The following is a 71,015-nucleotide window of genomic DNA, read 5'->3' as shown; positions in this document are numbered from 1 at the left end:
GGCAGAAGTTGAAGAGATCCTGAGATGGGATCAAGTATATTCAGGCCAGTGTATTCAGGCTTGCACAGCCAGAAAAAGAAATGCATGTTCCTAACAGCAACCTGTTTCATTTTCCTGTCCTGTGGTGCTGGCTGTCATTAGAAGACTTTTAACGAATCTTTGTTTAATTTCCATTCTTTCATACAAAGTAGTGTTATTTTGTGAAACAGTATCTAGTTGAGCCATATACATGGGGGGTGAATGCTTTTGCCCAGAATCTATCAAAGCTTGTGATGGGCATAAATGGAAAAACCCACATTCTTGCTGCCTGCTGGAATGCACAGCTGCATTCCTGGAAGAACTAGCCAGTCCAAAAACCTTCTTCTGTCTTTTCTTCTTTTGTTTGGCCTCGAGTTAGGTGACTGCTTTTTGTTTGTTTATTTCTTTTGCAAGACTGCATATCTGTTGTCATGCATGTAGGCACTGGGTTTTGGTCAGAGGAAATGGTTGCTTTCTGGCACTTACTGAGAAACAAGAAAGCAGTATTTCCTCTGTATGTTAGGTCCCTCAAGAGAAACAGGCAGCTTGTTGCTAAATGAAATACCTGTTAAGTGAAGTGTCCACCATCTGCACAGTACGTGCAAGTTGTATTCTGCAGAGTCTGACATAAACATTGTTTTCTTTGACCAGCACAATAGCTTTGATTCAGGATTAAATCCACAGGCTCTTTGTCAAGTTTACAACTACCGGAACAATCTGGCTCTGAAAGGAGTGAGTAGCCAATGTGGGTAGCTGATGTTCCCTGACTGATGTTGATGTGGAGGTTCGCTTGTAGCAAGGACAGAGGATCAGCAAGGTGTAGCAGCCCAAAGAGACAAAGAAAATGAATACTTGCAAAAGAGAATTTAGAGCATGACTGCCACACAGTGACTAAAGGTGACATCCAGCTGATGATATGTGGCATAGAATACGGATCCACAATCCTGGGGCTCTTTCTGCTTTAGGGTTGCACCCAGTGACTCTCCTAGCTCATGTTCAAGCACTTGCTGCTGTTTGCACCAGCCACTGTTGTCAATGGAGCTGTAGAATTTTGCTCTGTGTCTGCTATCGGTTCTTTTTTCTAAATGATTCATAAAACAAGAGTTAGGGCATGTTAAAATACTTCATTGTACCTGTCATATTTTTTTTCCCTTTAAACTAATAAAATTTTCATTTTTTCCAAATTAAAAGAAGAACTGCAAACAAAGAAAGAAATCTATATTCTAGTGCACTGCACTGTCAGCCACGGAACTGTAGTTTTTGGTTACTTTGTTTAAGTTGCAGAGAAACACTTATTTATCTAAAGTAAGAGAATTTTATAGATCTATAAAACCTGCATTTTCTCTCATGTTCCTCTCCTCCCAATTTTAGACATCCAGAGAAAACCTAAAACTGTAAAATAAATCTTCAAATGCTGCAGAAGGCTGAGCACAGCTTTTATTACATACCTTTGCAATTAGAACTAATTTACTGCCCTGTGAGATGGGGGGAAATGTGCAAGGTACCTCTTGGATAAATATACCTCAGTAAGAAAAGCGTAACTGCTCTGTAGAAGTTATCTGCTTGTATTCAACAATTATCGGGGTCGTTCTTACAGCTACATACCGCAGAGCGTTAATTAATGGGGCTGCAGCTTGGTGGTACCACTTTGGCTGCTTCAGCCCAGCCTCTTACTCCGTATTTCTCAGGTTCGTATGACCAGTCTTGGACAACATCCCATCATTTTTTTTCCCCCCAAAGTACAAAAAGTACTTAAGTCTCTACTGGAAAACTGCCAGGCTTTCATAAAACGAACAGAGCTGTTGTTTCTCTGCTATTTTTACCTTCTCTGCCAAAAAAGAAGCCATGTTGCATTGACAGTTGCATGTTGTAAATTGCCTTCTATGTTGAGCCACTCAGGTCAAAACCCAGGCTTTCTACAGCCAGTGGATGTCCAACGTGTTGCTGACTGTAGCTCCACTGTAAATGGCAGGGAATGGGATTACTTTATGCCATGATTCCCACACACAACAGGACTGCACTCCTCACTTTCCTAAGTGTCAGGAGGCACACAAGTTTGAAAAAGCTGGTGGGGCAGGTGTACGGAAAAAAGCGTGTGAGCCTGTGGTGAAAAAGCTGTCTCCAGTCATGATGGCTTTTGTAGCAGGAGGGTGCAGTTGTGACTAGATGTGGCCTCGTGGCAAAATTCCCCAACGTTACTGGAACAAGGATCTCGTGGTCTGAGGGACTGTAGTGGGTGCAGAGTGGTTCTGTCTTCCCATGGTTTGTGAGAGGGAGCATCCTGCCATGAAAGCCATGTCACTTCATCCCTACTGTGTAGGGTTTTATTCCTCGGGAGTTCTTGAAACTCAAACAGAAAGGAGCAAGTCTATCCTCATTGCTTGAAGTCCCTTCAGCATAGAAGGCAATTTTGAATAAATGTAATGGAATTTTAAAAGTTAAGGAATTAACTGCCAAAAGCAGTTATTTATTTTTAAAATAAAATTGTAAGCAAACTAAAAAACCCCCAAATGCTTACTTTGCTAATGCTTTTCATTCTGATGAATTATCATTTAAGATAATACTTCAGACTGTAAGAGGTAGGATTTCATTGACAAAATACAGTCTGTTCCTGTAAGGACCGACTCTTGTATTTAAATTTGAATGAATAATATGACTGGCCTCTTCTGTAATGGCTGCAACCTAATTTGGGATGTGGAAAAAGCTTGCAGAATTTAGATTTTTTGCAGGTTATCATTAATGCAGACACAGTCTTCAGTTCCAAACTGCCTTGGAAATATTTATATTTAACTGTGCAGCACCTCAGTGTGTGTTTTTACTGTAATTCATAATTCTGTTTCTTAGTGTCACTTGAATATATTTATCTCTTTCATATATATATATGTTTACACACAAACAGGTAAATGTTGGCAAAACAAGACTAACAGTCACTGGAATAGAGATGGTGGAAGGCTTCATGAAAGGTGTCCTACCACAGGAAACACAGTTTGCTATAAAGTGCTCTGTGGTGAAAAATGTGACCACACTTGTTCTCCACTGGTTTAAATGTTCCTTTCACACCCCCCCCCCCCCCACATTCTCTTGGCTCCTCAAAATCCTTATAACAACTGTTTTTTAAGGTGACTTTATAATTCAGTTTCTACTGAAAAATGCTTTGTAGGTGAACACCTGCTTTATTTACATAAAAATGAACTTTCATGCTTAAAAAAAGGCTTCATCATTTTTGGTACATGTGCCAAATAGAATATAGCTAGTGATTTCTCTGTTTCTGAATGGAGGATGAGTTTTACAAGAATTTGCAATCATCTTTGGTAAACAGCACGTGGCTTAGGCATTCTTTACAAAGTGTAGTAGCTGAGAGGTGGCTTGCGGTGCCCTGAAAAGGATTAGCAAAGAGAGGATTGACTTTAATTTCTTACATGCTGCTTTAAATCTTAGTGGGACCACACTGTAAGGAAGCAGACCTTTCAGCTCTTAACCCACATGCAAAGTACACACTCTGTCATTTTTTATTCACATGCTCCATGCCAGCTTCTGTTAATGCAAAATTTGGTGGAGTTGAGAGGTCTTTTGTCTTCCTCCATGTAAATCAGCTAATCCAAAATCCTGGGCAGCCTGCCTTCCCCATTCACAAGTGCTGAGAGCAGTGATACTTGAGGGAGCTTGCAGGCTTGGTTCTTGAGCAATGATTTATGGCTTTTGACTGAGGTCATTGCTTGGCACATAGTGATGACCAATTTGATGGATTAAGGACTCAAGCAACTCAAGAGCCCTTAACATTTGTAACCAATCATAATCTGGCTGGCAATGACCACAGCAAAAAAACCCAAGTATTCTTGTTTGGATCTATTTTAAACTAATTTGGCTTTGTTTTCGTCCTGGAGACCTGCTGCTGCCATTAGATACTCTTTGATTTGGTTCCAAAGATGGGTCAGAGTCACGTTTTTCTTTGATAAACCTGTTTTGGTTCCCTCATTGATGTACACTGCTGAAAGCTACACGTTTCTTTTTGGTCTGCTATTACATTACCACATCAAGGAGAGCTTGAGCGGCCAGTTCTGCAGAGCAGGAAAGAGGGGATTTCACAGTGTCAGTGAGAGCACGTGTACTGTTTTTCTTTTGTATCTGCTGGAGCAGTGGGTCCTGATTAAACAGCACCTTAGATATCACCAGTTCATCTACACCTGTGCAGCATGTAAGAGTGCGTAAGACAGACGGCTCCAGAACTAGAGTTAGTAAGACTTTCTCAACTGCAGAAGCTGTAAGTGGGAGTGGTGAGCTCTTAGAGAAAATACTTTTTCCTAGACGGACCTGCTGTTGTGAGAGGTAGATTGTCACCCCCATGCTACTGAGCAGTTGGTAGCTCAGGTTTGCGAAATGTGGAACTTTCCTCCCTCTGGAGGGTCTGTGCAGGCAGCTCCTCCCCACTTCCATAACCACTCCTTTGTGAGAGCCATTCTCTGTTTTACCCATTGGTATCTCTTGGAGATGCTGTGAATCTCTTCCACTCCATAATGTGTCTTTATTTTGTCCCACAATCCAATCTGGATTGTACAATATCTTGTAAGACTTGTATTATTGCATACTGCAATGTGAACTGCAGAACTTCCTCTTAGGTAGGGGTGGATGAGAAGCTCTGAATACAGGAAACTCTATGAATATACATTGTTCATGTATTTTAAAAGTGAGCATATTTCAGCAATAAAATGGTCATATCAACCGCAGTGCTCTGCAAGGCCGATACTAATGTCAGTGACAGTATAATGCTATGCAACTTTGGTATTGAACTTCTTCCTGTAAAGTCGTGCTTTGAAAGCCGGCTTTTCTATGTCAAAAGTGTCTTGCTGTACTGCATGGCTGGGAAAGAAATCTTTTTCCAATGTGTAGTGTAGGCAGCTCAAACAGCAGTAAGAATTAGTACTAGCTGATTCTTATATAGCACTTTCACCCACTGTAGTGAAATGGCATCTCTTATACAACAAGGTCCCATTTTATTAAGGCAGCCTTGTTTTGAAGGTGGTGGGGGTTTTTTTCCTATGGTATTTCCCAATCCCAGGAATTTATATAGTGGATATTGGTAGCTCTTCTGGGTTTTACTTTTCTCTGTTAAATTTTAAGTGACTAAAATATCAATTGAAAAGAAATGCCACAGTGCTGCCTCCTTCACCTGTGATAGGGGCTGTTTAAATTCAGAAAAAGGTGGACCTTGCTTCAAAGAGGGAGAACATATTTCTGTGGCATGCAGAGGAAAATAGATACCGGGAAGGCTGTTCTTTTGCTATAAGTAGCTGCTTCAGAGTGACTTGCGTGATGAGCATCGTCTTTACTGAGAAGATCTCTAGCTCAGAACTGTGTATGCGATGCTCTTGACTTAAAATCCACACTGGGAACACCAGCACATGCCTGAAGTGCTTTTGGGCTCAGGCATGTCTGTTTCATAGAACAAAGAACTCTCCTCCCAAACTGTCCCAGATCTAGATGCTCACCTTAGAAAGTGCACCTCTTCCTTCTACAGGTGGAGGTAGGAACTGAGCTCTGTGGTCACACGATACGTCACTGAAAGAGCTGGGGCTAAGACCTACTGCCTAGTAACCTAGTCACCTCCATCTTTTTCACAAAAGGGTGGGGATGAAATTAGTTTTCTTCAGATCGCCAAAAATGTCAGCAGACTCCAGAGATCTCCAAACCTAAACTGTCTCCAACGCCTTCGCATGAGTCCAGGGTCTCACCTCTTCCCCTCTATGCAGCTGCCAAAACCTCTAGCTTCCTTCCACTGACAGCTTCATCAGTGCAGCTGTGTATTTTCAATGAGTAGCACTAGGAAAATTTGAGGGTGGAATATAATTAAATTTTTAAAACCCACAGGAAAGTTTCTGGTTTTAACGAATTAGTCACTCGAGTTCAAGTAAAGCTTAATTTCTAAAGAAGTTACCTGATACTATCACAGATGATCCAGAGAGCTGCAGGATGATCTGTGCTGTGGACTGTGCTAGCTCCACCACTGTCACTCACATACTAATTTGCATCAGTAGAAGAAACAAGGTACTGAAGGCCAGTGGCAGACTCATGGAAGGATTTGTGCCAGAACCAGGTTAGGTCTCAGGAACCTCGAGTTGCAGTTGCTGTGCAGAGAGCCGTGGCAGCATTCCTTTTGTGAAGCACAGCAAAAATTGGGCTCTCTTTGTCATCTGCTGAAGAGAAGGAATGAAGAAACATTAAATGCACGTCAGTGCTGAGCAATTCTGACTTACGATTCGTGCAAGGCTGGTTCAGTGAAGGTAATGTTTCAAATGAGTGTGTGCTTGCCTTGTAACCCCCCTTTTATGCAGCCCTAGATGCTGCTGAAGAGAGGTAAGTCTGCTGCTGAAGCGCACACCTGTGTAATCCTCCTTGCTTTCTAAGCAAGAGATTCTTTAGCTTATATGGGGCATTCACATAGCTGATGTCTCTTCTTGGACCTGTTGTGAAAGTATGGGGAGTCAATGGTGCATCGTATGAGATGCTGATGTAAGAGACACTGGTACGCTCTGGGTTTATTTGCTGGCTGTGGAGTTGTTTAGCCCTGTCAGAGTCCTTGTCTGGACAGTAGGAAATCTAAGAACACAAGTGCCAGATGAATGGAGCCAACAAAAAATGGTCTGGGCTTTCTTGGGCATACAGCTCTCTCGGGTACAAGTTATGGCTCTGTGAATGTGTCTGTCCAGATGAGAGGCCACCGATGGGAAAAAAATTGCATCCAGCTTTAACTACCAGAAAAGCAGCCATGGATTCTCTGGTGTGCAAGCTCACTCCTCACCTCCATGACCACCTTATTTTTTGTCTTTTTTTCTTACACAACCCATTAGGTGGCACCTAGAGAACAGAGACGAGGTACGTCTGACATACCCTGGACAGGAGATGATGGCAGGAAAGTGAGTGCAGCCATCTTCCACAACCATCTTTAACTTCCTCCCAAACCTCTTTGCCCCCCTCCACATTCCTGAAACAACTCTACTGTCTCTTCAGCAAAGACTTTTGGCTGTACTGTGAGATACCCAGGTCCATTCCACCGGTGAGTTTGCATGGTCCTTTCTGGCTCCTGCATCTTATCTTTCCTCTTACCCCTGCAGAATGATGCAACACAAATGATGAAACTGCCTACTAAAACTGCTCTGTGGGCAAATCCTGCTGCTTTTCTTTCTACAAAGATGCCACAAGTTACATCTGAACTGAATGATGAAGACCCTTTTCCTCTCTGCAGTGTGCTTTGCTCATTTATTCTCGGAGTGCAACCTAGGCACATACCAGTCTTTTTCATTCTCTTCTGCTCCCACATCTTCAATTACAATTAATAAGAAACCGCCAGAGGCCCAGTGGAAGCCACGTGAGTAACTCAGGGCCGGATCTTCAGGACAAGCTGCAGCACATACCTCCAGACAGTGTAGACACAGCCACTGGGATGGGAACTTTTTTTGTCAAGAAGGTTTAGTCCCAAGTGCTACTAGTCCCACCCCAGAGCTAGCAAGACACCAAAGAACAGTCCAAACATCTTCTTTAGGGATGATTTTGTTAGAAATAACAACTGGAGTTTTAAGTGACAGCTACTGATCTGACAGACGCTAGAACTCAGTCCTTTGGTGATACTTCCACTTCTACCTTTGTCAAGTCCCCTGTTAATGGCTGGCTCTCTGCTCTACCTAGAGCAAAACTAAAGCTGATTTTGGGTGTCATTGCATGCTTAATGGCATTCAGGAATGGAGGACACTATAATGACGGAACTGGTATCACAGGTCTTCAGTTGAAAAACTGAAAAATGATAATGAGAAGACTGAAAGTTTGCTTGTAAGACTAAGTATTGTAGAGTGACCTGGGCAATTCTATATCTTCTAGTCAGTTTTTCACAGAGCAAGGAATTGATATATAGCTCACAAATACGTCTGTCTGGGGTGGTTTCTGTCAGCTGAGATTTTTTTTTCTGGCTTCCTTTTGTGTGCGTCACAGGACAACTTTTTATGGGGTCCTTTATAGGAAATGAAAGAGAATCGGTTTACATCCTGCATAGAAAAAATGGCATCAAACAACTTCTTCAAAGTTCAGCACGTTTCCTTAAGCACAAGTAAAAGCCTAAATGGTTAAATCAATCCCAACTAATTCAACATATAGTAAACTCTGTCCTTACTCACACGTTCTACTATTCCCAAGCAGAATAAAAGGTTGGTTTATAGGAGACAATGGTGCAGATGAAACGAAGCAGAAGATATCCCCCTTTGGAAGGATACAAGCTCTGGAGTATTTAAAGCAACCTGATGTTTGTTGCACCTCTAGATCAATGCCATTATGCATCTTTTCCTTCCCCTATCAATGTAAATGTTCAGTTCAGCTTGCTGAACATAGGTCAAATCTTCCACCTGTACAAGCCTCCGTGGTTGGAAGCAGGATCTGAAATGCCAGCAAATAAAGATTTTGCAAGACCAATATCAACTGAGCTATGCAAACAACTCATTTTACTAGTTTCTTGGCTGAACTGAGTAAAAAGTTGTTCTATGACAGCGGAACTAATGAATCCTAGCTGCCTGGATTTGAATCCTTGCCTTGGAGCTCTTTGCCCACGCCTCAACCCTGCTCCCTCCATCTCCCCTGCGATTCCCTCCCCTCCCACTACCTTTGCTTCGCTTACTTCTTCCCAGAGAACACCTGGGCAATGGTAGCACGTATTGTAGTTAGTTCTGAGTTGTAACTGGCCAGAGGGGAGCCAAACTGTGCAAATAACTGCTGAGCTCACACGGCAGTGCTTCTATAGTGGGGGCACCAGTTTAGGGCCCTTTGCTTCGGTTGTGCTGCCAGTTTCTTGAAGTTTTTGCAAGCTTAGCATTGCTGGCAGTGTCATCTCTCTACAGAATTCAGTTGAAACAGGTCTGAGGTTGAGCAGTTGTCTGAGACAGATGGTCTGGCAGGGCAATCACATAAGCCTTGTTTCCTAAGGGAACCTGCCTTCAAATGCTTTGCTGGAACCAAGATAAAATATTTTTGCTTTCTTTTCCAAGACTTGATCACTGCTTGGATTAAACTAAATATGTGTATGAAATGATACTTTAAGCATGTTAGTACTTTTCTGACAGTTTATTCATACTTTGTTTTTAAAAATAACAGTGGATTTATTTCTTTACATATTTTACAAGCAAAGCATGGCACAGCTAGTTCTGCCTAGTTTATGTTGGCTTCACAGAATTTTTGCTATCATGATGCTGTTCCGTTGATGTCACTCTTCTTTCGCTTTGCGTTCGATGCATCACCCAAATGTTGCTATCTTTGTGGGAGAAACAGCAGTATCTTTGAGACTTTGCTGACTTCTTAAAAGGTTATGGTATTAGTGCAAAATGTTTTTCTCCTTACCTTAGCATTGTTTCAGGTGTTCGGTAGCTTTACTTTATGCAGAAGATCAAAAATGATAAATGACTAAGTACACCTAAAGTATTAATAAAGCACAGAATTTTGAAATGAAAAGCCCTAGTTTGCCATTTCCTTGAAGAGATATCATTCTTCTGTTTGGGCTTTTTTGTTGACAGATACAAATGAATACCAGAATGGGGTCTTCTGGCATGTATTGCCATGTCATTTTTAACAAATAAAGGTATTTAGTTTTCCTCTTTGTGAGCACAGCTGCCATCAACATTAACTGATTGTCCATCTTTATGAGAAAAAGGACACAACTCTTAAATTCATAAATATTCACTAGATCCAGTTTGTCTCAAATTCGTCTTCCTTTTCCTAACTCATTCTACAATTACGACCAGCATTTTGTAACATGCTGCAGGTCATTGTGTGACCTTGGTGTTTGCAGAGACACATGATTAGGGTTTCTTTTCTGACCATAATGTTATATAGGAAGAACAATAATAAAAAGATAACTATAGGAGGCCATCAACACTATCATCATCTATCCAGCTTTAGAGTAAGTAGAGTTGTACGACCTATAAAAATGATACAGCTGGCAAAAATGATCAGTAACTCTGAGAAGAATTGTGTGGAAACCCAGTCCCTAGTTTCTTATTATCAGGTGTTAAGAACTAAGATTTTCTAATGATCACTTTTCATCTGCTATTGTTCTTTATTTGTACTGCTGAGGCCCCTGGGAACCCCGGTGGCAGAGCAGTGCCATACAGTTCTAAGCACTGTATAAACACAACAGAGAGGAGATTCCTGTGTTTAAGGATTGTGAATGCTCAGAAAAGTAAATCAGCGCTTTGCAGAACATCAGTAATGAAATTATCAACTATTTATCTATTTGGCAAATTAGATGTCTTCTTATCATTTATCTTCATTTCCAGATCTCATTCAGAAACATCTTCCTCCTGTGTATACCTATTAATTTTTGTCCTGTGTTTCATTTAATGCATTGTGTGAAATGTGCTAAAAGAAGCTATACTTCTGTCGAGCTGTGTAATCACCACATGCTACAGGTGAGCTTTAGTGCATTACTCTCTGCAGTGTGAGAGCAGAGAGTTGATTGTTAAGGCAAGAAACAGAGATGCTCACTAAATCTGAGAGAAAATACAAATGTCTTGAAACATGAGAGAGAGTAAAATAGAGGTAGATTGGAAGGTTATAGTGTCTTTTATTATTACTGTATTCAAATCCAGTCTTGACGGTACTAAATGCATCACAACATTAAATGCATCATCATCACACTGCTGGCTGCTTGGTGTCTGGTAAAGAGAGTTTACAGGCTAATTCCTGTTCACAGGAATAGACAAACTTGATGCTAATTGCCGACTTTGTTGCCGTGGTTATGCAGAATAAACATATCCCTAACCCCTTGGGCAGGAACCAGGCATAACGCAAAGGTAGCTAATTTACTGCGCTGAGCAGAAATAAATTGAATAGAAAGCTTTGGTCAGCAAGGATACTAATCCAGTTCCAGTCATTAAGCATCCCCGTGTAGAGAAGTGATGTTACAGCTTCCAGGCTGTTAAAGCAGATGCACGGTTTTGTCCATACTTTCTCTATTACAAATATCAACCTCATTTGCGCTTTCTGTTCAGAAATTTGGCAAAGGAGAGACAAGGTTGATTGGCCATGGTAAATGAGAAAATCATTTCTACACATGCATTGGCTGCCCTTGTTAATGTAAAGAAGGTATCTTTTTGGAAAATGTGCTGCATTTTTATCCACCTGTTCAGCTCTACCAGTACTCCCCGCGGTGGTGAACTTCCATAATGAAAACATCAGCGAGAGTTTTAGTATGACGTGGTCTACCCAGCTAAGAAGCGGTTAAACACTTGTGCCTGCTTAATGCCACTGTGTTGGTAATAGCAAATGGAGCTCATGATACAAATTTGATGGGCGTGCCGCAGAGATGGGAGAGCTGGGCTGCTTCTTCTAAAGGAAGGAGCGTGGCAGGGAAAAGAAAGACCAGGGCACACACGGAAAGCCAGAGCAACTGGTGAGGGACTGGTGAGCTGTCTGGTAAGCTAGGTGGAAAGGACAAAGGACCACTGTCCTTTTGGGGAGATTGTCCCCTTCTCGCAGCTATAGCTACAGTCCCTGCTTCTGCAGGTCTTCTGCTGGCTGCAAGAGCAAGTCTGGTAGACACACAGGAGATGGAGCAACTGTGGTCATTTTGACATTTTGTACGGTCCACTTCCTTTGACAACATCTTTTTTGGCCTGTGCCTAGAGGGAGCGCTGTGCACAGCCGTTGGTGATCACAGCAACAAAGCAGATGCCAAAAAGTTGTGCCTCCAGTTCGCAAGTGCATAACTGACTCTGTCAACTGGCAGCAGAGTATTCTCTGCCTGCAAACAACACAAAAACATATTCTTAATGAACTTCTTCAGTTATAAAGGCCATTTAAATGACATATGACTTTCAAAACAAGATATTGTATAGGGCCTATATATCTCTCCCCACCCCTATGTTTGCTTTTCCTGCTTTGGCATCTGACATTAATGTCTGTCATTGAACATCTCAACCTTTGTAGCTTTCTCATGGGAGACACAGATCAGAGTGTTTAAGCTTTGTAATTTGGCATTGCTGGCATTTTTTGTTTGCCACAAGCATTTCCAATGATACTAATGACATTTAGCAGGTTTTGGAGGAAAAATCATTAAGAACAGAATAAAAAAAAAAAAATTCTTGGTGATCTGAACTGCGCTTTGAATGAACTCTGGGAAGTTTACATTCGGACACAGCATCCAACCTTTCCATTTGTACTAGAAGTGAGGCTGTTTCGAAAATGTTAGACAAAAGATTTGGGGTTTGTTCAGAGAAGGTATGACTATTGATCAAAAATACGTTCTGCGTGTTTCCAGTTTATCAAGGCATACACACTTTCAAGAGCGAAACTTCTGTCTTTTTTTATTTTTACAGTCTTTGTTTGAACTGAGATCCACATTCATTGTTACTGAGCTTTAATAATCTAAGGGTCACTTGAAGGGCTTTTGTTTGAGAGACCTTTCAAGCCAAGCCAAGGCAGCAGTTTAGAGAACGTTTCTTGTTTGTGGACAAAAATATATTAAAACAACCAAGGGAGCTATTACTCTTCCACATAATTATTTTTAATGTCTCATTGGACATGTATGAAATGCCTTTCAGTTCCTGTGGGAGAATTACTTTTTTGTTTTGTTTTTACATTTTGCAGCGTGGCTGTTGTTAAATTTCTATGCTGCTTTTCCATTGAGCAACATTTACCCCAAAAGACTTTATAAACACGAACAGTATCTCTAGGAATATGCTTCCAACATACTCGACATAAGTACTTAGGGATTTGTCAGCAGTCATAGGGCCTGATACCTTGCATACTTCATGCTACCTATTTTTTCTGGCCGTAATCAAGAAAGAAAGTGACCCCAGTTCACAGTGGGAAAAGTCGGAGAACAGCCGAGAGTCCAGGACTGCATGCGGTGAGGGAGAGCCATGTGCCACAGCAGCCAGTGTTAAAGGCTGCGGAGAGCGGAGGAGGGCTAAGGCTCCCTTCTTTCCCTTTCCCCCGTTAAATGCGTGCCAGGTAATTAGAGCAACATTGTGTCTTTGGCATGAAAATTATCTGCAAATGTTATGTGTTGTATAGCTCCTTTCAGTTACCTAAGAAAGACTAAACTGGAGTGCATCTTTCTCTTTTGTTAACACGAACAAATACAGAGGGAGGAGAAAAAGCACAGAAGTTGGGGGCAAATGCAAAGAGCAGCTTTATGTAAAGACGGAAGCCATCCTGTAAGAATGTAGTTCCAGTACATATATTTGGGCTTGGCCTGGGACATGCACGTTATGTGCCCCTTCTGCTCTGTGAAGGTGCAGGCTTAGCAGGTAGATGCAGATGCTTCGCTTAGATGTCTCCTTCCTATTGTGTATTCATGATCCTTTAGATCTGCTGGTTGCCCTGCCCATTTTGAAAGATGCCCAGATGTTTCTTGCTCAGGCATTGAGAGCTCCTGCATGTCATATAGTAGTTGCGTTAATTCTGCGGCCATCACCCTTCTCCCAGGCATGGTGAATGTTCCAGTGGCACCAAAGGGACTGTGCTGTTAGAGCGGTCCTAGCACACACTTTGGGCAAGGGCCCAGAAAGCATCAGGGCTCACTCTAAATCTGAAACCTTCCAGGGATTAAAAAAGGAGTTAAAACTTATCCGTGTGTTGCACACAGGTGCTGCACTGCATGTTGCAGGACCAGCATCTGTCTTTTGCCTTTTTCCTTGGGGCTGATGAGCGCTCTGAAGTTCCAGTGAATTTCCCTGTCTCTTCTGCTATGAAAGGAAAGTCACAGTCTGAGTTCAGGGAGTGATAGTGTAGCTCTGTGTCAGTTTTGGCACCTTACACAAACACACCATTATCAATGTCTAGTCATAAAGCTGATAGAGTTTAAAAAAAATGAGCATCTAGATAACTGTCTTTACTGACTGGATGTAAACCCAATGTTTTGGCTCCCAGATTTTGAAGAGATACATTACCACATTCACCATCTTCAGATGACTAGACTTGAAGTCTTCCAACCTGAGCTTATAAAATTATGAGTTATGTAGATGGAGTATAATTTCTAGTATGTTCTTGTTTGAGGACTGACCTTGCCTTGTTCATGGATGAGAGCCATGCGTTTCTAGCAGTGAAAGGCTGTGGAAGCTGTTTCTTTGAAGCAGGTTATGATGACATGCAAACTATTGTAACTGTGTAACACAGTGATGTTCTAACGTTTGAAGCTGAGTTGCTCAACAACAAGTTATTTAATTGGGTAAAAAGTTGCCTTCACATGAACTTCAGTATCTTGGAACAATAATTAAGCTATGTCTCAAGAATATGTTAGAAGATTGTAAGGATAATATGCACTTACCGGTATCTTCCTAATGTCGTAGTGACAGAATGCTTATAAAATACTTTGTACATAAAAATCACTGCAAATATGTACTTAATGGCACATTCCTCAAGACAAGGACCATAAAGCAGACCAGGGAATTTTTTTGAAGACATCATTACTTGAGGGCTTCCTGTGAAGTTGATCTTGCAGAGTCATCCAAAGTTCCCTATCCTGATTTGACAATTTTATGGCTTTGGACTCTCACTCAGTTGTTCAAGGTGATTTAGTCATTGGTTGTGTGTCCTTACATTTAGAGACTGCCAAATGCAATTGTTTATGGAATATTTAGTTCAACTCGGAGTGCTTCTATTCTGGAAGACGCTGTTGGCGGGAGCTCAGAGGAGGACAGCAGGAGAAATGAAAACGACTAAATACATGCAGCCTGGATAAAGGGTAGGAAAAGCTGCGATGAAAGGACATAATGGTCTGTATGTAACTGAAACATGTAAGCATGAGAGAGAGAAGAGTTATGTTGAGTTTGGCAGGAGGATGTAATGAGTAATAGATGGAATGATGAAGGGGAAATAAAATTGGCTGGATGAGGAAAAGCTTCCTGACCACGAGATCTTGTTTGATTACTGAAGTTTCCCAGGAGACTTCTGTGATTTGGGAAAAGTTGTACAAGATTGTTCAGAGCCTCGCAGTGCTCCACAAAGCATAGCTCTGTAGTCACCTAATAACTTGGCATCAAGGACTGGATAGTGCTTCCCATCGTTTAACTGTGCTTGAGGTTGTTTGGATTCCTTGCATTTGCTGGGCAGTCCAGAGCATCCCTTGTGTGCTGGCTGGCCTATGGCTTCTCTTTTGGTTGGGATTACTAAATAATATTACAGCTCTTGAAGAAGGCCTGCCTCCTCTGAGCTGGTGCGTGCAAATGTGTTTACTTTGGCTATGGGATTGATTCTGTTTCTTTGATGCTAAGTGCAGAAGATTGCAAGGTTGGATTCAGCTATCCGAAGGCACACAATTTCTGAAGTGGTGGCAATTGCATATGCCTTTGCGTGTGTCCTCAGAAATTTGGGCCCAAACCTTTACAGCATCTGGATGGATATTATCAATAGATGGTGTTGGAGTGGAGCGTATTGCAAGTGTGAAATACTCGGGAATTCGTATTTGGCTGGAGAGGATTTTTGTGCTTAAACAGAGACCAGTAAAATAAGGAAGATGATTCAAGAACTTATTCAACTTATTCAAGTTATTTTACAACTTATTTCATTCCATTGTAAAGCATATGGAGCTATCACAAAGTGTTCATTTTACCCATATGTAGAATTATTTCATTATAGATCTGGTGTCTGGCTAAAGCTGACTCCAGTAGTTCCTCTGAGAGAAGTTTATCTGATGAAAAATTAAGTGTGTTTTTAGCTGATATCCAACCAATTTGCTGAACTTTCTTTGACTTCTGCCCAGAAGTTCAGAGAGTAAACTGATTGGGTTTGTATTTTAACAGTTAGGAGAGAAGCATGCAAAAGCCCGGACGTCCAGAGGTAGTGAAGACCACAAGGCTTCTACAAATTGGGAAGCTCAACGGAGACAGGAAAATGGGCTGACAGGCTGTTGTCCTGGTGGGTCTTTTCTGCTTGGCCTTTCAGTATATTCCTTGTTTTCTAGCAGCAGCTCAAAGCAGTAAAACACATTTACTCAAAGGCACATAGAAATTGCAAAGGCTACTGCTGCTCAGGGTGAAGCAATGAGATAAATATTGCTAAGTACTCCGTTTTGAAAGTGCACACAATCCAACATCTACTCTGGTCCCAAAAGGTAACTGGTTGGAACTGTGGAAGCCCTGAATTTTGAAACAAATCACACAGAAATGTGAGGGTTTTTCATGTAAGTTAATCCACTATTAAATAAAAAAAATCTTCTTATAAAGATACTCCTTCTTTGAATTATCTTCTTCTTTGAATTTAATATTTATTATCTCATGGGGCCATGATTAACTCTGTATCAATAGGTACATAACTTGTACATTCTGAGATATATCTAATGTCTACCAAAGGAAAAGAATAAATCATTTAGATCTGGAACAGTGATCACAATGGAAGTTTCATTTGCAAAGGATTTATGGAGACTTGAAGTGAGTATTATGTTTTGAATAAATGCACCATTGACCAGTATCAGATTTCCATAGGCTTTATCTTGTTTTTTCTAAGCAACTGCTCATAAACTTTTTTAATATCTTGAGTAGCATGATGGTGCTACTTGCAAATCTGTTCACAGAGCTATTAATCTGTGATAGTCAAATCTGGAGAAAGGAATCACACTTACTTCTTTGTTGCTTTCATTGTTTCATTTAAAAAACCATAAATAGCAAGTTGACAGGGTTTCTTTGTGCTTCTTTCTTTTCAACTAACATGTTAAGCATTTCAAGAAAGGTTTGTCAACACATCACAAAAGTAGTTCTTAGTTCTGATCTGAACTTTCATGAACCTTGCTTTCATGTAACAGGAAGGAAAAACAAGTGGCAGATTTGATCAGTCCAAGTCCATCGCTCAATGGCTACAGCAAACTCTCGGTGCTTTTAATTCCTGTATCATAGCAGCACTCAGACAAATTTAGCAGAATCAAACATACATAAAATCTGAAGGGAAAGGAATCTCCTGTGTCTCATGAAGAAGAAATTTGACTTCTAAGGCAATTTCAACACACGGTCTCCCTCCCTCCTCTCCTTTCTTCCCCCACCTCTCGCTGCAAGCTTTATCTCTAACTGTCCCTGCGTAGCTCACTCTCAGCTTTGTGAGCTTTGCAAGGCAAGCGGGCAGTTGGGTCAGCAGAGGCTGCTGCTGAACAGTGACAGTCACAAACGTGGAAAGAGCCCAGTCCTGAAATCACATGCTGATGAGAACTGTGCAGGCACCTGCGCAGCCCAGTTAGGTTCTACTCAATTCTGTGGAGGGCACAGGGCTTCTGTCCGTGCTTGCAGCAGATCTCGCTTAGGCTGGGGCCCTGAAGCTGTGGAGTTTTCAGATGACCATTTACCCTTGCTGCCAGACCAGATATCTCCTGCAGCAGCATGTGACATATACACAAGGGAGAGACTGGCCATAAAGCTTAGGTTTTGAAGAAAAAAATATATTGAGTGGGAAGCCTCAGTATAAAGAACTGGGAAAGCTCTTGTTTTGGTTGGAGCTACATTTTTGCTGCCTGTTGCTTCCAGCCAACTAGATGAGAAAAATGAACTTGTTTGCCTTCTGTGTATTGCTGCAATCCACACATATCAGTACATGTAGTCCAGAGAGAGAAACGAGACACGTAGCTTTATGTATCTGCGGTTAAATGAAGGACTGGGTATGCTCAGTTACTAAAGAAGCTAAAGGGCTGTGCCGGAGGCAGTGGAATCTCTCCCCAGGCTGTGAAGGAGCCGTTGGCGTATGCTGTGCTAATGGGCCTGGGAGCAGGGACTCGCCGTCTTGCAACAGCTCTCCTGCTCCAGCCCTGCCACCCCCTCAATAGGTCACCTCCCTGGCAGATCGCACGGAGCTGTGCCGTGTAACGCAACAACCATCTGTGTTTCTTTGCTTACCCAAGGTCTCCAAGCACTCCACAAACACTGCTGGAGTCCCCCAGTGTTCTGGCAAAACTACTGTCACCTCTTCCATTTCTCCGCAGCGTGCAAAAGGCATCAAACAGAACCGAGGAGTTTTGGTCCCTCATCTGCCTCAGGCACTAGACTCATTGTCTTCACCGCTTGTCTTTTGCACTGGCTGAACATCCATAGGCAAAGAGGATGTGCTTGGTTTGCTCCACTGCGTGGAGACAGGCGTTAGGCCCTGTTGGACTGAAGTCCTTAAGCACTGATTTCAGTGGGACTACTCTTGCTCTAAAACACTCTTAGGTGCTTACACGCGTGAATTCCTCTGGAGTGCATAGGATGAGAACAAAATCCTGTGAAAAGGGTTTTAGACCCTCAACTGAAGACAGATAGACCAGCCTCACTGGAGCCCCACTAGTTTCCCACTGACGAGGGCTCAACAAGAGAGTATCTTTGCACAGGGCTGGAAAAGGGCTTTGCGAGACCGAAGTGAGATTTGGACTTCACTGGCATTGTTAAAGTACGTTTGTTCAAGAAAGAAGTTGAAAAATAAAAGCATGGATTGTTAGTGTTTAGAAAAACATGTTCATGGCCAGTCTACTGGAGAGACTGGTAAAGGACAATTCATCTTCTGTCTGTGTCCTGTAATACTCAACGGTTAGTGAGACCTGAGGCGGCATCAGTTACAAACTGCCTTTCCTCACCCGTGGGGTACCCGAAATACTGCGGTGTGTGGCTGGGCACAGCAGGGCTGCTTCAGCTGGAGCTTTCCGGGCAGTTCTGGGCATGTAAATGTTTGGTTTACATTTACTGTATCTGTATTCAAAGATGGTGTCCCAGGTGGCTCAAAGAATTCTTCGGGTTCGTGTCCATGGCAGGTGCTGGCATTGATTTGTTTCTGTATTATTACATTTAGAGTTCAGTGTGCCTTCATAGTGGGGTCTGCGTTCTACAGCCAGGGAGAAATTAATTACTTGGATCTCAGTTACCATACATCCATTTATAATGTACAAAGTTTTATAATATTTTTCTTATTTTCCCCTCCCAAAGTAATAATTTTATTACTTTCAAAACCATTAGAGACAATGCCAAGAACTGAGTATTACCCAAGAGCTTATTTCCCCCCCCGATTTCTTTTGTGTGTGAGTACCGATCACCTATAGAAATTCTATACGATATTTTTAGCTGCTCCGTAAGTATATCCCGTGTTCTGTCGAAGACTTTCAGATCCGGCGTATGCGACCTTTTAAAAGCTGTCAGTGGGACGCAGCTTGCTGTGAGCTCGTGTTCACCAGAACCCCGGCGAGGGCAGGGTGCGCGGGGATGCTTTATGGCCCCGTGCAGCTCCGTGATTTACGCCGAGCCGAGCCGTAGCGGTATGCCAGGAAATTCAGCAGAGCGCCCCGGTACCTCGTCCCCGGCCGGGCCGCGCCGGTGCGGGAGGCGAGGGCTGGGCGCGGGGCCGGGGCCGCGGGGCCGGGCTGGGCTCATCAATTTCCCGTGCTCGGTGCCCGCGTCCCGGCGCGGCACTAATGCAGAACAAATTGAGACATATCCTCTCCGTAATTAGTTCCAGCGTTTCGAAGATTTACGGTAAAATAATGGCCCGAGCCCCGCCGGCCCCCCGCGCCCCGCCGCCACACGGCGGTGCCGAGCTCGGCCCGCCGCTGCCCTCCCCGGTGCCGGGCGGGCGGGGCGCGGGGCCGGCGGAGCCGTGCTCCCTGTGGTGGCGGGGCCGGCGGGGCGGAGAAGGAGCCGGGCCGAGGGGCTGTCCGCCGCGCAGCCCCGACGCCGCCGTTGCCCGGCCTCGCCGCTGCCCGCAGGGAGGTTCGGCTCCGCGCTCCCTCCCGCGCCGGCCGGGGGTTCAAATTCGGGTCCCTCACCTCGGAAGGGGCTTAGCGCCCGCCCCGCTTCTGCCCGGTTCCGCTCAGCACGGAGAGCCGGGGAGGCGGCAAGCACCTTTCCCTCCCTGCGCCGGCAAACAGCGCTTTTTTCCCCCCTCGGAGGATGAACAAAATGTCCTCTCCCCGGCTCGGAAGCGTGCCAGTGCTCCCGTCAGCCCAGGCAGGGAAGGCCTGTCGGGCCTTGCCGGGAGCTCCCGGTGCCCGCGGTGCTCGGCGGGGAGGCAGCGAGGAACGCAGGATCGGGCCCGCCGTGACGAGCTCCGGCCCCTCTGCGCTCCTGGAGATGCTTCGCAGCTTTGTTTCTGCTCCTCTTGGCACTTAAATAATCAAACCCTTTTCGGCTCCCCGAGTGAAAGGACGCAGATCCCCCCGCGCGCTGTGAGCGGCTTGAGCGGGATCGGAGGGGCTGGGGATTTATCTCCGTTTAAGGCAGTCTCCCCCACCTCCGAGCCGCGAGGGGGTCGTTAATGGAGCGAGTGCAGCGAGAATTACCGGCCCATTAATTGCTTAGCATGACAGGGGAGAAAGCGGAACGGGGAGACCCCGGCTGGGGAGGTGCCTCGGCAGCGCTCGGGTTGGAGCAGGTTCCCGGGCCCCTGCTGCCCGGGATCAGGCGGGACTCTCCGGAAAATAATCTTTCTCCGGGAAAGCTCTGTTGTCTGATCTTGTAGAGTATGCCTTCGAGCACAGTCGAAGATTGACCATTATTGGGAATTACCATAGCTATGGAAGAGCGGGCGATACAATTCAGCCTGATTGCTGTCTGGCAGGGATTTGGATCGGGCCGTGTTTGGAGGGGAAAGGGCAGAAAATTCCGGGCCGCCTGGGTCTGGACACCGGGAAGGGAGATGCCGTCCCTGAAAAAAAGCCGTTGCTTTCAGCCTGGCACGGAGGCCCGGACGCGGGCGCCAGGTTGTGCGCGACGTGGGATGATTCACGCCGGAGAGCGACTGCAACGGGGGTCGTGATCTGCGGGGAAGGGGCGGCATGGCTGGGGCTCCCTGCTGCCAGCCCTCTCCGCCTGGGCCAGCAAAGTGCGGGGCGGAGGGTTTTGCTGTCTCCCTGGCTCTGGCTGTAGGGGAACGGCTGCGGAAAGCCTCGCTGGCCGTTTTCCAGCAGTCCCCAGCCCGTCCCGGGTAGAAGGGTCCGGGCTTCCCTCCTCCTCCTCCTCGGGCTGCTCCGCTGCGGGTTTCTCCCGGGACATCCCCGGGAGGCGCCGTCCCTGTCCGCGCCGGGCCCGCTCCGTGCCCCGCACGGCGGAGGCGGCTCGGGAGGGCGCAGGTGCCGGTGGCCCCGGAGCCCCCCGGCAGAGCGGGGGGGGGGGGGGGGGTGGGGTGCTGGCGGCCAAGGGGTCTCCTTGTCTCACCGCGGGAACTGCGGGAGGGGCGAAGGTTTGGAAGGACTTCGGCACTTCTTCCTCCCAGCTGGAGTAACGCAAACCTAAGCGATCGAGAAAACAGCTTTCAAGAAGATTTATCAAGCTAGGCTATTTCAAGGAAAGAAAGAAAACCACCCCACGCTAATTCGAAAACTGCTCCGCTGCGGAAAAGGCTGTTTCTGTTTGTACCAAGAGAGGTCTAGTTTTCACGGGAAATTAAATACTCCGCTTAGGCTGGCCAAAGACAATTTCTGTGTGTGCGTTGTCCAGTTTAGAGCCGGAGGTGGAAGGGACCAGGCTCAGGTGTCGGCCCGCCGCAGAGATGAGCAAACCCCGCAGCGACCCCGCTCTCCTGCGGGGGTGTGCGGGCAGCCCGGGGCGGCCGGAGGGCGGGAGCGGGCGGCGCGGAGCCCCACGGCCCGGCGTGGGCGGCCGCCACGAACGGAGACCCGAGCGTGGTTTAGCGTGGGGTGGCCTCGCAGGAAGCAGCAGATCCTGTCAACTTAGACGAGCTTTAGTGTCGGCAGAGATAACCAACAAATATTTCGCTCTTACGTTACAGGTAGATTTCCGTAATAAATAGATTTACGCATCAAAGGGAGATTTTAAAGGAGAACTTTCAGAAGATAGTCTGGGGAATTTAAAGTAATTTCACTAATAACAAAACCCGACGGTTTTCGTTAAAGAATTAAAATTAAGAAGAAAATTAAATTGTATTCGCCTACTCTAGTAACGAGCTATTTTAATTTGTTTTGTTGTAGCATTTACCCTTTGGATTTTCGAACATCGTTTCAAGATTGGCGGTGCTTGCCGTAACCTTTAACGCCGCGGGGGGAAGGACATACCGAAGTGTAAACTGTCAGCGGGCAGACAACGAGCTCGGTCTTTCCAGCGGCAGGTAAACGTTCGTGGCGTTTCCTGTATCATTTTCGCTGCAACGCGAGGGCGAGGAGCCGCGGAGGGTGCGGGCCGTGCGGGGCTGGCTCTGCGCCGAGCGGCGGCCCCTGCAGCGGCGTCGGTGCTGCGGCTTGAACGGCGGCCGGTGCAGAAGTGCCAGCGGCAGGGCCCGCGGGTCGTGGTGCTGCCCCACGCCTGCTCCTAGAAGCCACACACACACACACACACGAGTGGTTATTAATTAGTCGTTGTGAAGGAAGGGGGCAGGATCCCCCTTCTCGCGTTTGATGAGAGCGTCTCCCGCGGGGGAGGCTGCGGGTCGCCTCCGCCCCGGGTCCCGCGGGGCTCTGTCTGGTCCCGCCCGTCCCGCACCGCCGAAATTCTGGCATCTCTCGTTGCCGGGGCCGACCAGAAACCCGCCGTGTCCGCCCGGGGATGCCGCGTGACGTGCCGGGGCGCAGGCTGAGGAGCTGCTGCGCGGGAGACTGGGGGGGAGAGAGAGCCCGGGGCTCCCCGGGGGCAGCGCCGGGCGCGGCGCCCAGAAGCAGGTTGCTCACAGCGCCGCCATCCTCCCCCGCCCGCCGGCCGCTTCCCCTCCCTCCAGGTCCGAGGGACGAGGCTGGCACCGGCCCCGCACCGGCCCCGTCCCCTCCCCTCGCCGGCGGAGCCCTGCCTGATGTGCTGCGGCCCGGCGGCCCCCGAGAGAGCGCCCGGTGTGCGGGGCGGGGGCCCGGGGAGAGGCGGGTTCCTCCCGCAGCGGCAGAGGCACCTGGAAAGGCACTTTCCCCTCGCAGGGACGGGGTCCGCCCGCCCCGGGCTGGGTCACTTCCCCTGGCTTCTCCCCGCCGCCCCCGGGAGTCCCCGCGGACCCGCACGGAGCTGGCGGGGGAAGTCATCCCGCACGTACTTACCGGCCACCCGGGCCCCTCCGGCGGTCTCGCAAGCCTCTGCTAGAGCGAAGGGGCGTTAGGGCGAGATTTAGTGGCTCTTGCACCAGAAGAAGGGCGGGAGAGATGCGTAGGGGAGATATATTCCCCCGCAGTAACCTCTCCCCCTGCATCCCCGGCTGTCCCCCCCCCCTTCCCCCGCGCGTCTGGCCCGGCGGGGTTCGGCGGCGCGGGCGGTGGGCAGCCCTCGGCGGAGCTGGTGTGAATGGAGGATCGGCGCGGCTGGCTCCTCCTCCCCTGCGAGCGCCGCTATTTGAGCTTTGCAAAGTTGAGGGCGAGCAGGCATCCGAGGTGAGGCGTGCGAGGCGGCCGTGCCCCCCAGCACGGACAGACGGACACACACGGACAGACACACGCACAGCCGGCCCTGCCCTGCCCTGCTCGGCCCTGCCCTGCCCTGCGAGCGGGTGCAAGCCCGGAGGCGATCCTGGAGAACAACCTTTCCCTGTCGCTGCTGCCGGCTCCCGCAGGGCTGGACCCGGGGAGCTGCGTCGCGGAGCAAACCTCCCCCAAAGGGCTGAGCTCGCCAGCCTGGTGCCTGCAGCCGGAGCCGGCCTCCGGCTTAGCGGGCAGGGGCCAGGTGTCCTGGAGCAAGTGCGGCCCGGGGGGAGACTGGCTGCCCGGCGGCAGGCAGAAGGTCTGCGAGCAGATGGGCTCCGACGTCCGAGACCTCAACGCGCTGCTGCCCTCCGTGCCCTCCCTGCCGGGCAACAGCAACTGCACCATGCCGGTGAGCAGCGCGGCGCAGTGGGCTCCCGTCCTGGACTTCCCCCCGGGGGCCTCCTACGGCTCGCTGGGGCCGCACTCCTTCATCAAGCAGGAGCCGAGCTGGAACGGGTCGGACCCGCACGAGGAGCAGTACCTGAGCGCCTTCACCGTCCACTTCTCCGGGCAGTTCACCGGCACGGCCGGGGCCTGCCGCTACGGGCCCTTCGGCGCCCCGCCGCCCAGCCAGCCGCCCTCGGGCCAGGCGCGGATGTTCGCCAACGGGCCCTACCTGCCCAACTGCCTGGAGAGCCAGCAAGCGATCCGCAACCAGGGTAAGGGCAGCGCTGCCGAGCCCGGCCTTACTCCGCGCCGCAGCCGCGCAGGGTCGGGCCGGCCGGCCCGTCCGCGCCTCCGCCCCCTCCCCGCGGCAGCCGCGCCGCTCCGCGGGGCTGTGGGAGCCGCGGGCCGCTTGCCCCCTCCCCTCCCGCGGGTCAGCGGCAGGCTCTGCCAGGCGGGCTGCAGCCCCCCTGCCCCGGGCCGGAGCGGCCTCTCGCCTCGCCGAGTTTCGTTGTGTCCTGGAGCGGGGATGGGGCCGGCGCCCCGAGACAGCCCCTCTACCCGGGGCGGGCGGCTACCCCCCAGCTCCTGCTGAGCCCGCAGACCGCTGCCCGCACGGCGGTGCTCCCAGGCCCCGCTCGCAGTAACCCCGGGAGCGCGGCGTGCCCGCAGGCCGGGGCGCGAACCCTCGGGCCCCGCGCGGTTCCCTCTCCGGCACCTCCGTGGCCAGGACCGGCTGCGGTCTGCACCGCCCCGAGGGGTTCCGTGGGCTGCGCGGCCGGGCCGGGCGTCGTCCCCCGCGTCTGGCACCGGGACCGGCGCCGAACCGCTTTTCTTCCAGCGGCCGCCGTGCGAACATCTGCTGGTGCAAACGCCAGGAGGAAAGGCGAGGGGCCGGGCGAGCACGGGCCTTGGCCGAGACCTCCCGGGTCTGGGTCCCCCTCCCTCAGCTGGCCCCGCGTCGTTGCGCGCCTGCCCCGCACACCCGGCCTCTGGGACCCGGGACTCGGGGCACCGGGGCGGGCCGGCTCGCCGCGCCGGAGTCTCGCCGCTTTCGGCGCGGGGTCCTCCGCGCCGAGCCCGCAGCTCGGAGCTTGCGGTGCGAACCTGCCGAGAGGGGCTGGGAGGAGCCGGGCGGTTCGGGCTGTCCCCGCGTCTCTGCCGGCCGGCGAAGGGAGCCCGGCGAGAGGCCGGAGCGGAGGCCGAGCCCGGCTAGGCGGCCCGGGGCGACCTTCGCAGCGAGGAGAGGCGGCGGCGGGGAAGCCGTTGCTCGGGCCTGCCCCGCTGAGCCCGGCCGGGAAAAGCGGGCAGCGTCCCTGGAGCCGGGGGGAGGCTCGGCCGCGCCGGGCCGGCGGCGGAGAAGCCGGGCCCAGGGTCCGAGCGGCGGGGAGCGTCCCAGCATGGAGCACGCCGGGCCCGGCAGCTCTGCCGGTGGCTTTTTTAACGGCATAGGGAAGGATTTTAGGCATCGGAGAGGATTTGAGTGGCCGGGCGGAAATAGCAACGAGAAGGTGGAGAGGAGGGTGGGGGGCATAAACTCGGCCCTGGGTGGGTGAGCGAGGGAAAAAAACATCCGCGACCCCGCGGCACGCAGTCGCCTGCGTTTAACCGCCCCGAAGAGAAATGGAGCCTTTAACGCACCGAAAGAGGAGCCCGCGTTGGGCTTCCCTCGGTCTGCGGCGCTCTGCGGGCAGTGCCGGGGCCGCGGCACCGCAAGCCCTGCGCACACGCACCTGTGCGTGCCCGGAGAGCACCGGGGCAGCGGCCTCGCCGCACCGCCCGGCCCGGCCCATCGAGGCCTGAAGGGAGGGAGGGAGACCCCGTCCCGGGGAGCAGGGCCCGTGTCCCCGCTCCCTCCCGTGCCCCTCTGCGGGGCGGGAGGGGGATGTCCCCGCAGCTGGGGGCTGCCTCCCCGCACGGGCAGCGCAGAGCTTGGCCGCGGCTGTTTTCGGCACGCACCGAGCTCCTTCGGCAGGGAGGATTCGGCAAGCGGTTCTTGCTTTTTATTCTTTTTTTTTTTTTTTTTTTTTTTTTTTTTCTGTGGATGGATAAAATGTTCTTGCTTTGGCTCTCCTCAAGGTTGAACTCCGATTTTTTTTTTTCTGAAGCCGGTTCCTCCGACCGTGGGAAAGACGCTACCTTGGCTCTGTGATGACATTTCTGCCAAGTCTGGGATGCGGTGGGGGTTAGGGAACTAAGGCTTTGAAACCTCTGCCCAGTTTTCCCCTTCTCGTTTGCCTCTTTCATCCAGCTGGGCTCCTCCAACAACTGGATGCCTCTAGCGGGCCGTGTTCTCCAGCAGATGTACAATTTTCAATTATTTTCAGCACATTTTAATCAGGCCTGGCTCTGATAACGCCCTAATTAAAGAGACCTCACTATCGGCAGCTCGGTTCAGAACTCCACTTTCTTATCACATTCCTGAAGCTTTGGGTCAGGCAACACCGGAAAATGCGGCCAAAACCTCGTTCTGCTCGGCGCTGAGTTTTGAAGGTCACCGAAAGTCTGCGCCGGGCCAAAAGTAACGTGGAAAGTGTCAGTATTTTCTGAAAGTTAAGAAAAGAGGCAGAGGGAAATGGGCAAAAGGGAGTTGAAGGTTGAGCCTCTACTCCGAGGGCTAAGGGAGGAGATAAGGAGCGAGAAGCAGCTGTGGGATGGGAGCCCGCGAGGTACCGGGCTGTCAGCGCTGCTCGCGTCTCTGCTCCTCGGGCGAGGGCCGTGGGGGGGGGATGTGGCCGGGGACCAGGCAGTCCCGCTCCCATCCCAGCCCCGCAGGGGCGCTTAAAATCATCGCGAAGGTGGAGGTTGCAGAGTCTTCTGGATTTTGGGGTTTTTTCCACTCCCTCCCCGTTGCTCTCTTCATTTCCCCCGCGCAGCCCCGCGGGCTGATTAAGCCCCGTAGTGTCGCTGGATCCAGGCTCTCTGCAGAGAGAATAAAATGGAGAAGCAACAGCCGGATCCCTTGGTTGCCTCTTCGTTTAATTGTCTCTCAAATATCCCTGTGATCATCGATGGGCGCTGGTGAAGCAGCAACCCAACTACGCCGAGCGCTGGGCGCTGAGCGGGGCGGAGAGAGGAGCCTAAAAACAGTCCCGAGTGCTCCCTCTCGGCTGGCGAAACGACCCCCCGGGCGCAGCCCCTGCCAGAGCAGGGTGCCCGCGCTGGGATAAGCGGGGTGAGGGAGAGGGCTGTGAGGCAGGGAGTGCTCGTCGGCGGCTCGGTTTCTTTTCCCGGGCTTTTTGTTTTGGTTTGTTTTTTTGGAAGAGTGACTCTCGGAGGAGCTTGGTTCTCGGGGTAAATGCTGATGAGCCGAGAAGCCTCTGAGATAATATTACTTTGTAATTACTTTTTTAGCTGAAGTTGTTTAGCCAGCTCCAAGTCATTAATGAAAGTTGGTGTCCAAGCACCTGATTTACGATTTCGTGTCGGCCCGGGGTCAGCAGAGGTGGTCTCTTTCCATCTGAATCTGCTCGGTGTAGGAAACAAAATAAGCTGTTTATTATTTTGGAGAGCAGTTTTCGCTGAAAGGAGTAGTTTTATTTTTGCATGTGACATTCCGCCTCTTTATTGCAGACTCTTCAGAAAGCTGCTTTAAAAAAAAAAAAAAAAAGAGGGAGATTAAAGGGTAACTTCTAAATTGGAAACGGCAGAGGAGTGCACTGAGCAGATGGGAATCTTCCTCTTTAATACGAGCAACGATTAACGAAAACATCCTTTTTATTACCGAAGCCGATCTGTTCTCTTTAAACACGAAGGAGGCTTCCGACTTTCCGCCGCGGGGAGCGGCTGCCCGCCTCGCCTCTCCCCGGCGGGGGGGTCCCGCGGGGGTCCCAAGGTCCCGCACCCGGCCGAGCGGAGGGGCTGCGGGGCGGGGGTGAACGGAGGAGGGGGCGCAGCCTTGCTGGGCCTTTTTCCCCACCGGGGTCAGACCAGCACGGTGCAATAAGGGCGGCTGCGGCTCCTCCTAACCCGGCTGTGGTCTCTTGGGCAGGTTACAGCACCGTGGCGTTTGACGGGACCCCGAGCTACGGCCACACGCCGTCTCACCACGCCGCGCAGTTTACCAACCACTCCTTCAAACACGAGGACCCCATGAGCCAGCAGCCCTCGCTAGGTAACTGCCCCAGCGCTGCGGGACGGGGCGGGGGGGGGGGCCGGCCGTTCGCCGCGGGCGCTGACTCTCGGCCGCTCTCTCCGCAGGGGACCAGCAGTACTCGGTGCCTCCCCCGGTGTACGGCTGCCACACCCCCACCGACAGCTGCACGGGCAGCCAGGCCCTGCTCCTCCGGACCCCCTACAACAGGTACCGCCGCCGGCGGGGGGCTCGGCCGCGCCCCTGCTGCGCGGGCTGTCGCTCGGCCGCGGTCTCTGCCCCGCATGCCCTTCGAACAGGTTTCTGTTCTGTGCGAGGGAACGGATGGCGTTTTTCCTTTCTCGAAAGAAAAAAGGATTCACACGTTAAAAACTAAACCAAAACAAACACACACACCCCCAACCCAAAACCACGGGCAACCCCGCCGTGTCTCAGCGCCCTCCCGGACCGGGGTCTGCGGGGTTTGCGGCGCCGGTGGGCGCTGGCCGAGCATTCCCCGCCCGGCCTCCTCGGAGCCCGCGGGTGCGGAGTGCGGGATGCCGCAGAGCGTCCCCTCAGCACCCGAGGCAGGCGCGGACCCCGCCTTGGCTCCGGCCCGCAAGACCCCCGCGCCTTCTCCCCGCTCCCGGCGCTGCCGAGGCCGGGCCGACGTGGGAGCGCTGGCTGGTGAGCGGCGGTGGCGGTGGGCAGAGCGTGGTGCAGCCGTTCAAACCCGGCTCCGTCTGGCAGACCGAGAGCCCTGCCGGCGGCTCCCAGGAGCGGCGGGGACGTTATTTGCTGAAAACGGGGCAACAAACCGAGCGCATTTCCTCGCCGGGAGGAGGGTGCGCCTGCAGCTTTGCCGCTAGCGCGGACTCGCTTTTCCAGCGGACGGGTCCCTTGGAAGCGCGGCTTCCCGTTTTCTCAGCCTGGCATGGGAGCTGGGCGTGACTCTCGCGGTTTTACAACGTGTTTAGTGAGCAAAGAAGTTCCCCAAAATTTATTCTTCAACTTTTTGTGAACTTGGAGCCGGTCCCGTATCCTGGGTTGCTAAGTAACTCTCGCACACAAAACAGTGTGCGAGCGGCTCCTCTTGTAGGCCGGTTATATCACCTCTGATTAATCAACAGTGGACGCGGGACAACAAAATGCTGTCACTTCCAGAAGCCACTTCGCTAACGAACGTGAGCTGACGTCAAGGGAAGGAGGGAATGAGGTAATGAAGGAAGGAAAGAAGCCTATCCAGAGAGATTAGCTTGCAGAATAATTGGCGGGGCGAACTCCTGCGCTGAAGTGACAGAGATCGCTCGCCTGGCCGGGAGATCTATAAATACAGTTTGCGGGGAGGCTCGGGGCGGGTGGCTCTTCCCAGCCCCCCGGGCTCGCCCTTGCTGCCCGCTCCCGTGTCGGGGCTCGGTGCTTGTGCCGAGAGCTCTCTCCGCCGTGTGCCTCCGCCGAGGAAGCGCCGGGGAGGGGGAGAGCAGCGCCCGGCATCGCCCCCAGGTCCCTCGGGAGCCGGGCCCCGCCGGGAGCGGGCCGCCTCCCTGCCCCTTCGCCCGGTGCTGCTCCGCTCCCCGGAGTAGTGCCGCTTGCTGCGGTGGGGCGAGGATCGGAGCCCTCAGGCCTCGGGCGGGCCGGGCCCGGTGCGGGGGGTGTGAGCCAGCGCAGGGCTTGTTCCACGCCGAGGGCAGCCCCCGTCGCACAGAGCCTGCTCCGGCAGCTGAGCCGGGCAGGCGGGTGAGCTCGGTGCGGCCTCCCGCAAGCCTCCAGAAGCAGCTGGCAAGAGCCCGCCTTTCCTACCACACAAGTGTTCTGCCTAGAAAGGGCTGTCGAGACAGTGGGTGACCGCGCAAAACCGGGCGTCACTCGTTAGCCTCATTGAACACCGACCGTGCTGACTTGGTCAATATTCACATTGATCTGGCAGAATCTGTATTACTGGGTGGTTTTTTTAGACCGTATTTATTCCGTGCCTCCTTTGCGAAGAGGTGTTTTGCCTTTCGCAGCCCAGGTCAGGCCTGCCAGCTCTGCTCTGACAGCCGGCGGCTCCGTTGCCGCATCCGGGTGCCGGGGCCGTGCCCGTGCCCGCTGCGCACAGGGAGCGCGCAGGGGCTGGTGCCCGTCCCCGGCGTGATGCGGCAGGGTCCTTGGGGCCGGAGAGCTGCCGGCCGGGCTGCCGCCCCGCGCCGTGCGGGGGGCTGCTGGGTGCGGGCCGCGGCGGGAGAGCGTCCCCTTCTCTCCGGGAAGGCTCGAAGGAATCGGTTAAATGTTCGTAATTCTCGTACTGGAAGCAAAAGTATCCCTGAAATCTCTCGCCTCGGACGCTTCTTGCTGCCCGCTGACAGCGCAGCCCGCTGCACTGCCGCGGGACACCGCGCCTGCGGTTGGTGGCTGGACAGGGGTGACGAACCCGCGCAGGCTGCGGGTGTGCGTTAGCTGGCTCGCGTTTGTGCGGCCATGAAAACGGTGATGTGAACTTTTCTACCTCGCGCTGCTTAATGTAGTAAACATGCTCGATGTTGAAAATTTACTGTGAGTCACACTTACAAAGACTTTAAAAGTGGAGGAGTCTCGGTTCAGATTATAGCTCTTTCTGTGCAGAGGTCAAGAACTCGGTAATACCGCAGTGCAGGCCAAAACAAACTCTATATGATCTACTACTGGTTTCCTTTTAAGTTCCCTTTTTGCTCAGCGTTGACTTCCTTTTATTCCACTCCAACTTACATTAATCCCCGTTGTAGAAACGTTCCCCCCCTTCCTCTCGTTTCTCTCTAAAAGCATCTCTGTAATGAAAATAAGTTATTTTTAGTGTCTTCTTTGTGGCCGTTTGGAGGGCCGAGGATTCAGATTGGAATCGGTGCAGGCGTGTCCCTGGAGACCCCGCTTTCCTTCTCATCGTTCAAACCTCACCCGAAGACGGAATTTTGCGAGGAGCTGTTAATTCCGTGAGATCCCCCCGCGGCACTGTCGATAATAAACCACGGCGAGGAGTAGACGGAGTCAGGGACACCCCTCTCCCTGTCACATGCCGGGTGCGAGATGCTCCCTGCGGGGCCGGTGCCCGATGGCCCCCGGGCAGGCGGCGCGGCCGTTCCTGCCCCCGGGCCGCTCTCCTGCCGTTCGGCCAGGCCCTGGGCGGTCCCGGGTGTTTCGAGAGGTGAAACTCGCAGGGACGCGGGCTCAGCACCTCCGCAGAAGACAAATTTCTCCCCTCGCTGCTGGCAGCAGAGATCACACAGACCCCCTCTGCAGCCCGGGTGAGGGGGTGGGGGTGCCGGGGCATAGCCCACCCGGGGCGTGACGAGAGACCGCAGCGCGTCCCGCGGGAATCCGCTCCCATGGCCTCAGGTCAAACGCGTCCCCCTCCCCGAGTCGGGCAGCCGAAACGCGACCCCGCCTGGCGTGGGGTCTGAGCCCACCTGGCGTGGGGTCCCGAGCCGGCCTGGGGTGGGGTCCGAGCCGGGCTGGGGTGGGTTGCCAAGCCGGGCTGGCGTGGGGTCCGAGCCCGGGCGGCCGCTCCCCCCGGCACTCGCTTCCCCGCTCCTGCCCACCACGACGGCAGCGGGAGGGCAGGGGCCGGGGGCTGCGGGTCGCCCCTGGGGCCGCCCGAGCCGGAGGGACCGGCCGCGGCGGAGCGGGGCTTTGCGTGTTTGTCTCGCCCTCCTGCTGCGGGGGCTCCGCACGGCGCCCGCCTGCCCGAGAGCCGCCCCGGGTTCCCCCCAGGGCCGCAGCCGGCTTCGGAGCCGCGGAGCGGGGGGCGAAGCGCGGCCGCGCAGCGGGGCGGGCGGGGGGAGCTCCCGGCGGGGCCGCCCCTGGCCGCCGGGCACGGCGCGGGTGGCGGAGCGCCCTGGCTCGGGCGCTGTCACCCGACGGCGGCGGGCAGCACGGTGGCTGCGGGCCGGTGACAAGATGAGTGAGTGTATCGCTTTATGAAAAAGCAAAGGAGGGGAAAACGTGGATATTGTGGGGGAGGCTCTTATAAATGAACTGTCAAGCGAGGGAAAGTTAAAGGGAAATCTCCTGCTGTAAATGCACCAGGCGGGCACTTCTAATAAAAATCAGGGTCCTGGAGGAATTAATTACGGCAGCATTACAGGAAGAATTCGTGGAATTGCAAAACGTAGTTGGCACAGACCAGCACGGGCTGCTGCTGCAAATGGGGAAACTGCAGGAGAGTTTAACAATCCCTGAGCTGATATGCAGGACATTGTAGTAGCATAATAGCGCTTCAGACACGCTAATGAATAATAGTGTCCAGTGATACTGACAAATGATATTACGCATACTTCGAGATTGAAGTCACTTAATTTGTTTTTATATGCAAAAGCTTCCCACTGGAATCTGACTTTTTTAGGTCGCTTCTACCTGCCACGAAGAACGAAAAACAAGAAAAAAAATACCCTCGTCTAATAACAGAATGATATAAATTCACCGCGCAAGCCCAGCGAATTTAGGTGTAATTAATCAGCAGGGAGACTCGCGTTTATTGTGAGCGGCGGTTCCCCGGCATCCGTCACGGAGCGCGGCTGACAGGCCCGGGGGCTGCCGCCCGCTCCCCCCGCGGCTCGCCGGGCCGGGCGGGAGCCGCGCGGCGGGGAGACCCCGCGGCAGGGGAGCCCCGCGGCCTGCCCGGCCCCCCCGCTTCGGCCGGGCCAGCCGCTCCGCGGGGCTCCCCGGGGCTGCGGGGCGTGTGCCGGCGCGGGGCGGGGGGAGGTGCGGGGAGGCCGCCCGTGCCGGCGTGGCGGTGCTGCCTCCGTCGCCCCGTCGTTCCCCCGCCTGTCCAGCCCCGCTGTGCCGTGCCGTCCATCGCGAGTCGCGACAGCCGCTTCGCTCCCTTAGCCGCGTGGGCCCTCGCGCCCCGGCCAGGACGGTTAAAGCCACCCCCCCGCGCCCCGGCCCGCCGGGCGGCCGTGGTCGTGCCATTAATTGCGGCGTGTCCGGGTCGGGTGTTGCTTTGCTGCACGGAAAACGTTTGAGGTCTCCGCTTCCAGCCGTTTACAAGCTGACGGGCTTGCAGGTTAAAAGAGACTTTCCAATCCGCAGCAGCCATTCTTTTATTTAATTTTCCTTTTTTTTTTTTGTAGTATTCATAATACATCGGTAACGGGGGTTATATAAACCACATTCACTTTCTACTGTTATATATTTGAAAACGATAACGCAGAAAATGTTGCTATCTTGACGTATCGGTTTTAATTTGATGGCAGTAACTTTGCTTCTAATTCTACATGTTTTCACAACAGCGACAATTTATACCAAATGACCTCACAGCTTGAGTGCATGACATGGAATCAAATGAACTTGGGATCCACGCTGAAGGGGTAAGGCGCTTTATTCTCTCCTACTCCTTTGCTCTGCTGCCGTTGTATTGCCGCGCTAGCGTCACTCCGCGCCTGGAGCCCGGTGACCCGCAGGAGCGAACGCTGCTCCCCGCTCGGAGGGGTGCGGGCTGCCGGCCGGCCCCGCCTGGCCCAGAGGAGCGGCAGGTCCGGGGGCGGCCCCCCGGGCAGGGCCGGTCCCGGCGCGGGTCCCGGCGGGGCAGCCGCGGCCCCTCCGCGCTCCGCTCCTCGAGCCGTCGCCCCTTCCGAGCACCCCTCTTCCCTTTCCCTCCCTCCGCCGGGCCCGGCGTCCTGTGTCCCGGCCCCGCCGCCTCCCGGCTTCCTTCCTCCCGGCCATTGTCGCCCTCCCACCTGCCGGGAAGAGGCTCTGGCCCGCCTCCCCCGCGGGGTTTCCTGGTGCGGGGCGGGCAGGAAGGCCCCGAGGCGCCGCGGGCCCTCGCCGGGGTGGCGGGGGGGGGGGGGGCGGGCAGTGCTCCCGAGCCCGTCCGGGCATCTCCGCCCCGCCGCCGGCACCGGGCCCTGGGGCGAGGGCGGGACGCCGGGGCAGCGCGGGGAGCGGGCGAAGCTGTCGGGGCCGGCTGTCCTCCGGCGTGGGGGCGTGAGGTGAGGCCGAGACCCCCCCCGCCCCGGGCTGGTGCCGCCGTATCGCCAGGTCGGCTCCGCTGCGGCCACCACGGCGAGCAGAGGGGCCGCCGGCTGACCCCGGCCGAGGTAAAGCCGAGGGTGGCCTGCCCTGCTCCGGCGGGTGGCTGCCTGTGACAGCTCCCTGCCCAAGGCAGCCGTCACCAGCTTGCGCGGAGATGTTCGCGGTGTCCAAACCAGTGCAGTCTCAACGGAGCAGGAGGAATCTGGAAGAGCCCGCACAGATCTCTGCTTTCGTGTAGTTGTCCATCAATGCCAAAACATCGTTCAAGATGGGCTTTGTGTACAGCGCTGCAGCGTGATAAAGGGAAAAAAATACTATGGGTCTGCTTCTAGCTCATTCACAAATGGTGTTTGAAGGTTCAAGGGAGAAGATAGTAGCATAGTAAACTATGTCAGGATGAACTAGAGAATTGAGCCTAGAGAGATCTGCCAAGGAGCTCTTTCAGTCAAGAAAATCCCCAAATCCTACAGTTGTGTACAGTTCAGTGTCTTTGCTGCCCATCGTCTCTTTTTAAAGCTTATTTCCTACTTTTATTTTCCATGAGTGTTTTTGATTTCCTCTTTAAACCGTACCCTTTAAAGATCAGTCATTGCAATGTTAGACACTGTTTTGTCTCTTCTGAAGAAAATATCCTGCAAAGTGGAGAAACACATCAACCTTGACTGAGGTCCAAGTTATTAAAGCAAGGAAGAGGTTATTCTTTAGGGAGCTCAGTGAAAAAAAAAAAAAAGGACACAATAGAAGTATTAAAGGAGTACTGAACAAAATAAATTACTTCTTACTTGTCCAGGAGTCAGACTGTTAGCAGTGTAAAGTATGTGACCTAGGATGCATGGAAGGGGTGGGGGCGGGTGGGGGGAAGAAATCAAGATGAATGATCTATGGTAAAACAAATCTGGAAGTTTTGGTATAGGCCAAGATTGTAGAATCTGTGGAAAATCAGTGCTAGACATAGCCTCATCATGGGTAATATGAGCCAAAATAGTTATCTGTCTTTTCTGGCTGAGAGTTACAATGCACAGTACCTCCAATCTCAGTTGCCATGAGCATAAGGTATTCTTCCCAAGATTTACATCTTTAAAATATATGAACTGTTCATAAGTGATTCCCAGGCGTTTAGTATTTCAGATGCTTTTCTCAATCTTGTAGTTGTAATTTAAGAGCTTTGGAATCAATCTTTCGGTTGAAATACGGAGTTTCTAGATTCTGTCCAACGATGACAGTCCTCGTGGAGCTCCTTGCCTTGAGTTCTCCCCAGCACTTCTTCCTGGCTTCGATAAGACTTTTGCACATTGTAAGAAGGAAGAAAACATTACCAGTAAGTTCTGCAAATAGTTAGAGAACTCTACAATTATGTAAAACTTATGGGTTATACACTTTACACTTGACAGTAGACCAGTTCAGTAGCTTGCTTTCTGGATTCATGTTGAGCGTAAGTTTAATACACTGAAATGAAGCCGTTGCTGTGCTTTTCAGCAGCTTCGATGCTGAAGTTATCTAAAGGTTTATCTGAGAGCATTCTGCTTTTAGCTGTTTACATTCTTGCCAAGGTTCGACTGGTTAGCTCCAGAATCTCCTCACTCCAGATTAAAAGTTTGAAATTTGGCAAGGAATACTGTCAGGTGGCCAAAGCCATGTCCTTTTCAGCCATTGTGAAAATCATTCACATTGAGTGCAAGCCTATGAACAGTCCTGTTCGTGTGTGATCAGAAGCAAGAGCCTGGCAGCTAACCTCTCTCATGATTTTATCTGCTCAGAGCCTGCTCAGTCTATGACTTTGAGGCATTAGAAGACTTTTTTTTTTCCTGATTTTTTTTGACACACACACACCCACCCACACCCATGCCCCCCCCCCCCCAGTGCAGCAATGTGACAGACTGGCAGGGGAAGGGGATAGAGGTGTAAGTGTGGAAGCAGATAGAAAAGGCTGCAGCCATGAATTCTAGATGATTCTGCTTGCTGGCAAACCAAAAGCAGGTCTGATGGCCCAAACTGAGCTTCCCTCTGCAAGGAGGTGTCCCTGGAGAAGAAGAGAACTCACTACTTCTACCGTGTAATCCAAGTGACTTGAATTTGTGTTGTAGATTTTCACTTAGGTTCTGAATGTCAAAGATTGAGCTCAAGTTGTACCTCATGTGAAGGAAGAACAGTGCCTTGTGAGCTAGCACGTTGATTATGTGTCTCCTGTTTGTCCAGGGACTTCTCTGTCACCTTCTGAACTTCGGGTAGACAAGAGGGAGGGCTGGCTTGTTGTCTGCGAGAGCTGTCACACAAGCTGTCAGCTTCAAGGATCTGAAAGGAAACCTTCATGGTTAAGGCAGTGAACATCACTGTGGGACTGAATTTTATCTCTTTAGACTGTTTGCTGATGGTTTGTTCCTCATTTTGTGGTACATTGTTTGGAGCAGCCAAGATCAGATTTATACTGTTGCAGGGAAGTCAGCGGGTCATTTGCTTATTACGCTGAGAACTCACACATGTGCTGGACATCTCAAAATGGACGTCCCACATTAGTGGACACCTGTCCTTCAGTTTCTGTCCTTGATATTTTTGTGTTGCTTTCTTACTTGTCCAGTGTGGAAAACACTGCTTCCCTTCACAGGGGTGTTGTAGAGGTAGACCTCATGACTATAAAACCCTCCTTGATATTTTGATGAGCTCTGTATAAAAGTGACATGGAAATAAATTATACCAAGCAGGAAATAACATGGCACAGTAGACAAGAAGTGTAGCCACAGACCCAACAGCAAGGCTTAACAGAAATACCGCACAGTTGTCTCTTCAGTTGCTCGAGTAAAAAGTTTTGATCCATATTTTCAACAGTCACCTGAAATCGAGTATATAGCCAGACAAGTTTGGGTTTTTTTCCCCTTTTGGTTTGGCTTGGGTATTAAATAGTCAGCATGTTCCACAGAAATTTGTGTTTGTTGCTGTTTGCTCAGGTTCACTGGAAGGGAAATTAGGTGTGATCTCTGTAGAACACTATTAAAACTGCATCTAAAACAAGTCAATGGAAACTCTCTTTGTCTAGGAGTGAATTGTAAAGGTTTTTCTGTTTAGCTTTGGTGGTATTATTAGTAAAATTTGGAGGTGCAAAACTTCCTACTTGGGTTCAGTTCTGGAAGCAACATGAATTGGAAATGGACAATGACTTATTGTCTCTAACGCTGAATTTCCCCTTTCCCGCTGATAGCCGAGGGTCTCATTTTGAAGGGAAGTGTTGGGTGAAATCCTGATTCCACTCAGGTCAATGGTAAAAGAACCCAAACCAAACAAAGACTATTGAAGTCCAAGAGACTAAGGTCCCTTGAAAGTCCAGTGCCTTCCTTTCATCAACCAGCTGGTTTTCTCATTGAAGATGGCAGAAGGGCTCTAATCTGTGAAATCGGCGTTTTTTTAATATTCCTTTGCCTTGGAAAGCGCAGATAAAAATGTAGCTTTATACTCCACACTCCGTAATAGTATTAGACAAAAAACAGGCAGAAACATGATCTGCTATGTCACTAATCAGAATCTTTTTGCTGTCTCCATACATATTTTTCCCAGGGTGCTAGGATGGTAAATATTTTAGCAGAGGGAATTAACTCTACTTCTCTTCCTTTATGTTCTGTTATCAACGGGACTGGCCCACACCCTCACTTTGCCTCATTTTTGGCTCTGTTTCTAAACCCTAAAATTCCTGTTCCTGCATTGAAACACAATTAAATCGAGGCTTAATGTGGTGCCTGCTTTATGTAATCTTGCTTTCTGGCTTTTTTTATTCTTCCAAGTCTGAATCTCATGAATCAATGTGTGTTCACTTTTCATCTGAAATTTTCTAACTCTCCTCAGTATGCCCTAAAGCTTCCCTTTTTTGGTTTATGAAATAATAATAAAAAGGTTTACTCTCCAGATTAAGTTGTAACTGCTTTATACATTAGACAGACAGTTTCAGTTTAACGAAGTAAAAATGGTGTGAGAGAGAAATTGCAGCTTGATTATTTTTTAAAATATTCAGATTAGAATGTCATCTTTTATGAGTTTTTTTATAACCACTTAGATTGATACAACTCTCAAAAGCTGCTCTGTTTTTCATCACACATTCTCATCTGTAAAACCTTCATTTTTATTAATCTTTGTACAATCTGTACAGCTTTGAGATTAATCATTTTAAAAGAGCTACTCTCCGAGTGTTGAGGATTTGCTGGGCTAATGGTAAATGCAAGCGCTTCTAAATACTCTACAACACATAACGCTTGCTTAGCGTTTTATGTTGCGTAAGTATCAGTCTTTGTTTCCCAGTTATCTAGAGCTACATTTTATGTCTGTGTTTCCAGGTCTGTTTCTGGCTGCCTAGAACCAGAGAACAAAACATACTGGGTCCTTTTTTCACCAGCTAGCTCGAATTCTAAATATTTATAGTCCAGTTCTGCCTTTGTGCAGTTCCCGTTGCAGTTAAAGGGAGTTGTATATTTACAAGTAAAGGCAGAACCAGGCTGTGAGGCGAAATCCTTCAGTCCTTGCTCGAATAAAAATTTCTGTTGGATTCTGGCAGACCAGCTTGGCCACATCTGGCCGTGCTCAGTTCTGACTCCTTTAGGACTGGTGGAGGGATGGGTCTAGTGTCTCTCCTAACTGTGACTCTGGGCCATACTGCTTTTTGTTTGGTTGTTTTTTTCTTCTTTGGTTAATTCAGCTGTTAGCCCCCGATTATCCCCCTAGCCTCAGCTGAATTTCTCCTGGGGGCTGCTCAGCCCTTGGTACTGGGGAAGAGTGGGCGCGGGAGCTCTGGCCGCGCTCTCAGCCGTGCTCGGAGTGCACTCACAGCAGGGCAGCGAGCGGCTCCCTTGGCAGCTCTCCAGGCTGCCCTGGCGTTTCCTGAGCAGCCCGTCCTGCTGGGAGAGAACAGGGTGGGTCCTGGTCCCAGAAGCCCGTCTCTCCCTAAGTACCGGTGTGTACCTGCCCTGGATTATCAGTGTTCATCTGAACAATATGATCTCTAACGAGTCTTCTTTGTAGTTTATAATGCGTGTATTGTTCATGGGTCTGGTGTGTACAGTGTGTGTGTTGCAGTGCTTTGCTGGACATCTAGGCTGTTGCCTGGTACTGAGAGTCTATCAGGATGACTTTTCATTATTATGCTTACAGATTTGGTGGCCCAAGTGTGTAAGGCATTGTCTCTTTTCCTAGTTAAACAGAGTGCCTGACTAGAGAAAGTGAAAGTTAAGGAATCTCCTGCCCTCTTAAGATTTCAGTTTAGTTAATATACTGCAGGTATCAATTCATCGGTCACTTGTATCGCTCGTGTATGTGAGGCTGCATCTGCTCATTATCTCTTGTATGCGGTAAAGCAGGAGTCTGAGTTTCAGTAACATGTTTAGGAGATTTATATTGGTTTCTGAATCAGTGCTGCTTTTGTTTTAGTGTCTAAATTGCAGCAATATGAAACAAGCCAACTGTGCAAATTGTGGTATACATTTTGTGGCACACATCATGGATGCATTGAGTAAAGACACTGGAAGAAAAAAAGTCCCATTTCACAGTGAGGCTGCTGTCGATGCAGAGTGAAGGCTGAAGTTCCAGAGAGCAGTGATGGAGGGACGTTCTGTGAAAGCTCCTCCTTCAGCGTCCCAGTTTCTCCGCTGACTGGAAAGAACATTCACCTGTTAATTTCTGCGTCCCTGAAGGTCACATTATTCCATAGCACTTCATAGTGAATAAATAGTATTTTAACCAAGAAATCTCACGTGATCCGTTTTGCTGTCATCATCCATACGACCACGCTGAGTGCCAGCCAATGTTGATGGAAAAGTGCCCAGTGTAAAATGGGAACTAGGGTTCCCGCTTATTAAAGCGTCTCTCCTAGGGAGCCGGTGAAGTGGACGGCTATTCATTGCTTAGTGTATTATGTGTCAAGAGGCTGTGAAAGCAGGTTTTAATCTTCTAGGCTTTGCAGTTGTATGCATAGTTTTAGTGAAGGATAACTAGAAATAATGGGAGGAAACACGAAAAAGGCTGAATGTTGAGGAAGGCTTCCCAACTGTGCTATAAAAATGGACATGGAGATCATCTGGAGGATACCTCCCATTCATAGAGCCATTCCTTAGGGCACAGACAGGGTCTTTGTTCTGCTGCTTATTCCTCGAAGGAATTACTTCAGAACTGACTGGTCTTTAGAAAAACAGTTATCCCTGAAAGATGAAGACCATGTGAATTTAGAGGGAGAGTTAGGCTGTGTTTTACGGTATAAACTTCTACTGCATATTCCTGATCCTCCTTCTAAAGTTTCGGTCCTGGGAATAATTCTTACTTGACTTTGTGCCTCTTGTTTATTGTAATGTGTAAGGTTGCTAGCGCAGGCGTGAATGAGAGGTTTTGTAGTTGCTCGGGGTGACTGATGCTGAAGTTCATATTTACCCTTGATTTGCTGCTACGTTGCAGATCAGCAAAAGCTTCTACTGCAGAACATCCTCCTCATAAATGGTAGTTCTCATTTAATTTCTGTTTTAAAATGCACTGTTTAATTTGTGATTAACATGGATACCACCATGGGTTGAGTGCTTTTCAACCTTATTTTTTTTTTTTTAAACATCCATGGACTTGCTGCCTTTCAACAGAGAGGAAAATTTGGATGCTGGTGGGTAACCTCAATTGAGCAAATGGTGATTTGTTACTTGTATTAGGGAGCAAAAGGCCACATCTGGGCCCTGAGCAGAGAGGAGACCCTATTTAGTTGGACATGGTACATATTTAGAAAAGGGTTGAATCCATTTAAATCAGATAATGGTATCTTCCCTTCCCTGTTATTACAGATAATACTACAGAACAGAGATACTTTCTGCCCTGTAACTTATTTCATGATGATCACCTGTTTGCCACTTAAAATTGAAATAAACAGAAGATGGTTTCCTAGAAGGTGTAGCCTTTGATTTTAATAGCCGGGCAGAAGCAGGATTTGAACCTAGTATCTTACGCAGCAGCGGACTTGGTCTAAAGAAACCCATCTGCCAGGTGGCAGCCTGCAAGCCGCGATGGGGACAAACAGTGAGGAACGTGCCCCGCGCTCTGCAGTGAGAGCTGTGCACAAGCACTGCTCCGCTCCCGTTTAGCGAGGTTCACAAACTGTTTAGACATCTCCCGCATTCCAGCTCCACTGGCTGTCCTGCAAATCACTTAAGAGGTTTAAAACTTCCTTGTAATTCTACTCTGCACATGAACTTTGAGTGAAGAGAAAGGAAGGACCAGTGAAATGAGAGTCTGGGCCTCAGGGACCCCTGCAAATTGCTATTGCAAGCATTTGGCAAAGACTGGGATAACATCCTACGTATCCATCTTTGTCCCTAGCTGTGTGCCCCTGGGCTTTGTTCTGCGCTTTGTTCTGGGCTTTCTAAATTCCAGTGCAGTGTAAAACATGAACACTTACCGTTGCCGATGTGTATTAACACATGTGGCAGTGGACACGCTAATGTCACATACTCACTTAAAAAAACCCCTATAACTTATTGACATAGTTTTGACATTAAGAAGGTTGCCAATGGGAAACGCAGCAAAGTTCCTAACATTCTAGAAAGGAGAATGTAGAATTTTGAAGAATATAATTAGATGAAACATATGGTTGTGACACCCCCGAAACACAACAAAGGTGACAAATCTTTAAAATTATTGTGATGCTGCTGCATGAGGAATCTTGAAAATTTATACCTAGTAGGGTATACTAGTTTTGATTATTTATTTTATTTTTATAAAGGGTTAATTTGTAGCACATCCTGCAGGCTGATATGTGGGATAAATAGTTTGGACACTGATTTGTAATCTCTGTTTATGAGTACATGACTGCTATTCTTATAAATGTCATCACTTTCTTGGTAGTATCTGGTAATATCTGAGTCATGAGGTGCTGACAAAAATCCACTGCACTTAATGTGAAACCTGAGGCATTTTGCTCATTCCAAAAGATATTAGCAATAGCCAGCTCCACTTTTCGCTGATAAATAATGTGTACATGTGCACATGACACAGTTATGCTGCTATGTGGATTTTTTCCTCTTACCTAAAATCGTTGTGGAAATACATCAGAGTTCAAATCATGACAAATTTTTTTTTTTTTTTTTTTTACTGGGCTGTCTTAATGGATGCTAACAGATGTATGTATGGACTCAGTGCGTTGTGCCAGCGGCAGCAGATCCATACAAAGGCAGAGCAGGCTTCCTTTGGTGAATTTCACTTGAACTTGGACATCCTGGCTATGAAAGCGAACTCTGCATATGTTATCACCGGCTTAAGAAATGAAACCTCTCACATGGAGCTGAGTACTGAAAAATATTTCATTTTTCCATTATTCCCCTCTTTATTTACAGCCATACAGCAGGATATGAAAATGAGAACCACAGTGCTCCCATGTTATACAGCTGTGGGGCCCAATACAGAATACACACCCATGGAGTTTTTAGAGGCATACAAGTGAGTATAGTAGCACATTCTGCATAGGGAAGTAAAACTGCTGCCTGTTTATAATGTTTGTTTACTACTCCACTAGTATTTATAAATCCATCCTTGATTTGCGGTTTCCTTGTGTTACCAAGAAATGCTTTACGTAAGTGTCCTGACTTCACTGAAGCCGCTGGAGTATAATGTAAGATTTCTTTCTCACATAGTTATGTAAAATTGTTTATTTATTCTTCTAAAGTATACGTGCGAGGCAATATTCCTCACCAGCTTCTCAGGGTGCTCCAAAATACACAATCCAGTTTCCAGCTTGTAGCTCCGATCACTTTGGCTGCGGGAAGCTTCTGTGACTACAATGGACTACGTCTGATAACCATATATAAGAAAGTGTTAGATGACATTTTGCTTTTACAGATTTCTGAAACTTTACTAATCCAAACATATTTCCTTAAAAATATATATAATAAATTATTCTTTCCCGATGACTGCGTAACTAGTGAGTATTTGGAAAGAACTTACTGTTCATGGCAGTTAATTTCCTCCCTTTCTGAAACAGTCATATCATCAATAGATACCACTGTAAAAGAGAGACTTTCTTAAAACTGATGGCAAAGTCATTACATAATATTTGTCTCCTCTGTGTTGCTCTGTGTTGTCAACATACATCAGTGGTTTTAGATAGCATCTTTTCTCCTTTTCCTTTTCTGTAGAGTTTAACAAGTCATTATTCAGTGGCAAGCTCTCAGAAATAGGCTTGTGAGCCAACTTTTGTTGAGGGAATGAAAGTAAGCAGTTGACATTGTTTAAGGAAGTTAATTATCCCAGAAGGAGAAGATCATCTTTGATGGAACATTGTGACAGTGGCCAAAATGCATTAAGGCTGAACTATTCACCAGCTCCACCTAGACAGTCTTTCTTGTTTTGTTTTTTACTAATTTGTATTAACCTGATACGTTTTTTTCCCTGTCCTTTAACTTCGTATGAGTATTTAAAATACAGAGGAGGATGCTAATCTGGCTCATGCTCATATCTTTTACACCGGTATAAGCCTAAAACTATTTCATATGCCAATGAGTGTTCTTCCAGTATTGTGTGATTACACATGAGATCAGAATGTGGCTCATTTAATCTCCCACAGAAATACTGGTGAGAGAATTGAATAAGGAGAGATCACTGTATTTCACCTTCAAATAGTTTTAATACTGTGCAAAGAACAGATTAAGGTATACTGAGGTTGTAGTTCCTTAACGCAAAGTAAAATTGCCTGTTTGCACTACGATGTATTTAAGTATCTCTTTGTCCTGAAGAAGTGCCTCTGATTGTTTGTCTTTGAATACGTTAAGTAAAAGCTTGAGAACATACACGTTGCATTAGCAAGTCTCTGTCATTGTAGGATGTCCGACGGGTGCCAGGAGTAGCTCCAACCATTGTCCGATCAGCAAGTGAGACAAATGAAAAACGTCCCTTCATGTGTGCGTACCCTGGCTGTAACAAGCGATACTTTAAGTTGTCCCACTTACAGATGCACAGCAGAAAGCACACTGGTAAGTGTCAGCATGGATTGGTGTAAATCACGTCACAGCACTGGACAGCAAAGTGGGTAGGGTGATTTTAAAATAGCATAAGGTGCAAGAAATGATCTGCCAGGTCAGGGGCAGCGAGAATCTGTCAGATGAGGTATGTATGTGCTCTGTCATTCGGGCAATCCCTCTTTTGGATGCAGAAGCCTGAATCTAGTGAAGAAAACCACAGAGAAGTGCTGACAAGCGAGTAGATCACCAACCTCTCTTACTGTTATAGGGCATCATTTAGGGCTGTGAATCTTCTTATTTGTTGTGTTTTTTTTTTTTTTTTTTTTTTTTGTTATTTGGGAACATCGAAACTTGCTCCAAATCTTCACTGTTGTTAATTATTAAGTTTCCTCTGCAAGAGCAACCTAGATATTTAGCATGCTCTTGTCCTCCTGTGTAAGCCTTTTCTGGTTGGGGTAGAGGCAGGGACTGGCAAATGAGCTTCCTTGCTGTGTAATCTTTCCGTGAAGAATGGAGCCTGAAGCCAGGCAGCCAAGATCTGGATTCTCTTTCAGTGGAGGCTATATAAGTTACATCTCAAAATGTGGAAATCAAATGTCCTGCTGCACCTTGCCAAAGAGTAAAGTTAATTATTTTCCCTATTGTGAGATATAAACTGTTGGAAATGTAAAATTATTATATACCTTTATATATGCTCCTTATGCATTTTTTTGATTGCCTATCATATTTTTATTTAGACATTTCTTTCTGTGCTAATCTAGAAATCTGTGGATAAAATCTGTAAATATGGATGTTCGGTTAGCCATGAATATGCTGGAAGGTCAAGGGGATGAAATGGACGGTAGGAAGGCAGTCCATATTGCTGTGACCTAGCAGATTGTCTAACATTTAATAAAAAATAGTTGCAAACTTTTCCTTTTGGAGACCATCTTGTGACAGTAGTTAATTGCGTAAAATACTTAGAGGAGAGAAATGAACATTAAAATCTATTTTTAACTTCTGAATGGGCAAGTCACAAAATATTCAGATGGACATCTTCAGTGTTGCTCAGATTACACATTCAGAATAATTTAGATTGTAACTGGAGTTTAGAGATGAAGGCCTACAGAAATGCTATTCTATTTTCTGCAAATAAATTGGAAACAAAAGAAAATTTGGAGATCTTTTGGGGTCCATTAACTGCAGTATTTTTCTTGAGTATGCCTAAAGAGTTCTGAATTTTTCTCATAATCACTGTTTCTTTCATTCCTGTTTTAACAGTCATAATTTGCTTGTTCTGGTCCTGTATTTTATTCCCTTCAGTTGCTTGGCTTTCGCAATGTTATTTCTGGATGCATCACAAGGACTTCGGTTTACACCTTTTTTTTTTTTTTCTTAGCTGGAGAAGATTTTCAGAATCATACCAGTTATAATCTAGGCATGTAAAGTCACAAAAGCCCCAAAAGATGTAGAGGATAAGACTATGGCTGTCTAGCATCCCTAGAGAGACTTCTCCTGTTGCCTTTGAGGTCATACATGCCCCTCCTTTGGTTTACACTATAGTGGAACAGGGTAAAGCAAAACCACTTTTTTCCCCTCAAACAGCTCATCTGTACAGGTGAGCCCAGATCTTTCTGCCACTATATTTTGATGTTGACAACAAAACTTACTTATTTTGCAAACCTTTGCAAGTTGCTTTCCATAAGAGGCCACCTTCATTCCCAAAGCGTGAATTTGCTGATACCGATGTTGCCATTGGTAAGACCATGTAAGCTTTCCACCTTGGTTGCCACTAAAGAGAGGAAACAAGGGACAGTGCACTGTTGGTGTGAGAATTGCTTGGCTGATGCCTTCAGGTTTAGCATCAGAAGGGAGCTCTCCCCTTTATCAGGCTGGCAGGTTTTTGTCCTCAGCCTGTTGTATGGGTACTAGCCGTTTCCTGTGATTATTGTCTGCAGATTCCCAGCTGCTGTAGAGGCTTAGAATATGATGCCCTTCACTTCTTGTCTCCTGTCGTCTGTTAGTCCTAGTTTTTGGGAGTGCTTGGTGAACTATATTATATGGGAGTGTCTGGAGCGGATAGTCTCCAATCACTTCTGAGTTCACATATTTTCTTGGCTGCTTGGCATGGTGGAGAGTCTGAATTTGGTGGCCATAATGGTCTTCTTCAGTCCCATGCTCCTCTGCAGGAGTCCTGACCAGTTGAACCAATTGTTGTGATGCAAATCCATTTCCAGTCTCCTGTGTAACTTCATGTCCGTCTAAGCCTGATTTGTGTCTCCTGCTTGTTGAAATGCTGATTGTCAGAAGCAAAATATGGAAACCAGTTTTCTCCAAGGGTAGATCAGTCATCACTATGAAGACTCTGTGTGTCTTGTTGATAACATTTACGGTAGCTACAGTCCACAGTTCTCTGCACCTTCTTTCTTTTCTCCTCCTGGCTATTTTTATATGCTAGGGAATGTCTGAAGAGGCCAGTATGACTCGAGTGAGGCTGTTAGTTTATGTTGATAATTATGTGGCTGTCTCTTAGGCTTTCTGATCATCTTTCTGTTTGTAACCCAATGAACTCCAAAACCCCATTCTAGAGTTCTCTGCTAGGTACAGAAATTGGGCTTGGTGGAATTAACATATTAGGCAAAAAGTAGTTGGCAAATGTAACATTGAATATGCTTTACCAAACAAAGGGAGGTGTCTCTTCTGCTTCAGTGTTTTGATGGGGAGGAATCCTGATGAGCCAGTCTAAAGTCGGCAGAACTGACAGATGTCAGCTCAAGTGGAGGATAATTTGGTTGTGTTTGGTATACCTCTCTACAGCCAACTTAAAATATTACTAGTCCTCCTGTATGGTGGGTCTGGGTTCTCTTGTGGGTTTGAAATTCTTCCTCCTTTCTTAGTGTAGTGGTAGATCAATTTTTTAAATTATGAACACATGATCTGAAAACAAGCTGTTACATATATCTAATGTTAAACCAGCATCTTTACAGAATAATGTTGGCTCTTGATTAACTTTTTTTCTTTCTATAATAGATACTTACAGAGGACTGCGTCATCAGATCTTCCATTCTTCACCAGTTGCAGTACTGCAAAATCAAGCAGGGCCCTGAAACACAAAATTGGATTCTGTAATCAGTTTTTACCAATGTTTCAACATAGCCTTAGTTGAAAATATGTTGACATTTTGTACCCTCCAAGCCTGCTTATCCATTGTTAACAATGCCTTTATTGAAACATGTACAGCCAAAAAGGCTTTTTTCTTATCTTGGTATATTTTGCTGCAGTAGATAGGCCTCTGAAAGGAAATGCAAAAATGTGTAGAACTTTTCAACAGTACAGCAAATAATGTGAGCTGTCATCCTGTGGCAGACTTCAGAGACTGGTTTGCAGAAACAAATTGATGTCTAGACCTCCATAAATTTTGTTTATGGTAGAAACATCAGCATTCTTGCCAGAGACAAGGGTTCAGTGCCACACATTGGAAAAACTGGATTTATCCTAACAGATAACAGAGCATCTTTGCAGAGAAAATATCCTCTGCCTGTTTGCCAGGGATATTCTTCAGCCTAAATATGCTCAACTGCAGGTATGATCTTCTTTGACAAAGTGTGAGAATCTGTAAGTCAGGAAGGTTGTCCTTTATGTGGTAGGGGACTTAGATCTTGGTGGTGAATTTCTGAGGCTCTGAGGCTCTAAATAATGCAGTCTAATAATGATTTTTACACTAATCATCTAACAATTATTTCTTTGCTTTGACAAAAGCAAGTATCCTTTTACTATGGCATGTGCCACCGTGCTGCTAAATGCTTTACAATCATTAGTGCCGTTCATCATGACAACAGCTTAGAAAGACAGAGCTACGTCCTCTGCGTACAGAGATGATAAATTGGTAAATGGGCATAATTGTGCCTGAGCTGGAAACTACACAGGCTCTCCTTGTAAGTGTCTCATGTGGTAACTTCTAGGATAGCACTCTTTCATTAATGTTGCTTTGAAATACTGACCTTCAGAGTTAAGTCTTGGAACACCATTCTGCAAGTACTGTGGGAGCTGAAAGCATTTGTGGGTTCGAGGAACAACTGGACAAATTGATGGAGAGAAACTCCATTAATGAAAGTTAAATAGAAGCCACCTTTGGCTTAGGAAGTTGCTAACTTATGAACTGCTGGATACGAGGAGAGTGTCCAGGGAAGGTACTGTTTCACCCTTGCTAGCTCCTGCTCTCCTTGCAGGCATCTTTGGTGCAGGAGCCATGGTGGGAGACTGCTGGGCTGGATGGACCTTGGATGGACTTTTGGCCTCGCCCAGCATGGACTGCTTTTAGGCTTTCATTTCTGTGGCATAAAATAGGAATAATTACATATTTAAAATACAGGATTAGTTTCAAAACAGTAATGACATCTCACACCTGAATTCCGTTGTGAAGATGACAGAAAATGTTACCTATAAAGGCTCTGTACTAAATAAACATACGTTTTATCTAAATTTGCTAAAGCAAATTTTGCTGAATAGAAGAACGTTGTTTTAGCAAGGTGAAGTTGGGATTATGTGGTCGTGCTCATTTGCTTAAGTGGGTATACAAGAAAAGGGGTTTAAATTGATGAAGAGCGTAGACAAGCCTTCAGATTCTCATTCAGACTTGCAGTCTCTGGTTTCAAGATCAGCCTTCTCTCCTCACGTTTTCTTGTTAGTGGCGGGCAGGCTTTTGCTCTCGCAGCACTCCTTCATCAAATGCAATGATGAAGAATGTCTTCTGCAACTGCTGCAGCAGTAAGAATTTCTGCTTTCCCGTGCATCTGGGCAAATGAATTTGCTCCAGAGAAAATGTGTGCGCTTCCTCTAGTTTAAGTTAATTCTTTTTAAGCAAATAGGTTTATTTTATTAGAAGCATTTATTGTGGTATGTGCAGGGCTGATGCACCCTTGTTCTCCGATTGTTGAGCTTTATTTTTTCTAAATATTTTACTAAATATTAAGGGACTGCTATTCCCTCTGTCCTCTCTTACCTTGACTATTTCATTATTCACCAAGTTTAGCCTTTCTTTTGTGTGTCCTCTTGCAGTAATGAAATGTAAATAATCATGGAAGCCTCCAAGTCGCAGGTGGAAGGACCGGTGAAGCTTCATCTTCATCTACTCTTTTGTTTTGAAATTATATATGGTCACATAGGAAGGTGACAGCATTATGGGATATTTTTCACATGTTAAGAGACTTTAGCCTATTACTGGAGAGGCTCTGATAGGCCTGGGGAAACTAGACATTACTCTGACCCCTCTTGGTAGGGCAATTTAATGAGGTACCAACAGACTTTTTCTAATCTGGGACATTTCTCTTGTCCTGTTCTGGTGACACTTAGGGGAGTTAACAGGTATGTGATGGTTGGCTTCGGCAGGCATTTTGCTTGGCACTAGCTGACGTGGAAGATGTAGAAGAAGAAGAAAATCAGGATTTCTGTCCAAATAGCGTGCCTCTTTTTGTTTGCTTGCTTTTTGTTTTCTATCCAATGTCATCATATCTCTGTGTAAGCATCTTGGATGTATTCCTTTAATATACGCATTGGTTAATTTTGTCCTTAATTTAATCACGATTGTATTCCAAATTATTTGAAGAAATACTTTCATGTGCATGCCATCAGACCCGCTATACTGTTTTATTCAAATAGCTCCTTAACCATCTTCTGCGTTTATATCGCAATTAGCAGACAATCATCCTGTCACTGCATTCTGCTCTGTTGACATTCCCCCTCTTAAATCTGCCAAAGGGCTGAATTCCTTGGAAGTAAGTGGTTTCTGAAAAGCAGGCACCCCCCAGGGAGTCCTTGTGGTCAAAGTGTACGGAACTATTTCAAACACCTGTGGCAACTTTAATCCCTTATGTTAATAAATTAAGCACAGCAGACATGGAAATTGTCCACACCTAGGTTTCAGAATCAGCAAACCCCTTTGGGTGACTGTCACAGGAAGTTAGCTTGTTCTTGCAGATGTAGTTGCCTTTGTAAAATTTTGATCTTAGCCACACCAGTATGAATTCGGGATGCTTTTCTCAGTGTGCTACTTATATGGTGTTACCTAGATCGGAAGGCTTCTGCTTTAAACTGAACTAGTTTAAACTGCCAGAATACATTTCCTCATCATAATAAAATCAGAAATGCAGACTCTTGCAATGAAGATTTATGAAAGTGATATGTGTTTAAAAATATACCCAGAGAAATTAAACCCACTGCCCGCTCAGCTGATTTTTTTTCTTTAGGTTCTTCATGCTGGACCTTTGTTTTACATCTCAGCTGTCCACAGTAGACAAAGCAGGTCCCAGCTGGTCTTGTGTGTACCTTCCCGATAAGACCCAGGTTCCTCCCAGCTTTGCAGGGAGAGATGTTTCATTAGTTCTTGTGCAGAAGGCTCTGCGCAGGGCTGTGGCACTGTGAACAGGTGTTATGTGGGTATGAGTGTAATTATATCTGAGGCTCTTGCAGGATTCCAGTGTCGCGAAAAGGGGCCTTAGACTAGATGTGAATCAGGTCTGAAAGATCATACAGCTCCTCCTGTAACACTGTATGAATTAGAGGGTTTATTTGTGCTGGCCAGATTTTCACCAGCCCTGTGGTATGCTACATGCCAGCAGGGTTTCCCTCTTTCCTCAAGCTCCTTGATTGCTACGTTCTTTTTTTGCATGTTTATGTGGTTGGTGAACACCATATTAATTTGAAACACTAGCTTGCAGGGATTTTTTCTTTTTAAGTCAGAATCTTGCTTTTGGTCCCAGAGAAAACATGTCCTGAGGATCTCTGTGAATTGTGTGGGAGGTGAAGGAAGAGTTTATGTTTACTTGAGGCTTTGCAATAATTGATAGGCTTGCCTGCGGGAGGTGTGCAGCTACCTGAGAAATTCTATTTAACAGTGCTTTCCAGAAAAACCATCCTTTGTGTTTTGGAGAAGAATGTGTATTTTTCTGTGGTTGAATTTTGCTTGTTTTCTTTTAATTAATTTAGTGTGGTTAAAATTGCCGCCTACATGGATGTCATTGGCTTAGCTTTTGCTTCAAATCCAATTCAGAGCAAACTGCAAGTTGTTCCCTTGTACAAATTACTTATTACTGAAACAGGTGGAAAGGGCTTAATGTGGTTTTCAGAGAAATATAAACCAAGAGATTTCTGTTCTTTTCCGGCAGAAAACAGTAAAAAAATTCATGCAACCTGAAATTTTTTTGTAGCTTTAACCTAATGGGCTGTGTTCTCAGAATAAGCAGATTCAAGATCAGTGTCAATGCAGTGGAGTTGTGCCAGCCTTTCTCCACTGATTCCAACACAATTGTATGGCTTTACAGCAGATGAGTCCTGCCGTACTGCTAGGCTGCTTTAGACAGGAGAGAAGCCTGTCTTTTAGTGTAACACGTTTCATCTTCTGATTCTAGTTGATGTGTTCCCTCATTTAGCCGTGTTTTCTGATAAACCGTTTGTCCTTTACAGGTGAAAAACCTTATCAGTGTGATTTTAAGGACTGTGAACGAAGATTTTCTCGTTCAGACCAACTCAAACGGCACCAAAGACGACACACAGGTTTGTTGACTACACATCTCTGGTCATTAGAGTTCATCTGTATATGTGAATTGTGATCCAAAAAATGTACTTCAAAACTTATGTTTTTCTGATGTTGTGTCTGCTTGTACATGATATCTGTGGTGCCAAATTCTGGAAGTTAACTTTAGGAGAGGGCTGTAGCTAATTTTTTTTGTTGTCATTTCAGTGCAACTATGGTTGTATAGGTGACCCTTTAATCCTGCCACAATCATTTTGAAACAGCTTTCTTAATGAAACTGTTTGCTCTATACTGTATCCCCAATATAGGGAGTATATTATTTATAAAAACAAAACAGTTCTGCAAGGAAAAGTTGCCAATGAGTAAGCTGATAAACGCTACTGTTGGTATTCCAATGTTCATGTGGCAACACTAATAGGCAAATGCTGCATGTGCATAGCCTGAAAGGCTGGTGGAATTACTCTGCACTTACATGTGGAAAGCAGGAGTGGAGAAGCAAAGGCCACACCAGCTTAATGCCCTAAATCAGCAAACCGCTTAAACTTAGATTTGAGCCTTTTTTGAATTCTTCCAGCTAGAGAAGGATTCTAGGAGCAGTGAGGAGAAAAACATCAAAGATCTGGCTGGCTGATTGCGCAAATAGCCTGGAAAGCGTACAGCAGTTCACATGCAGCAGAGAGGCCAGCAGCAGTCTCTGGGTCTTCGCTAGAGTTGTGTATCTTTCTCAGTAGAGCATGTACAGGGTGAAATGTTCTGAGACAGACAAAACTCCTTGTGAGTTCAGTCCAAATTCAGCAAGTTGTTTTTCGCACATACACTGTTTTCTGGAAATGTCAAGAAAGCCCATTTCAGCATTTCAGGAGACCTTGGAGGTCTAGATTAGATTGACAGGGGAGACAGCCACCCTTTTCAAAATCACAGAAGAGTAGATGGTGCTGACTCTAGCCTCCTGGCTGGGAGTGGAACCATGAGGACACTCTGCATGGAACATGAGAAAGGGCTTCAGAGTACTCCTCTGACTCAGTCACAGCAAGAAATTGCATTTGGGTCTCCTGTATCTCAGGGAGTGGCCTGACAGTTGGTTTACTCACTGTTCTGTGGTGGATTGGTTGACAGCTGTCTGAATAAGAGCTGGCAGTGTGCCCAGGTGGCCAAGAAGGCCAACAGCATCCTGGCTTGTATCAGGAATAGTGTGGCCAGCAGGAGTAGGGAGGTGATCTTGCCCCTGTACTCGGCACTGGTGAGGCTGCGCCTCGAATACTGTGTTCAGTTTGGGGCCCTTCAGTAGAAGAAGGACATTGAGGTGCTGCAGCACATCCAAAGAAGAGCAACAAAGCTCGTGAGGAGTCTAGAGCACAAGTCCTGTGAGGAGCAGCTGAGGGAACTGGGATTGTTTAGTCTGGAGAAGAAGAGGCTGAGGGGAGACCTCATCGCTCTCTACAACTACCTGGAAAGGAGATTGTAGTGAGATGGGTGTTAGTCTCTTCTCCCAAGTAACTAGTGATAGGACAAGAAGAAATGGCCTCAAGTTGCACCAGGGGAGGTTTAGATTGGATATTAGGAAATATCTCTTCACTGAGAGGGTTGTCAAGCACGGGAACAGGCTTTCCAGGGAAGTGATTGAGTCACCATCTCTGGAGGTGTTTAAAAGACGTGTAGATGTGGTGCTCAGGGCTTAGTGGTGGACTTGGCAGTGTTAGGTTTACGGTTGAACTCGATGATCGTAAAGGTCTTTTCCAACTTAAATGATCCTATGATTCTGTGATTTCTGCCTAATACTTTTCTTGCTAAAGATGTTCTATCCCACTTAAACGGTACTTTTGAGAGATGTAGGAAGTACCTCTGAAAGCTGGTGGTAAAAGTACTCTGTTAGGATGGTACATCTTTAGTAACTGCATGTTAGAACACATCTGTGTTAAGCAGTCCCCAAGACTTAAGTGTAGTGTGTAAAATAAGCCGTAGAAGCATAAAGTAAGTTAAGCCTATTTGGAGTATATAAAAATATACCTCTGCACCTCTGTTCTTCTTATGTCATGTTTGCTCATACACAACGCCAATAGTGCCAAGCCACAGGATCAGAGTTGACAATGTGTGCAGGTCCTCCTGAGTCCAACAGTGTAAGTGGGTGTTTGTTTAACGTGGTGCTGTTTGGATGCCTCAGACGCAGATGTCGGAAGAGGAGGCTGCAGAGGGATGGTAGCCTGACTAATGACTTTCTGTAATGTGTAGGCATGAAGCTGGGAGGAGCAGTTACAGTAACTACTACAAAAAAATCCAGACTTTTGAAAATTCAGAAATAGTTGATTTCATTCACTGTTCCAAAAGTTGTTGGAATGTAAGAATAGACATTTTTGTCTTTTCAGGTGTGAAGCCCTTCCAGTGTAAAACCTGTGAGAGAAAGTTCTCCAGATCTGATCATCTGAAGACTCATACCAGGACTCATACAGGTAAAACAAGTGCGTAAACTTTTATTCACATTTATATTTCATTATTTTTTAAGTTTCAATCAATGTTGTTTTAAATTACATGATTAGGAAGTCTCTTAATATTCAAAAAACAGAAAAAATGTCAGAGCGTGCTGATTTTTCAGTGTGACTACATTCCCCTAGTACCACAGTCACTTTTCACAAAAAGATTTAGGTGATTTTTGAAACTGTGCTTTCTTTCTTCATGTTTAAAGAAATCTCAGCTTGGCAAAATGCATTTTGTCAGCTATTGTGAAATGAACATCATGGTCTCAGCCCGCAAATGTCAAGTTGATCTACTGCCTTCACTGAAAAAACCCTGCAAGATAGAAATTTTAATTCTAGCTTCAGCCGAGGGTCTGTAATCTAAAGTATTCGTGCCTACTCATGCTTCTCCTAAGTGTCAGTTGAGCCTAATGCAGGATAGCACGGCAAAGCTCTCGCTGTTGCTGCTTGTACTGTAATCTCTCCAGAAGATAAAAGGAGTGCCTTTTGCAAACTCACACTGACAGACACTAAAGTAAAAGCTTACTCAAATATTCAAGGACCTTTTTGCAGAAACCACAGTATTTCATATAAATGCAGGAAAAAAAATAGGAGGCCATTTTAGTCTACTCTGCCCTCACGTAAATGTAAACACCATTAAGGAGCAACTGCAGCAACCTCTATATTTTAGTTTTAAGTTTTAGAATTATTCCTGTGAACTTACATTTTCTGTTCCCTTCCACTATGTATGCAGTATTTCTACCAACTAAGTGTTTACCGAGCACTTTGACAAGTTATTAGATGTCACAGTGTTTTCACTACTGGCGTTAACCTTTTAAATTCAGTCTCTGTACAGATGGACAAGGAGCCTGAAAATCTTTTTCTCACTGCTAAGGATTCTTTTTTCTCTTCCGGACCATAAAAACACATATTTAAGACTTTCAAAAATAAAAGAGAAATTTTAATAAAGGAAATGATTCACCTTGAGAATAGTGGCATTTTCTGTGGTACTGGCCAAATAGATGCTTCAAGTAATGGCCATATCTGCACTTGCATGGCTGCAAAGGGCATGGCTGGGCTCCCCCCATAGCCTCATGATGAGCTGCGGGGCCTGGCTCTGTGTGCATTTGCATGAAGTAAGGTATTTTCTTAATCAGAAAGAGGTAATGTTCTGGTAGAGACAAGATGGCAAGCGGTTGTCACACGCTGGCCGGTTGGGATAAACTACATTCCCCATCACATTTCATTGCTAACTGATCTGCTAATTCATGACTTTCATGACTCCAGTTATTTTTTATCCCAGATTAGCTAAATCAGTGAAGAACTTGCTCTCTTTTTTCTACTGAAACTCATCTCCCCATTCTAGTTCTTCCGTGCTCTGTGTGATCCGAGCCCACACTGCACCCATTGCTGGAAGCAGCCTCACTCGAGCCTCATAGCACAGGCCTTTGCGTGGGCTTGCTGCCTGCCGCTGGCTCAGGTTCTGTGTGAGCTCTGCAGCCCAGCTGCGTGCTGCTGTGGTGATGCTCCTGTCGGCGGTTTTGGATGTGTCACGCTCCTTTGACTGTAAAACACACGTATCCTGAGGGGAATGAGCACGAGTGGTGGGTGGGGGTTTTTCAGCTCCATCTTGCCCTGTAGCTTCATGCCTCTTTCTTTCTTGTACTCGCTAAATTTCACAGCAGAACACCTAGCTCCAGTTAACTTGCTCCATGTTAAATCTTGATGAAGCAAAGCACAGGTAGCTTCCATCTAATTCCACCCTAATTTTAAGTCAACTGCCAAACTGTTGGTCAAGCTATAAATTCAGGGTTTCTTGTCTCCACAAGCAATTTTACTGTGACAGCAATCTTTGCTGTAGAAAGCAAAAAAATGAATCAAAGAAAAACTCCACACATCTGTATACATTTTAGCAATGGAAACGTGATTTCTGATATCTGTACAGTCAAGCTGTACAAAGTAATTTGTGCCCAGCTCAGAACCAATAGAGATGGCTGCCCCCTGTTGCGAGAGGACAACCAGAATTGCTTGTGAAACAGTAAAACTGTGCGGCTTTTGCTGTGATGGTTCAGTGAAAAACTGGCCAGTAGCAGGTAACTCGCGTCAGTTCACGGGATGGTTTTGCTAATGCTGCTGAGATGAAAGACGACCACTTCATACAATCTGTGATTTTTATCAGTAGCTCTGACTGGATCATACTGTTTTATGCACTCATGTGAGATAGTTGATGCTTTTGCCAGCATGTATGTTAAGTGGATAAAGTAAAATTTAAATGCTGCCCCCCTCTTCCCCTTATATATATGCTGACGTGATTTTGCACACAGAGATACACATTTATGCCCAGCCCAGATCCCCTTTTGCCTCATTTTGGATGTTTGTGAAATGCACAAGGTGTGGAGCAAAGAAAAGAAGATGGCCGTGTGAGCTTGTACCACCCCAGTGTGTCTTGAGTGGGAGAGTGTGAGGTCTGTAGACAGCACTGAAGAGCCCAGTCCCAGAGCTGAACCTACTTTAAAATATCACATCTATTTTTGGGGGAAAAAAAAGAAAATGCAAATCTAAAAGAAACATGAGTCACCAGGCACTGCTCTGAGCTAACGAAAGCATTCCATCAGCATTCCTGCGGCATCAGAAACACGGCCTGAAATTCCACTTAAACATTGTAGAAAACAGAGAGACCAGATTAAACTGTAAAAAGGTGATGGCATTTCTTGTTCAAATCGAACGTGCTTTGTTTGGGGTCATTTTTAGTGAATGTTGTGCTCATGGGAATGTTAGAAAAATACTGAATATTTTGAGCCTTCAATATCTCCCATAGAAGTGAATCTACTTTATTTAGGCAGTAGTGGGAAACTTTCAGTCTGGCTCAGCAGACTTCATGCTGAACCCTGTTGCTTCCACCATATTCACTTACACTCACCAGTTTCAGAGAACTTCTGCCAAAACCCATAGAACTAGCTGGAAAAACTCTCCTTGACTTGAGGTCAAGCTCTAAACAGTCACTGACAATTTTCACGGCGACTAACAGTAAGTCTGCACCACAGTCCGAGGTGTGACTGAAGCCTGCACGAGTGCCAGAGTGACTTTTAAACTGGTTGGTTCGAGAGCTGAGAATAGCATAGATATGGTGACACGGTGGTCAGCAAGGGCCCATCTTCAGGAGTGAACCACTGCAAAATGTTCTACGTCATCGGAAAAGGCTGTTGTTAAACATCAGCTGCGGGAGATGTAAGAAAGCACCGAGCGCTGATGCCAGTAGGAGTTGAGGGCAATCCCGCACCCCCTCGGGACAGCCCCCCATGCCTTTCCTCCTGACAGGGCCTCTGCCTAGCTCCTCACAGCCCTGCAGAAAGAAAACAAATAGCAGTGTCTCAGGCGAGCTGTATGCCCAGTTAATAACAGGGTGTTTTGTTAACAGGTGAAAAGCCTTTCAGTTGCCGGTGGCCCAGCTGTCAAAAAAAATTTGCCAGGTCTGATGAATTAGTTCGTCATCACAACATGCACCAGAGGAACATGACTAAACTGCAGCTGGCCCTTTAGACAGTTCAAACCAGTGAATAAACCAGATGGGACATTATGAGCTACTGCAAACTTTATCAGCCATCTTCGGTCACCTCTGTCAGAAAGCTGCAGCTGTCTTCGCATCCCATTTGACACAAGTTAACTAAACCGTAGGATTCTGCTCAGACTTGTCTTCCATTTGGACTTACACAAGTTCCAATTCAATAAGTTCAAGATATTTTTATCTGTAATTTTGTTAAAAAGTAAGCAAGATTGCCACAGTTTCAAGATTAGTGTAAACTGTGCTTACTTCCACGTCTGTCTCCAGTTTCCTGGTTTTATTTTCACTAAAACTTGTCTAGGTACATATTCTTGTACCTTTTTAAGTCCCGCAGCGGGTAGGGTGATTCCTCCCTGTGGAAGGTAAGATTTACGCTTGCCGCATCTGTGCTTATGCTGAGGTTTCCAAATGCCAGTACAGCCATCCTCGCAAAATGAGACCGAACAGTCACCTGAGATACTTTTGGGAAACTTTGTACTCGTACTGCGAAAGGGCGAGCTTTTAAAGTTGGAAGCTCTGCTTTCGAACTTCACAACTGAAACCTTTTTTTAAAGGACGTATTTCTAGAGCAGCTAAAGCTAGATGAACCAGCGCCTCTCTGTACAGAATATAAGAATCTTACCATTAAGTTAACTTGTTTTTTTTAATAATCACATAATAGATCCCCCAAAACTGTTTTGTTTGTCAATTAACTCTCTCCCTTTCTCTCTCTCTTTTTAATGTATTGGTTTAAATTTATTCTATCGTGAGATGCGTAGATCTCCTTTACAGAAAACTAATTCCAATCATTGTAGACGTTTGGGATTTGTTTACAATGTAAAGCCACACTGGTTATGTGGCTAGCAAGCTGTATAAACTTAAAACTGAACTTTTAATGGGGCTGGTCCAGGATCTCCATTAACAGATTACTCTTAAGATAAGTAACTTAAAAAAGACTGTTTGTCAAGTATATGTGAAAAAGACATTATTAGTGTAAGGAAATATATTGTTTCAGGGTTTTGGGAGGAGGGGTTTATTATTTACTTTTAATTGCTTGAAATTGTGTGTATATATATATCTGATAATGTATTGCTCTTAGACATCTGAAACTAGAAAGTGTATAAATACTAGATGCATCACTGTTCTGATGTTGTTGCTGTTACAAACTATTGATAACACTAAGAATGTAACCTGCATTTTTCACTGAGCTTTCAATTAAAGCCCATTCAAAGAGAAACAAATGAGAGTCAAACAGATGTCTTGTTTCATGTCTGGTATTAGATTTCAAATGCCCTGTCCAATAGTATCCTTTTTTTTTTTTTGTATATAAAGGTACAACCAGCACTGATGACCACTAGTTAACCTGTCCAGGTCTTGACCACAATTTATCCATCTCACTTGGGAATCATACTGGCAGCAGAAAACAGTGTCAAGTTTCATATTGTGCTATAAAACAGTTGCTTCGATCGTTTGTCTTCTTACCAAACTATTATTTTACTTTCGACGTGTAAGATTTCTAGAAGTACTTTACAGAATAGAAAAACCCAGTTTATAAATAGCAGTACTGGCCTGCTGCAGAACTGCGTTGAAACCGTAAGCACAGATAACTTCTTAGATTGGGATGTCATGGGCTGGCTTCTAAGTAAAAGTTAACTTAGAGTTGGGATGGCTTAAATCAGTTCAGCAGGTTGAAAAAGACAGTCTTTCTTAGATGATGAAGTGTGAACATGAAGATAAAAAAATATTACTGTTTCTTTGTCATACTGCCTACTTTTCTTTGGAAGTAAGTACAGCCTGCCTCGGCGCCCTTTGACCTTGCAAAATATTTGTATCTCTTTAGCAAAAATCTTTAATGTATCTTGCCAAGCTTTTTTCTCTAATGTACACAATGGAGTTCTATGATGGGTTGAGCTTTCTCTCTTAAAGTGCAGCTGCATCGTCAAGAAAACTCAACAGTTAATTCTTCAAGTCCTCTTTTTCGCATGGGTATTGCATCACTGTTAATTACTGTTGGGGTACTGTGACTCATTTGTATCAGTCAACTTTATCTTTTGCTGCCAGAAGACAGCATCTCTCTGGAGAAACTCATAGCAAGTGTGGCAAACATCAAATATTTGGAGCGAATGGTGTACATAAAACTGCACAGAATTAAAAATAAAGCAACTCCTCCTGCTTTCCTGAGAGAAAAGTTCAGTCGCAATAACAACGTCCTCTGATTTACCCTGCAGTCTTCTACAACTACAAAACAATCTGTTTTTCAGTCTGCACCCAAAATAGAGAGCTGCCACGAGTGTTTATACTACAGGCCAAAAAAAGAAAAATCAGCCTCCAGTTGTGCCTGCATTAGTCAAACATAAATAAAACTATCTTTTGTGAAATACAACCAAAACTCTGCTGCAGCACAGGCCAGACTTCCAGTGACCTGTAAATAACTACAGCCGTGGTTTTGCTGCTTGGCGAATTGCATGCCAAATAATCATGGTAGATGGCTACGAAAAATGAAGCGTGCGTTGAGGAGTGACAGAGCATGTCCTTTTGTTTTTGCTGTCGCCACTTTTTCAAGGAAAGTACTTATTGCTGCTCTGCTGTTTGATGAGAATTACATCCCCCGACCCGCCAAGTAGTGAGGACAATGGTGAATGTTTACAAGGTTTTTTAGATTTTTATTTCTAGTTATTTTACAGTCTTTGTCATGAAAGCTATTTTATGTCTCTCCCTTTCATTTCCCTCTTTTCAGGATTCTATCAGCAAGGTAAGCCACCTTTACTGAAGTGCTTTACTATCTGAATTTCTCAGAAGCAGCCCCCAGACACTGGTTCTTGCAGCATGCAATTCCTCATGTTGCGGCAAGCAGAAACTGCTCAGCAGGCCGAGTGTCTGTGAGCTTGACCTCCACGTGAAGGATGAGGGGGCTGCACTCTATTAGATCTTACAAGTATCCTTAGCTCTCTGGAAAATTTTCAATCCCACGATTAATTGAGCAAATCTTTTATGCCTCTGCCCTCTGTTCTTAAACTGAAAATAGTGACCGATGTTATTTTGGCTGGTGGTTAATGTCTTACTGTGATGGGCACACTATCCCTGTCCTGCAGCTTCCTTCCTGTAGCCCCCCAGAATGGAGAATGTTAATCCTATAGATAACACTTCTACTTTTTCTTGTCACTTCGTGATGCACAAGATGTGTTGGGTAGGAAATGAACGTGCTCTCTTCTCTCTCTGATGGTGTGAGCTGAGATTCAAGGGTTCATGTGCAGCAGTTTTTTTCCAGTTAGGTGAATCGAGCAAAGAGTGCCTTCTGCTTTAGGAAAACACGAGAGCGAACATGCCGGAGTTGTAACCCCAGGGTCTGCTGCTGGTGTGGACTGCACTGACCGAGCAGCGGTACAGAGGCGCTGTCTTGCTGCCGTTAGGCAACCAGCCTGAAGGCAGCCCGTCCCTCAGACCTGCACTGATCCCTGTCAGGGAAGGGAGGGCCTCGCAAAGAAGTGGCTCTTTCCTGCTCTTTCCCTGGTGGGCTAGGTGAGTTGCTCGTTTTAGAAGCCGCCCCAACCAGGCTTATCTGTTTCACGGTGTCAGTAAGGACTCAGTTCACTGCTCCACCAACCATCCTTACAGCAACTGGGAACAGTTCCTGGAGATGCAGGTAGGTGCCTGAAACCAGTGTTTCTTCCTCCTTCCCTTTCCCCAGACAGGCACTGAGAAAACCCTGTCCTGTGCAGTCTTTTCCTGTCATCAGTGTGACCTGACAGAAAATCCAACGTGGTAAGCAAGCTGCTCCCAGCACCTTGTCCAAAAGCCCAGCAAGGCTCTGGAGTGGATCAGGGGGCTCCGAGAAGGTGCCTGCAGCCCCGCACCCCAGAGCTGCCTGGACCTAGCACAAGGTGGGTATGTGGAGGCAACCGGAAGGCAGAGGTACGCTGCCAGAGGACGTGGAAAAGTCCTGTTGCCCAGTCCTGCTTGAGTGCTGGTTGTACCTTCCTCCTGGGGCAAGGACAGGCAGGGAGAATCACTCAGCTTTTTAGTTGGGGAACTCCTCCTTGCATGGGGAAAATCCTCCTCGTCCCTCCCTCCCCTCCAATTAACAAAAAAGTAATTAAGGGCAGTGTACGCAGTACGGAGTGGCACTAATGGACAAGAAAGCCCAGCTGCAATATTTGGGAAGATCCAATAAAAGATTCATTAGGATTCTTTTAGTTATTGGAAGTCCCAATGACACAAAGGAGCCCAATGAAACAGAAGACCTGGTCACAATACTGATGAGTTAAAAAAAGCCCAAACCCAAATCCCAACCCCACTGACACCATCCTAAAAATTAGACAATTAAGAGTAAACCCAGGAATGTAGCCAGAACTATTCCACCTCAAATAATAAACACAAGGATAAGTTGCCAAGTGAGGTCAAAGAAGCAAATGGTAAAGTGAGTTTAAGAGACAGCTAGACACTTTTATGGGGAGAGAGGGGATTGAAGGATACAGTGACAAAACCGGGGGTAGAGCTGTGATAAACGCGGAGGACAGGCTCGGTGGGCCGATAGCCTCGGAGAGTGCTCTGAGCCCCGGTTGCTCAGCAGAGGAGCGGAGTGGCTCTTGCCGTTCGGGGGAGACTTGCCAGGGCTATCGGCAGCGCCCTGCGAGGGGAGAAGGGAAACCGCCAGCACAGCTGGGAAGCAAGGTGAGCCTGGCAGGCAGCAATGGGTGTGCTCACAGTACACCGGTCCTAAGCGCTGCCCTTGGTTTCTCTAGTGAGACGCCCTGACAGGCTTGCAAAAGCAGGTTTTTGAAGAACTGCTACCCAAGTAGCTTGTCTTCATGGAAATTACCAATGCAAAGCACAGAAAGAGGCACCAAAAGAAAAAACAGAAAGAAAAAACCCTTTTTTTTTTCATCTTTCATTGAAGACTACTTGTAATATAGGCAAGAACAGGGTTGGCTAGACTATGATTGAAGTGAGACAAAGACAAAATATACAAAGGTTGTGTTCTTCTCTGCTTGTGTGAAGCTTTGCATACTTTTGTGTTGTTAGCACAGCCTGTGTCGATTCCCATTAAAAAAAGCTGGCAGAACTTCCGTGGCTTCAAATTGCAGCATGATGAAGCCTAGTTTTAAGCGCTTGGTTTGGCCATCGCTGCGCTGACAAGCAGGTGTGGTTCCACCAGCACAGTGAGGCTGTTAAACAACAGTGGTGAGGGAACCCAGACCAGCATGACCACTGGAAGTAAGCCAGAGCATCAAGTCAACAAAGTGCAGTTTTCAGTATAGACTGCAATCCGAACACAAATGCCAGCTTCTGCTGCTAAAAAAGGTAGCTTTGATGCCTTGAAGGGCTCTGAGAAGTGAGGATGGTCTGAAAGATGATATTCTCCTAGAAGACACACACAACATAGACAGACCTTGTGCTAGGTGCTGTAGGAACACTGAGCAGCAGGAAGACTCTGCCCCGAAGAGGTTGCAAGCTGCAGTTAAGGCTTTAAGAGACAAGCGTTTAAAGGCACTGCAAATCTTGAATGAGAAAGTGTGGTCCCAGGCAGGGCTTTTCAATTCCTGACGACCAAATGCCTAGCCCATAGGTATAATTTAACAGCGTCACTGTTTTTTATGTCAAACAGGCTAGATATGTTCTGATGAACTCTGGCAGAACCAAGATCTTAATCTGCAGAAGTAGGCTGAGTAGTGATGGAAAGACCTGGCTGATCATCCTGGCTTGAATGACCAGCTGCCCTTCCCCAGCACCAAAAATGCCCTTTTGGTGCGAGGAGGTTACCAAAAAAGACAGGGCACTGAGGCACTTCAGTATGGAGGTGCAGGAGAGAAATACAACTGTATTTATTCTCAGGCTGTTTCTTTTTGTGGCTCATTCTCCTCTGAGTCATGCCCCAGAACTCCCATTCATTTGAATGAAATGTTGAAAAACAGAACTACAAAAACAAAGTAACCTCACTGCCCAGAAAAAATCCTGCCCCAGAGTTCCTTGGGAAATGGTGTGTCCTTGTGCACGTGCTCTACTCGTACAGTAATCACGTCTGCTTGATGTTTCCTCTCAGGAAGGTCTCTGACATTTTTCACTGTACTGCTGAGGTTTTTAGGTGAAGTTACAGTAAGGGTGCATTGTGAAGGCAAAGAAAGAGGTTTTTAGCTACTGTACGGTGAGCAGTCCAGCGCAGCCAAGACCCGTGCTTGGAGCAGGAGAGCTGTCTCCCTCTCGGCCACTAGACGGCCCAGCCCAGGGGTTTGCCTGCGTTCGTTTCTGGGAACCCAACGCAGCCAAGCGTCCACTGCAGCTGCAGGGGTTTCCGAACTTGCAACAGAAAGCTGCAGGCCTTACAAAGCAGCAGTCAGAGCTGAAGACTACCATGAAGTACAACGCAAAATGTAGTTCAGTAGCCTCAGTACGGTGTTGTGCTGCTATTGTAATTACTGCATTTGTCGAAGTGGATCTGGGTAGCTGTTGAGAATTACAGAGTTTTAAAAGTCTGGTTTCCCAGGGCACTCTTCAAAGGCCAAGCCTCTACTGTCTTTGAGGCTGCCTAGGATGGTGCTTGATGCTCTGAAGAGAGGTGTGCCGTAAATCACTTGCTGCTTGTTACCTCAGTAGTGCGGAGACGCGAGTTTCTGTAATCTAGAAGGAAAAATTAATAGAGAATCAAAGAAAGGAAATGTCACATGGCAGCAGGTTTTAAATTGCCTGCAATGGATATTGCCCTGGTGAAAGTCCACTGGACCGTCTGAAATACAAATCTCAAGTTTGTTTTGATACTGCTGAGGAATGAATGAAACTCTCTAGGAACCAAGCTGCTTCCTCACCCTGCTCTGAGCCGCAGGACGCAGCGTGGCGTGCTACAGCTTCTCTGCTGTGAAGCCATTCTGGGGCAGACAAACTGCAGTTTGCAATACTGAAGGTCATCACACAGGACAAAGAACCTCACAACAGTCTAATATTGCTAAGTGGCAGAAATTCCTAGTGTCTGCTGCAAGCAGAATCCACACACTTGTGTCAATTCTGTACCATGCCCCAGACTGCCAAAAAACATTAATATAAGCATATTTATCTGGGCTGCAGTGTGTTACAAGAATTCATTAGGACAATATGTGATATGGTGCTGAAACAGAAGGCTGGGTTTCTTTGGCCAGAGATGAGGAAGTCTAGTCCCTGCTGAACTTTTACTACTGATAAAGACAATGTCTGCTGGCAGCATTCATTTTTTACTAGGCCATCTGCGTCTAGTCAAGGATAACTTGACTTTCTGAAAAAGCCATTCATCAGAATCAACCCTGTACAACTTTCTCTTGATGAGTAAAGCAACACAAAGAAAGACCAAGATGGTTAATAAACTTCTTTGGGAGCAAAAGGTCAATGCTGGTGTAAACAAAGCAGTGTCATAGTACTATACAGAAGCATTGAAGTTTCCTGCGTGTTTATATGGCCGATGCCCCATTTCTTTTTTATCAGTGTTTGTTATCATTTATTTTGCTCTGCTTTAGCTGATCTATAAATCTTTATAACAGTGTTCTTTATTTTCTTAATTTTCTCATCTCTCTTATCACCTTTTATCACCTGTTTGTGTCCAGTATGTTTGCTACTCTCTGCTGCTTGATGGCTGCCCATGTTTAGTTTTTTTAACCCTTTAGTTTTTATCTACCTCACACAGGTCTAGTAGTTAAGTCTTTCAAAATCTCACTTTTTTCCTAAAGCTGAATCAAACACTGAAGACATTTCCATTGTCTGCTTAACAAATCATTAACTATTAAAGGCAAAAAATGAAGGAGTGCACTGATGGGGAAGTATTCCTGCTGCAGATGACAGAGCCTTGCTTTTAGCTGCGCAGCACAGAGACACTAGGCAGTAGCCGTATACTTTTCACTTCAGGCCTTTACCACCGGACTTCAGATCCAAACTGGAGAGTCCTGGACTTGCACTCTGCGGGGAGGTCACAGGTCGCTCTTCCTGCCCTCCCAGTCTCTGACTGTCCTGCTTTGTGGCTGTGTGTGTGGAGAACGCAGCCGCTGGAAGCTGGACTCAAGTCCCCAGGGTCCGTTCACAGCAATCACTGATCATCCAGCCAAACTTTTTATTATGAGCTTGGGTTCAGTTTTAGCCAGTCAGCTGACAGGAGAATATTCCATACTCACAATGACAAACACGAAGCAGCCGATACCTTGGTCATGTTATTTAGCTGTTCAGCGATACTTGCTTTAGAGCCACAACTTTTAAAACCTAATAGATAGATAGGTGACATTTGCCTAGAGAACAAATAATTTCTTGAGCATTTCAGAGAGGGCTAAAATTCCTCATTAAAAAATGTCAGAGAAAAAAAAGTGAATTTGTCTTAGTGAAGAGCCTCTAGAGTTCACCTTTTTTCCTTTGATGTGCTATTTTGTTTCAGGTAATTAGATTACAAAGTTTTGTACAGTCTATATATCCAAAATCATATAAAAAATTTGGTTTACCCAAACCAATTTTTGGGGGGTGGCCTCAGCCAAACACACACTGCTCTTTTTAAAGGTTTACATCTTGAAACGTTTTGTTTAGTAGAGACTTAAGCAATGTAATTTCTAATGGTACCAGAGTATTTATTGGAACTGGCTACTACAGGGAACCAAAAAACACTAAAGACTCTGAATTTCACAATTAACTATGAATTTTGAGACCAGCCAGTTGAAACATCAATCTCCCTTGTTAATAGATGTAATGTAATTTCATGCACTTCTCATAGCAAAAGCCTCTGCTGAATCTGCAGTCTTAGACTCTTGCTTAGAATGCTGCTGAAGTTAACAGGAGTAAGACTTCTACCTGACCAACAATTGCTGGATTAGGTTCAAAACCCACTGATTATTCCAAATTCAGCGTCTTAGTTATTCCACAGGAGTGTATGGTTAGAGGATGTTCTGTCACATTGATAGCAAGGCTACAGGAAGTTCTGTGTATTGGGATTGTCTTCTGCATATCATGCAGTTCAGCTGGATTCCAGTACCTCTGATACACTGATACACGATTCAGCATTTATCACTATAAGATCTGGATATTATTCAAGTAGAATAAAATTTCAGGTGACAGAGAAACCTTGGGCAGGGTTGTTTTTTGATTATTAGGTTGTTGGCTTTTTTGTGCTCTTTTTTAACTTCTCCTCTCTGGCTGGAAGGAGTATTTAGTGTTAGAAGATAGGGATGAGCTAATCTTGAGACCCAGTTGAAATACTGGCCCAAAACGTGAACTCACTTTAGGAGCAATGTAGTGAGTAGTCATGAAATGTATAACATTGTTTTTGGTCAGGGGAAATTTTGTCATTGTGTGTTGTTTAACTTGGCAATTTGCTGGAAATAGCTTAGTACATTCCTGGCTCTTTTTGCAGAGATCCGTCCTTAAAGGCAGGGTTTTTTTAGATTTTAAATGTTTTTACTCAGATGTATACTAAACTCAGAAAAAAAACTTTAAGTAACCCAGCTGGATTTTTCAATGGTACTTTTAAATCAAGGATTATTGTGATTGAATTTTTTAATTCTTCTCTTTGATATCAGTGCATTTAGAGTTCTGACATTTTCTGAAAACATTAGTAACTGGTGAAAACAATTTTGCCTTCTAGTGGAAACTCTGGATTTCTGTACACTGTGCAGATTGCTTGAGCTGACTGGCATGAAATTTAATTTGCATTAATCAGCCACAGGCAAGGACAAAATGAAATGACTGTGACCCATGAAAGAAGGATTTTAGAGCATTTACAAAATTACGCTTCTGAGCAGCATGCAAAAGCAATGGCTAGTGTAGGGCATGTTCTGTCTTCTTCATGAAGTGAATCACCCTAATCCAGCCTGGTTGTCAGAAGAATTTGGGCTGAGTTCCTTGAGCAGGAGGCCCTTCAGCTGTGATTTGACAAAGAACATAGGGTGTGATACTGAGGGAGAATTTGCCGTAGTGAATACAAGCAAAAACATTCCAGCTTCAGCAGGTGTATGGGGCCCAGCCCCAAACGCCCACCTAACCAACCACCAATGCTAATGCTGCACTGAGCAAAGCCCGAACAAGGAGCTGTCCCGAGGGACTCGGCCACCTTGGCACGCTGCTGCCCGTGGCAGTTGTTACCTTTGACTGAACAGGGACTAAAACTCCCCCTCCTGTGTGCTGGAGCCTGTAGCTGGGTGTGAATTCAGCTCTTCAGGCATTCTGCAAAAGGCGTGTCTGAGGGCGTAACTTCGGCTTGCATGAGCGAGTCATTGAAAGGCCAGGTTGGACGGGGCTCTGAGCAACCTGCTCTAGTCGAAGATGTCCCTGCTCACTGCAGGGACGTTGGGCTAGATGACCTCTAAAGGTCCCTTCCAGCCCAAAGCATTCTATGATTCATTCTATGATTCTATGAAATCAGAGTTTGAGGCCTCCTTGTGCGAGATGGGCTGTAGAAATGTTATGTCTGTGAAATGGCTGGGACTCTTTTGAGGTTTTCTGCTCAAGAACCAGAAGATCTTTAATTTAGACTTGAAATTTTCCACCAGACCCCAGTGCTAAATTCAGCCAATATTTATACCACAGGTAGAAGTACCTGTCTGGGTAAATTGTTTCTTGAGAACTTTTTCAACCATACTTGGTTTAATTTCTACACTTTATTTAGAGTCTGCACCAGTCACGGAGTCAGTAATAAGTGATGGATAAAGAGTGTTTTAAAGATACAAAATGTAATTATGCACTGCTGAAATTGTATATGCCTTTACTTCCAGCTGAGCTCTGGGAACATTTAACATAGCTAAACATTATGATTATTTATTGCATATGATATTGCATTTCATGCTGCTCAGTGTAACTGTAAAAGGGAAAATACCATTGCTATGTTACTATAAGGAGATACCAACTTCCCCCATAACGTTAATTCATCTTAATTTCTTGTGTGGAGTTAGTGCATTGTTACTCTATTGACGTGGCTCTGAACTCAGAAACCTTGTGGTAGAAAGCACATTGCTGAGTTAATTAAGGATATGAATTGATTTTTCAGATGGGCAGCCAAACGTAAGTATCTGTCCCAAATTTCAGTTTCATTGGGCCAAATTTATATTTAATCTTATTTGTGGAAACAAAATGCTGAAAACTGCTGTTTCAAGTTGAATTAAATATTTCTCTCCAATCCCAAACTGAATGTTTTGTTTCAATATCTTGTGAGAAAAGTAAAGGATTGAAGGGCACAGATCTGCTTAAAAAAGAAGTCTTGTGCTCAGCACTATGGAGTGAGAGCATTTGGGCTGCAGAAAATGCAAGTTCAATTTTGTCCTTTGGCTGGTGTAGTTCCAGTGAATCATTTTCATAACAAGCAAGTACAACACGGAGATTTCCATCAGGCAAGCAAGTCACATTTTTTTCTTCAGATACAGGAATGCCAGTTTTTTGCATTACACCAGATACATCAGAAAAACTGATACTGGTGGCACTGGAAGAGGTTGGTCAATGATTACCTGCTACAGATCTGGCGGGCACTGAAGCTGCCAGGTAACAAGACATCACACAGTCATGGTATCATTAGTGAATTATACCTTAAATCACTTAGTTTTAATTTACTAGTTGAAGTCTCAGTCAGAACAAAGATGAACACAAGTTGCTGCTGTTAGTAACGTGCCTGAAAAGAGGCCCTTAGTCTGTGCTGAGTCCTTCACAGCTGTTTGTCAACACAGTGAAAACTCCGTAACTGAAGAACTATAGAGGTACCAGAATTTCCGTCCATCTGTACCTGTAGTTAAGAAACTATCTCAATGTTCAGAATATGAAAGGTGTAAAATTTACATCCATGGAATAGTAACATTTCATGTTTCAGTGATCTGCTGTTTCCTGCAATAAACTAACAAAAATAGATTGTGGTAAAACATGGATACGTGACAATGGGAAAAATCTCTAGTAAAGACAGCTTTGGATAGAGGTCACTAACTCGAGGGAAGTGCTTATCTCCCTTATTTGTTTCCATTATGTAACGAGCAGTGCAAAATAGTATTCCAGTATCCCATTGTGTCTTAATTTTTTTCAAAATAGGGCTCAGAGATGTGCTTCTATGTCAGTTCTCTGCAGGAAACATGTTTTGCTTGTGTAGGAAATGTATTGCTTTATGCATATGAACGTTTTAATGAAAACATAGCTAAGTGATGATCTGAAAGGCTGTTTCCCTTTACAGATTAAAAAAAAGCCACGGAAGCAAACAATTTTTTGTGAACGACGTCTCTCACTGCACTCTGCTCTGGTAATTTATAAAGGCTCACAGTCATCCTTATTTCAAAAGATTAATTCTGTTTAAATAGTCAATTGAGCAGAACGAGATGTTAGTGGGATAGTTAGCTACGTGTCACAATATACTAGATAAAGGATTATGCCCCACTTAAGAATTAATAACACTTTAAACCTCTACATAAACTATTTTTTTTATCAATAAACATGTCTCTGACAGAGGGCCAGATGCACTCACCGGTCTTAATTGTTCAGTCCAGTGACTAATCCCCACTTGATCAAGACTTTACTGACTTAGCAGCTGTCTGGAGAGTGACAAATTTATGATTCGATTGCAATTTCATCTTAAACTTGAAACTGCATGATCATTTGTGGGAATTAGCTACCTGATAAGATAACGAGGGTGGAAGAAACGCACATAATTCTGTGCAGCAGAATCGAAGTGTTGTAGAACTCTTTAGGATGCATTGGAAAGACACAAATGGCCATTAAGGGATTAGCCCATCACTGATTGAGTGGCTGCACAGAGTTGAGGTTTACTAAATCACTGCAGTGGTAGGTCATTATCCTTGGATACAGGAGACAGTTGAATCTGTGTCCAAACGCATGAGCAGTAAATTGGAGTGAACGGAGTGTGCCAAAGATGAAAAATAAAAAGTGCTGAACCCTTGTTCTTCGAGTGTTCAAATTTCCAGGTCATACCCCAAGGTTTTTTCTTTCTTGGCATAAAAAATATTTTTTCACTGTCTTTAGTATCAGCATATTCTTGTCTCTGTAATCTGTTTTGAGTGTATTGCTTCCCCTCAATGCTATCAAATTTGTGCTTAGTTAACAAATGCTGAAACTTAGATAATATTTTAGAAACTGATTAGGGAAGCAATGTTAGGAGTTTCCCTCTCCAGTTTTGATGGCTTGTGCACAGTTACTACTAAATATTTAATTAAAATAAATGAGTTTTCCTCATTTGGGTTTTGTAATGATGACATTTGGGTAAGGCTCTTTTCTCCAATTGTTTTATGTGCTAGTGAACTGAATCAACAGTGTTCTGTAATAGTTTTGTTATTTGAAGAGTTATGAGAAACGTAATGTCTTTGTTAAAAATAAATAAAAATCCAATTGTTTTTTCTTAAGAGAGAAATCATAAAATGCTGCAGGAAGAACACAACACTCCTGGCTTTCTTGAACATGTGTTGATGCAGCTGATGAGTAAAATTAACCACTGAGCAATTCCACTTCAGGGCTCTCTAACAATACATCTAAAGACTATTTGGCAATTCAAATTAATGGCTTAAATATGTCAAATTTTGGAATTTTTGCTGTGCTGGCTGTGGTCTTTGGCTAGCCTGAATAAGCCCAAGATCCCTTGGGGCTCCTTCTCTGTGAGTTGAACTTAATGATCTCTTTTCCCAAGGTATAGATGCATCTAATGTTGTTCAATTTATCTCAGTCTAGAGGGGCACATAACTGTAGAGGGACTCGTTTCCTGAAGCATAGTGCATTTCACTAGAAATTTGGGAGCTAGCAGATTGGAAAATTCACCTTCAGAGA

The 71,015-nt window shown here is 46.5% G+C and overlaps 1 protein-coding gene across 7 annotated transcripts; it reads left to right on the top strand.

Annotated features, from left to right (window-relative positions):
- The first annotated feature begins 23,651 nt into the window (after window positions 1-23,651).
- Window positions 23,652-58,639, top strand: WT1 (WT1 transcription factor). 7 transcript variants are annotated; one of them, XM_075426061.1, is made up of 9 exons: window positions 23,652-24,042; window positions 27,759-27,881; window positions 27,968-28,070; window positions 33,083-33,160; window positions 42,161-42,263; window positions 43,642-43,792; window positions 51,221-51,310; window positions 53,654-53,737; window positions 58,614-58,639. In XM_075426061.1, exons 1-9 carry the CDS (start codon window positions 23,652-23,654, stop codon window positions 58,637-58,639), a joined length of 1,149 nt encoding a protein of 382 aa, XP_075282176.1. The 7 variants fall into 7 exon arrangements, with proteins under 7 accessions (XP_075282176.1, XP_075282175.1, XP_075282172.1 ...); XM_075426060.1 differs by having other exon boundaries at window positions 53,654-53,746; XM_075426057.1 differs by lacking the exon at window positions 58,614-58,639 and adding an exon at window positions 57,159-57,280.
- Window positions 58,640-71,015: the final 12,376 nt, after the last annotated feature.

Source organism: Opisthocomus hoazin, chromosome 7, assembly GCF_030867145.1.
Source record: "Opisthocomus hoazin isolate bOpiHoa1 chromosome 7, bOpiHoa1.hap1, whole genome shotgun sequence".
Taxonomy (NCBI): domain Eukaryota; kingdom Metazoa; phylum Chordata; class Aves; order Opisthocomiformes; family Opisthocomidae; genus Opisthocomus; species Opisthocomus hoazin.
This window is presented reverse-complemented; position numbering and strand designations above follow the sequence as displayed.

Bases quoted from the DNA above. Each gene is read 5' to 3' on its own strand.
- WT1 (XM_075426056.1), top strand. From the start codon at position 23,652: ATGGGCTCCGACGTCCGAGACCTCAACGCGCTGCTGCCCTCCGTGCCC. The intron at 28,071-33,082 runs GTACCGCCGCCG...TTTTCACAACAG, and splicing joins CTCCGGACCCCCTACAACAG to CGACAATTTATACCAAATGA. The intron at 42,264-43,641 runs GTGAGTATAGTA...CTGTCATTGTAG, and splicing joins GAGTTTTTAGAGGCATACAA to GATGTCCGACGGGTGCCAGG.